The sequence below is a fragment of the Pogona vitticeps genome, chromosome 10, assembly GCF_051106095.1.
Source record: "Pogona vitticeps strain Pit_001003342236 chromosome 10, PviZW2.1, whole genome shotgun sequence".
NCBI classification, from domain to species: domain Eukaryota; kingdom Metazoa; phylum Chordata; class Lepidosauria; order Squamata; family Agamidae; genus Pogona; species Pogona vitticeps.
Window position 1 is genome coordinate 3,091,519 of NC_135792.1, and position 71,260 is coordinate 3,162,778.

The following is a 71,260-nucleotide window of genomic DNA, read 5'->3' on the forward strand; positions in this document are numbered from 1 at the left end:
TAGCCTGTGCAACCTAGGTCACCAGTTTGGGACATGAGTGAAGGGATCCAGACTTGACGTTTTGAGGGGAGTTGCCCGCATCCCAGTCTGTACATGCAGCCCCTTGAGACCTGTAGGCCAAAAATGTAACTTTTCCAAGCACAGAGAATACATCAGACAGGAAGGATATGAGATCCAAGAGAGGGGATCTTTAGGTCATTTCCATGTGCCTTTCAATCATGTGCTGCCTCTGTCTGCAGACCCCCACATTCTGAGTTCAAGGGGTTCAAAATACAGTGGTGCCCCGCATAGGGATGATAATCTGTGCAGCAAAAATCATCGCTATACGGATTCGTTGCTATGTGGATTTAAAAAGCTCATAGGAATGCATTGAAACCCCTTCAATGCATTCCTATGGGCTTAAAACTTACCTTTTAAGCAAAAATCCTCCATACGGCGGCCATTTTGGGCACCCGGTAAGTGAGGAATCCGTCCCTGTTTTACCTGGTGGCCATTTTGGAACCGCCGATCAGCTGGGGAAAAACATCGTTATGCGAAAATTGGTAAGTGAAACAGCTTACCGATCATCGCAAAGCAATTTTCCCCCATAGAAAACATCATTATGCGATCGCAAAAGCGATCGCAAAAACATCGTTGCTATGAGGATTCGTCGTTAAACGGGGCGCCCGTTATGCGAGGCACCACTGTATTATGATTGCACCGCCAAGGAAGCAGACATTATAAATTCAATTTCTTTTCCCCAAGCAACCCTCACAATATATCTTTTAATATGTATTGAACAGGCCACTGGTGCGTTGATTCCTGAAACAGGTGGCGATCAATCCCCACAGCAATTATATCTTCCAGATAGCTGGAATTTCTGCCGAAAAGAAATCAATCTAGTCCTTACCCTGGTGGCATCAATCTCGGTTCAAATAAACACACAACTGCCCTTTTGTTAATCTACGTAGGCAAGTGAAACCTGCAAGGAAAGTTCCAGGTGCGAAAAGGGCCTCAAGGCAAGGCAGGGTTGAAGATGGAGATTGGTGCCCATTCTACCATCATCCTAAGCAGTATCTCAGATTGCCCCGCTCCTTAAAGGAGGACAAGAATGGAACCATCTCCTACTACAACTCAGGCATTGGAAAATTCTCAATATACGCTCTGAATTCTGTGATCTGTTGCCCTGGATCACTTCTTCAACTCATCATGTGACGACAGAATTCTCTGCTTGGCTCAATCCCCGGCTGCCAAGAGGGAGAGTAGATATTTGTGGGCACAAAAGCTAGATGTGGCTGGAATTTTCCTCCTTGACAGGAGTGAAGAACAAATTCATTTGGGTTGTTCAATTTTCAATGCCTCCAGCGCTGGAGAACTCACCACCTCCCGAGATCATGGGTTCCACTGTCATACTGTTCAAACAGTTAAGATGTTTTTCCTGCCTTTCCCTTCCTTGTTGGCCCCCTTGTTTCCTGTGGCTCAAGCGACAAGAAGCCAGACGTAGGCTAAATGTCATGGAAAACTTATTAGCAGCTGGAGAAGTATGCCAACGGAACCCATTCCCTTGGGAGATAGTGAGCACTCCACTGCTGGAGACATTCAAGATAAAATTGGACCGCCATCTGTCAGATGTGCTTCAACTTGAGATCTGCTTTGACCTGCGCATCTGCCTTGAGCAGGAGGCTGGACTCAATGGCCTTATCAGCCCCTTCCAACTCAATTATTCTATGAGTCTTTGATTCTAAATCACAGCAGAAGTACTGCACATTTCTCATCTCAAGAGGGAAGGTCCTAGAAGACAGGTTTGAACTGGTGTACATCACTATTTGAGCTGTTCACCACAGACCACTGAGTGCAGCATCTTAAAGACCCTATTAGTACCGCTGGGTGTCACATCATCCTATATTTAGACTTCAACATACATAGGAACTGGAGCATCTAACCCACAGCTTTTTCTGCTCTGTGCTTTGAGGCTCGAGTCCTCCTCCGTTCTCTTTTCATGTCCTGTTCTTCTGGAACTGGAGCGCACCGTTGGCAAGGCGGGGGCCCTGCGTTCATCTCCTGGAACCTCCCGTTCAAAGGCTTGGTCGATTCAAAAGAGGGATCCGATCCGAAAAAAGAAAGGCCTCCCTCCTTAGTCTTATCAAAATATTCCACCCCCCTTCTGGATCAGAAGGATGGGTGGAGGATCCGACACATAAAAGGGGGTTCTGCTGAAAAGAGTGACCCCCCCCCAATGATCCCAAGACTGGAGAAAACGCTGTGTAACAAAAGACGGCAATCTCTGGGAGTCTTTCAAGCTCCGAGGAAGGACGAGCCACATGGCTACTGTTCCGACCTGTGCCGAGGTCTAAATATAGAGCGGTATGACACGCGTGAGTGGCCAGGATTTGGAGCTGGGGAAACCCGACCTATGTGGGGTGAGGCAAGGAGGGACGCAAGGGTGGGGGCTGCCCCCAAGACATTTGCTGCCTGAGTCAAAGAATGAGTGTGAGGAGAGAACGAGGGTGTCCCCTTTTTTCGGTTCCATTGAGAAAAGCCGGCTACGCATAGCAGCCAAACCTGCCTTTCACATCGACAGTAGGGAGGCAGCCCTCCACCACACCCAAAAACGCACAGCAGCTTAGCTTCCGGGATGCTGATCCTTCTTCCTGCACCTTGCTGCCACCTCCTCAGTGCCTGCTGCCTGAAGCACACCGCCGTAGAGAAGAAACCAGTAAGCAATACTACTGGCACAAAAGTTAAAATTAAAGAAGCAAACCGAAGCAGAACACCAAAGCTTGTGTACTGGGCAATATTATTTACGTACTACATACTTCAATGACAAACCACCAGAGATTAGAACAGCTGCTTGTGTTTTCCTCAGAAGCCCAACATTTATGTGTTTCCCCTTGTCTGACGTGCAGAGGACAAGAGGTGAATGATTGGGCATGATCCAGGCCGAAACACACTCCCCGCATCTCATTGATTCCAAAGGAAGAGTTAAACAAGTGTGTTAAGTCGCTCCGGTTGTAATGTAGGGGGTCTTTCCGGGGCTCAGCGGTCTCCTCCTTTGACTCCGACACTGTGGTGGGCTTAGAAACCAAAGCTGCAACCCCACAGCCAGTTAAGCCGCAGAAACCCTAAAGGGACGGCCCAGGAAGCCCTCCATGCCTATGAGAAGGCTGAGCATTGTTTCCCCCTCGAAAGTCCTCTGATATTCACGACGCTACTCCAACCCAGCGCTCGTCCCGTCTAGAGGCTCCCTTAAAAGACACAGACCGGTGGGAGTCAATAGCCAACTGGCTTCATTGGCTCTCACTCATTTCTATGTTTGGTCAATTGAGAATCATCCAGGCGTCAGAGCACTGGGCTCACATCATGCGCCTGTGGTCTCCGTTGGAGGAGGTAACAAGGGCCTCACCTTGAGTGTAAAACGGTCCCCGGAAGAAGTGGCTGTGCTCTGTCAAGTGTGCATCGTGTTAACAAGAGTCTCTTACACAAGTAGTGGCAGTTTTCATTTTTCTAATTTGGAGCAAGATTTGAAACCAGCAGTCCCCGCTCACATATATTGGAACCGTCCTTCCTGCTTCCTTCATTTAGTTCTCTATTTTAATTGTCAACATCAGCGTTCTCCCACGCTTCTGAGCCTCCCCGTTGATGTGACCTTTGTTAAAGCTGGTGGCACATCTCTTGTTGATAGGACCGGATGATTTCCCTATTAACAAGGGTTTTGCCCCCTCCTCGTCTTGCGCGAGAAGAACTTTCCTCTTCCAGAGTCCACAGGGAGACACCCGTAAACATTTCTTTGTGCTACAATGACGAGGCTTTGCTGGTGGCGGCCAAGAGCGAAGCGAAAGCAGACTTGGGATTCCGAACTAGTTCATCCGGTCTGCCAAACTCAGCTACCTGAAAGTCATCGGGAACGAGATATAACAAATGTCAGCTGCATTAGTAAATGTCAAGTACGAAGCAAGAATACAGTGAATTTTTATGAGTTTCCTATCATGTTAAAATTGCCCTGGGGAAGGAGAAATAGCTGTGGAACAAAAAAAGTAGCAATGAAAGTCGGCAGGACTGGAATTCTCCTGTTCTGTTCATTTTGTGTGTATGTGTGTGGTTTCGCTCTGCCATGCGTCACATACTTCCACAGTATAATTTCTAACACCAATTACAGAATAAGGGACATCTGCAGTTTGCTTTAGCTTTTTCTTCAGATGGAATTTTTTTTTTAAAAAAATTGTAATTAACACTAAGTCCAATCTGAATTTTCTAATGCAAAACATGGTCTTAGCCTACTAGTGAACGTGGAAGAGGAAACCTGCAAATATCTCAATTGTGCTTGTGTTCCCCCCTCTGTGGTTTTTAAGGCATTTTGTGGTTGGCCCCTCCTACTCTGGAAAGTGGTTATTGTATGGTGTGAAAAGGCCAGGCTTTTTCTTGATCATAGCTTTGAGTCAACTTGGAACACCTGAAGCAGACAAGATGTTCATCGCCACGATAGTAGTGATGAAGATCATGTGAGCTGCAGAGATCCCTCTGGTTCCATACCTTTCCCTTCTCCATCACCAAGACACGGTCGCAGTTGTGGATGGTATTTATCCGATGAGCAATAGTCAGGACCGTACAGTCCTTAAAAGCTTCTTGGATGGTCTGCTGAATCTGTACGTCCGTTTCAGAATCGATGGAGGCGGTGGCCTCGTCGAGAAGTATAATCTGTAGGAGGATAACACCATTTGTGAGAACCAGCACTGCAGAATGCTAGCAGGCAAAAATAGATGAAATATATGCACATGCCTTGTGTACATACACACACACACACACACAAACACACACACACACGTACGTGCAAAGTGTGTGCATCTCTGCACACAAAGTGATAGAACCAGCGGATATATCTCTTTCCTTTCTTTTAACATGGGGTACACAGCCGTGTGTAAGCTGTTATGCCAGGCATGGGGTTTTTTCCCCCTAGATTCTGGGCCCCAAGATTTTTCTTCATTTGCCTCAGCAGTTTATGATCTGACTGGGTATGTGTCCCCTCATTTAGGAATGAGATGCCCCTGATTGCTCGGATCAAATAGCGGTGCCACAAAGACGATCTCTTCCATTGATACAGCATGTGGTTGCTCTTACCGTCATGATAGAACTAACTAGGAGTACAGAACGCATCCTATTTTTAAGAGGCAGGATTCCTTAAATATTCAAGGTATAGCAGGATCCTCTGGGACTTACTTTGGAATTTCGAAGGAGGGCTCTCGCCATGCAGAGCAGCTGACGTTCGCCCACCGAGAAGTTTTCTCCGTTTTCAACCACTTCTGCCTCAAGCTTTCCTGGCAGTTTGGAAACCTGAAAGGCAAAGGAAGCAGAACCAGAGTGATCTTTTCTGTTATTTGCCACACAAAGGACAGTCACAGAACTGAAGTGGCCTCCTACGGATTCAGACCTTCGCCGCACAACAAAACGAGCAAATTCGGAAGACAGAGGCGTGGGGGGGGATATTGTTTGAATTTTTAATAGGCCTTACTCTCAGAGATATTCATTTTGACTTTTGAGATTAATGACAAAGAATTAAAACATTCTGTCTATTATAATTAAAAAAAAACCAGTAAGGAAGTATGATGTACATTGGCTCCCCAAAATATGGACAACATACTGTGCTTTTCATAAATGTTCTGTGAAGGGCTTCCCAGATCTGGTCATCCGTGTGTTTGTTAAAAGGATCCAAGTTATACCTGGAAGGCAGGAATAAGAATAAAAGCAGTATTAATACATGCTGTTTCATTAGAGTCCGTAGGACCAAGAGGGAACCAGCTTCCGGGGAACAGCCCTCACCATTTCAAGACCATTTCCAGGTGATATATGATCTGGTTCTCTTTAGGTTATGCCCAATGATATTGCGATAAAAACAGCTCATTATATTTAGCGACGGATGCTTTTCAGTGGAGAGCCAATGTGGGGGGTACCTTTCCCGAGGTTGCTAAGCTGTTGGCTTAATCTACAGTAGAGGCAAACCCTCCTGGATGACGTCACAGCTGCTTCTGAGGGGCATGGCTGCCCATCGTTCTTCTTCTTTCTCACAGGTGCTAGAGAGCTTGCACAGAGCCTTTCCTTAGGCCGATTATAATGGCATGATGTAGCCATTGTCCTATCTGAACTCTGTCAACTATCTGTATACAGTGGTGCCTCGCATAGCGATCACTCAGTTGAGCGACGAAATCGCTTAGCGACGGAGTTTTTGTGATCGCAAAAGTGATCGCTTTGCGATGGTCCCTATGGGTTTTTTTCGCTTTGCAATGATCGCGGGGAAGCGATCATGGCAAAGCGACCCTTTTTTAACAGCTGATTGGCAGTTTCAAAATGGCAGCCTGGAAAACAAAATGGCTGCCCACTGTTTTTCCTCGCTTAAGAGGCAGCGAAAATGGCGGCACTATGGAGGATTTTCGCTTAAAGGTGAGTTTTAAGCCCATAGGAACGCATTAATCACGTTTTAATGCGTTTCTATGGGCTTTTTAATTTCGCTTAGCGATGTTTTTGTTTAGCAACGTTTTTCCCGGAACGGATTAATGTTGCTAAGCGAGGCACCACTGTACTGTCCACTATCTGTGAGCTTGTAAGGTTAGTAAAAGCACAGTCTTCCTGGGAGCAGGGCAGAATTCATTGGGAACCCATTCGGTGTGATTCTGCCTCTTCTACTAGTCGCCCATCAGGAGCACTGCTGGCAGACATCCCTGTGTGTGTGGCTGACTTCTTTAACTTCTATCTCTAAGAGACTATTTGCTATCCTAATTATCTGGTGATCATCACAAAGCCCATCAGCTTTCTCATTTCGTGACTCCAACAAGCCAACAATGACATTTACTCAAAAAGCCTTACAGTAGACTCTTGGATTGGTCTTGACTAGAGATGGGCACGAAACTGCTGGTTTGGTCCTCCAGATGTTCTTGGACTACAACTCCCAGAAGCCTTCACCACCCCTTCTGCTGGCCAGGATTTCTGGGAGCTGAAGTCAAAGAACATCTGGAGGTCCAAGGTTGGGGACCACTGTTGTAGAGGATGCCTGGTTTGGGATTAATTTGAAAGAACAGAAATGCAGGTGAGGTTGGATGTTAAACAGTGCTTGGTTAGGGTTGGGACAGTGAAAACAAATGTCTTTCTTCAATGTGTCACATTCCATATCAATCAATAACTTTATTAGGGTCATATGACCCCTTCAGATACACATCCAGTATAAAGAACACAGAAAGTTTTTAAAAAGCAATGAGAAGTTATCGGTCATCTTCCAATAAGTAGGCCTTCCTTCATATTACAGCCAAGAAAATGTTACCAGCTTGAGAAAAAAATATAAGGGCCTCAGTCTGACAAACAATACATAACTGATCATTTATCAGCATAACATTGAAATTCTTGCAAGAGAGGGCTAATTAAATCATTCCTTAGTTGTTCATAGAAGTTACAAATTTAGAAGGACGTGAGACAAAAACGCAGGAGCCCCAAGCCATGTAGGAACAATCTCATCCCATAATTTCTGTGGGGCAGCACCACTACACCCCCAGGATGTGCCTCAGGTTCTTGGAGGAAAACTTGCCCTGACCTTCTTAAGTATTAGAGGCTGGGCTTTACTTTTGCAGGAAATGGCAATGGATAATTGTAACAATAGCTACCTTACTGTACCTACAAACAGAACAGGATCTTGAGGAATGATGGACAGCTTCGACCTCAGAGATTCCAAACTAATTGTACAGATATCAATGCCGTCAATCACGATGGTGCCCGCCATGGGCTCCACTAATCGGAAGAGTGCTACTGCCAAAGATGATTTTCCTGAAAGAGTTGAAGAGTGGTTACTTTCCTTTTTTTAATACAGTAGGACCCCAATTTCCTGGTTTCAGAAAAGCTTGGGTTTACTCAAGCCTATTGAGTGGTTTGCATATCTGGCTGTGGAGCCTGAGTTTGGGAGTTCGATTCCCCACTGAGCCTCCTAGGAGAAGAGCTAGCCTATGTAGCTTTGGGCAAGCTGCACAGTCCCCAGGTGCTCCCAGAAGAAAGGGATGAAAACCACTTCTGAATACGCTCTACCTAGAAAACCCTGGAAAGGGGTTTACTCATAGTGTGGGCTTGTCTGATAAATGCATGCCACGGATGTTAAACCATGTTATGGGCAAGGTTTTGGTTGGTGGGCCACCTCCACAGGTTGTCAGATATTCTCCATGCCCTCTATGAGATCTCACCTCCAGGGCAAGCCCAAGCTTCTGAGCAGGAATCATTCCCCTGGTGCACCATGAGGAACCTCAGAGCTGTATTCTTCCTGTCAACCATCATCCTATTAGAAACCCAAACCCCATGAATCCGATGGAGGAGAGGGTGGAGGGCAAGCAGGGGCAGGCCATTCCTTTTGGTCGTGAAATGAATAAAAAAGGTCAACAGAAGCGAACTGAAAGGATCATACCAGATCCCGTCCGGCCAACGATCCCAACCTTCTCTTTGCCATGAATGTTGAGATTAATGTCGTGAAGCACCTCAGGAGTGTTTTCTCGGTACTTCATCCGATATTGCTGAAAGGTGATTTCACCCTTCTCGGGCCAATCTGCGGGAGGCTTGACCACAGCATCCTCCTCCTTTGCCTCAGGAACACACTTCTGGAAGATACAGGGAAGGGTCGGTGAGCCAACACAGCTTTCACCTCACGTAGATGTATGCTCGTATATGAGCGTCACACAGAATAGAAAAAGTAGAATTTTGAGATTGCCCTTAAACTGTGGACCGAGGACAGCTTTTAGAAAATCCCTTTAATATATAAGCTACACCTAGGATTTTCAAAATTCACAGCCAACAGCTTCCCCAGAACTCCCTGCTTATTATGTTGCATACAGGGTGCCTTCTCAGGCAACTAACAAACCCTTCATGCCTTGGGAGTTCCCAGAAAGTTTAATCTTGCCCAGATACTTCCTCCATTATTCCTCAGCTGGATGCAAATACAAACATTTGGAAGGATTGGAAGTTTTTGGTTGAACTCCCTATATATTTGTCTCAAAGCTGCTTTCTTGCAGACTGCTAAGGGCAAGGTGGTTCATGGATTCTGAAAAATCCCAAGCCAAGTTAGATTTACAGGTCCTTCCTTGGTAGACTTACTCCTATAATTTAAAATATACACAAACAGAAATGTCCTGAGAGTTAAACACCACCACCAAACACAGTCGCAACTCTGAGATCTTGTAGAGCCCTTTGCGTTTTTGTGTTGGGTTCTCTCTTTGATCAAAAGGAAGTAACTCAAAAGTGGTCATTGACACCTGGTTCTGAAAGGGTTCAGTCTACCATCTCACTTCTCGATTATCTTCGTCTGTTGCATTTATTTATTTATTTATTTATTTATTTATTTATTTATTCATTCATTCATTCATTCATTCATTCATTCATTCATTCATTCATTCATTCATTCATTCATTCATTCATTCATTCATTTGCCTCCTTCCTTCCCATAAGGGACCCAGGGTGGCTCACAGCAGGTAAAATAAGAAATGTTAAAAACACTATATAAATATCACATTTTTTAAAAAAACAACAACAAGTCTTTGTAGAGCTTGGAAATAAGTAGAGATGCACCCTTTCGATTTCCGGGACTCTCATCTCTCAGAATTCTCTCAGAATTCAGAATTCCGCAGGCAGAATTCTGGGACTCTTCCAGCCCATGGATCCACCTCTACTGACACCTCTCCGGCGCTCACCTACATAGAGAAAGGCCTAGCTCAGGGTCCACATGACTTTCTTCAGCCTGGCTTCCTGTTAAAAATGGAATCTGCCCCAGAGCTACCTGGGAGTCCTCAGGGGTGGTTGGGAGATTCTGGGAATTGTAGACCAAGTGAAGTGGAAGTTTTTTCCCCTAAGTTCTGGTTAGAATATGCCTTCATCTTTAGCATTGCTCACAGTGCTTTATTAGGAGCACCGCAATCTAGGAAGGTTAAGGAAACACAGGGATCTGCCATCTTGGGAGGCCATATCAACCTCTGGACATTCCAGTTGTGCTCCGTGGTCCCTCTTACCGTGATATATTCTGTGATCTGCTCGACAGAAATAAATTTGGCTTCGGTTTCTGTTCCTGTCCTCACACACACTTGCAGGAGTCCACTTAGCTAAAAGCGAGCAAACAAGATGGAAGAAAAATGAGAAAAAAATTACAGTGATGGGGGAAAGCATTCGGATAACATTGCTGTTGCAGGGCAAACAGATTTCCCACGTAGCTGCAAGATTCATCTTCTAGACTTTTAACCGCTTGGACAAAATGTTGGTTTTTAACATAGCTTTTGCTGGCTACTTTTTTGTGCTGACGCTTGCCTTCAAAGCCATGAGACCAACTCAGGGTGAAGACTTCCTGGCTGCGTTATTTATGAAGCCCTACTGACAGGATGAACCATCCCAGGGGACGGAGACTGGGTAGTGTTGTGTGTGTCACAACTGGGTCTGAATTTATTGGTGGCCTTTGATTGCCCATCACAACCCAGTCGATAGCTGGGTGTAAATGCTCCTGCCCTAAAAGTGTGCTGCTGGAAACAGACTGTATTCCTCGTTAAAATACGAGGGAAACATGCTGGCTGAGGAGCTACAGATCGGCGGAAATATTTCACCAGCCTGCGAGGAAAGGGAAGACGCTGGAGAGGACGTCTCTCTTCGTCATGTTCCATGTTTACAAATGTGAACCACGGCCGCCTGCAAGCTGTGCGCACTCTCTCCGGTTTTCCCTCGTGAGGATTTTTACCTGCTCTCCTCAGGGGAGGATGAAACAAGCACATAGGGTTGAGCCACCCAACAGTGAGTGCACACTTGCATGGCGGCCAGCTGATGGTCCTTGACCTGCGAAGGCTGCCTCAGGGGTGGGTGGGAGGTCATCGCAAGGAGCAACGGGAGCAAAAAACGGAAAGCAAAAGGCTAGAACGGAAACACTGAAGTATGAAATGTTCAGAAAGTATGTGAGGACATGTTTCTGAATGCTTGGAATGGCCCCTTCCAATGCATGGAAGCATTACTGTTTCGAATGGACACCTTCCTTGATCCCCCAACTGGCATAGCCACGGACCATGCTCCCTAGGGGATTCTGGGAGGTACGGCTAGATAGCTCCGTGGTTTAGAGGCTCAGAGTTCGATTCCTCCACTGGTCCTCTTTGACAAGGGGCAGGACGCCGTGCTCCCGCGGGCGCCTTCCAGCCCTGCGGTTCTAACATGATTCTCAGATTCTGATCCAAAAACGTCTCCAAGCTTTGTGACAGTCTCACCCAATACCATTTGTGATTTTGTTTTTTAAAAAGAGGATACCTTTTGTTCAACCTCAATCTCAGAAAGAACTGGCATGTATCTAGTTATTTACAGTGTCTAACAAAGAGCACTGGGCCAAATGATACTCAGAAAGCATGGGTTCAAATCCCCAGTCAGCTGTGGAAACTCAGCTGCGGAATTAGTAAAAAAAACACCCAGTAGATCTATCATTTACCTTGAAAGCTCTGTTATAAGCAATCTCTAATTTAATGGCACATAATATAATAAAGTTATAGCTAAATACAGTATCTGGAACACATGAAGGAAGGAAACTTCCTTCTAGAGAGATGGACCCCTTGGTGCACCTTCACCCCGTTCCGAGAAGCAGTCTTGTATCTCCTGTTCCCAGACAGGATTCTGTCCTGGCACTGCATCTGGAGCTCCCTGGTATTCCTCAGTGGGTCTCCCATCCGAATGCCAACCCGGTCAGACCCTGCTTAGCTTCTGAGGAATCAGATACATGTTGGTGTGTTCCTAGTGGTCTTGCGTCGACTGCCATGGTTTGGTACCCACCTAGGCAGAGCCAGCTTCATCTCAGAGGTTCCCTCGGCAAAGTGCCTCCACAATACTAGGCTAGATAGATCAGTGATCTCTGAGGCAGCCTAAAGAAGCACCCTATATTCTTAGGAAGCTCCATTTAACCCCATGGAGGCATTCAGAGTACATCCTGCAGGGATAAGTTGGGGCTTATGTCCAGGCTCACAAGACGGCAGCTCTGGATGCACAATCAAACGTTTGAAATTCTCTAGCATCTGCCCCATAGTTGCTTCATCTCCGGTTAATGCTTACAGCCTTTATCTGAGGCAGAAAAATACATCACAAGGTGACTTTCTGATTTCCTCTCATCATCCTCATAAAAAAATTTGGAGAAAGGGACATCAGATGATGATAAATCACTCGTCTGTTTTCTGAAACCATTGTAGGCTTTTTTTGGGGGGGAAGATGATGAACGTCTATCTTTTCACACAGCGGACACTTTGACCCAGCCACTGCCCCAGGTAAACATGGAGGGGAGGAAATCACTTCTTTCTCCCTCAAAATATCCAACTGTCCATGTGTATCATGCCTTTACACGTGAATTTACCCATAATCACAGAAACTGGCTGAAATCCTGTTGCTTCACATAATATATGGGGTCAGTCCACTATTTGATAAATTCAATTGACTCAATGGGCCTGCTCGACTGATGATGTAGCAACGCTAAGCCACAAGACCTCAGCCATTGTTCCGTATCCAATGATGGCCATTTGAGCAGGGTTTGCTCAGCCCATTTTCCAGGCTAAAGGAGTAGACAAAATGGCCTCTCTCTACTCATGTGGTGAACAACAGCTTAGGTGGGTTGTCCATTGAAGTTTACTGCAAACCCCAGCAAGTAAAAGAGGTCCTTCACTGAAGCTGAGGGACCAAGAAGGAGGCAGGGTAGATTCTGAGTCATCTATAACTTTGCCCTTGATCCCTGACCCTGCCATCTCCTAGTATTTGCCGCCTGAGGCTATGGCCTCATTCCATCTAATGGTAGGGCCGGCCCTGCGCCTGGGTATTGAGAAATCAGCTTCCACCCCTTTCATGTACGGCATGAAAGCTATGCTGAACCAAGGGAAGAGAAAGGAATATTCAAAGCAGAAAGAAAGTTTGAGGAGCAAGCCGCTCTTGAATGATCCGACCCTTCAGGCAACTTCACAAGCTGTTACAACTGCCTGTGGAGAAGGACTAGCTGAAGGCCTAGGGGGATAATAAAAATATCTTTCATAATTTGACTTCGGGGGGGGGGGGCTGTGTTTCACAGGCTTTTCCATCATCTCCCCAGGAAATATTTATCCTTTCATAGAATGTGTTAATAAATGGCATCATAATTTACCATTCTGAAAGCGCCTCACACTTGAGGGGGAAAATATTATACTTTCAAGAAAAAAAACATATATATTAAAACATAAAAATTTGCCTTCCTCCCATGTTTTAATGCACATAAAGTGTATAGCGAGTAACACACCATTAATCCTGTGATTACAACAGATGGCTCCTTGCGTGCATCATCTACATGTTAATAGACATTGCATAGATGACAGGAATGGATGGATTTGGGCCAAAAAGTCAAGGCAAGAAATACAGGGAATGGTTTGTTGTTTCCCGGGAATGTGTCACTCCCAGGAAAAAACATCCTATTCACAAGTTTGAAAGTGTAGAGGGTTAGGGTTAAGGGTTAGCAGGGAAAGGAAAGACAACATGCCATACAATGAATGTTTCAGATAAGGATGACTTTTAAGATACTGATTTCCATGCGTGCTTAAAATCAAGGAGCATTGGTTTCGAAGAACCCAGATGACTTAAAAGTGACAGAAGGTGGGGGGTGTCTTCCATCCTCCATCCTCCATTTTGGAGGACTGGTCAATATCTTGTCTGAGGGCCCTCGCTTGAGGCAGAGTGAGGCGGCTGCTTCAGGCGGCCGATGCTGTGCTGAGTTTGGAGGAGCCCAAAAGTTACTTTGGGGATTATTTATTTATCTGCAAGAAATCATCACTGTCAGATGTTTAGCTCCAACTCATGGAATCCTCTCGCCAAGAGCAGCCATGTTGTCCATGGGATTTTGAAAGCTGTCATCCCAAAAAGTAACTTTTTCTCAGCTCTGCTTTGTTCCACAAGCCTCAGCATCAGCCTATTTAGAAGTTAGCCTCCGGACATCTTGGGTCCCATTTGGACTGTGTGAAAATGGCTTTTTCAGTCCCAGATGTTTCTCCTACCTGGATGGTGTAAGTTAAAGCCAAGCCTTTTTCAGCGGCGCTGATGGAAGATGGCGAGAGGACCACGAACAGGGATACGATCAGTGTCATGATGATCATGAGGATGTCCGTCCTCACCCCGAACCACCGCAGGGCATAATTGAACAGAGCAAAGTGGCTGGAATTTCTGTCGTTCAACATTTTGAAGCTGAAATGAAAGCGGAAGCGAAAGCTCTTAATGGGGGGCTTGAGTTGGTCTGGTTGGACATCCACCAGACAACCTGCTTGGAAAAGAAAGGGGCGAAAAAGCTAGAACAAACAGCAGTGTAATTAAATTCTTGTTAGTATTTGAAGGTAGGTTTTACAGGGAGGTAAGGTTTACCATTGTTCTCCTGAGAGCATCAGAGGCCCTAGGCTGCTTAATAAATGTCTTAGTGTTCTTACACCCCCCCTTCTCCTTAGCATGTGATGATTTTGTCAGTCTGCTGTGATACATAACTTAGATATGACATATCTTTGCAGAATTACTTGTTCTAAATGGGACACGTGACCTAGAGACAGTTTGCCAAGAAATCACTGCAAATTGTAAGGTTTCTGGTTTCTTGTGCAAGAAGACAAGGAGCGGACTGGCTTTGATCATATTTATATGATCGCACAAATGAGCATATTTTCCTTTTGTGCCTCTAAGCCCGGACACCCAGGACAAATGCACTCAGCCACCGCAAGCACACAAACATTGGCTGATTGATTTCGTAAAAAGATACATAAAACCTATCGGTTGCTTCTGATTTTTAAAAAATTCACCCAACGAAGTAGTGGCTATGGGTAATTTTGTGCAGTGGGGGTGTGCGGATTGTTCCCATATATTTTTGGTCAATGAAAGGAAGAGATATATCACCGTCACACAGGCCAGGGAAAATATTCGGCTGCTTCCATCCTTGCTCACGAAAACGAGACAAGCCCATGACAATGAAGAGTTCGCTTTTTTGTAAAATGCCCTCTGCTTACGGGAGAAAAGGATGTGCCACCAGTGGGCTGTTTACTGCCCTGGAATCTCCTGCCGTGCGGCAGGTTACAAAGCAACCGGCAGAAGATTCACCCAGAGACGTGACAAAATTCTTCCACTCTAAAACACAAGTCCTAAGAATAATATAATGCTTCAGGAAAAGAATATAAAGCACTCCGGTGGGGATACCGTAGAGCGGCACACATAACGATCGCTTTGAGATAATTCAGAGAAACCACGGCGTGATCTGGGAGCTTCCCTGTGGCTTGCCATTTCCTGCAAATGAAAAGCCACGGGACCTGAGCGGCTTATGTCACACAATAACAGAGTGGCTCCATCAATGCGCTGCCAGGTAGAAAACTGGGAGGTGTGTTGGCCAAGGAAGAAGAGCGACACAATTCTATCCACCCCCTTCCAAGCAACCAGCAGGGAGAGAAAGAGAGAGAACGATTTCCAGATGTTCTGGACCAGGCGTCTTACCGATCTATGTAGTCTTCCTGTTTATTGTAGGCATGGATGGTGCTTAGGCCCTGGATGGAGGATGTAATCAGAGAGATCCACGGGGATCTGCTGAGGTTGTCAACTCGCTTCAGCTCCCGGATCGTGTGCTGGAAAACCCTGCAAGGAAATGCAGGCGTAGGGTTCATATGAGCTAGGTATGGACTCTGGCAGGAGGTCTTCCAACCCTTGATCTAAAAGCAGGATTCTGCATTAAAAACAAATAAACACACCTCCTGCCGATAATCGGGTCCAACTGCTAGTGGAAGCCCCTGAAGAAGGTCCCAGAGCAGGGCCCCACCTGGTGAATGACGGGTGTGATCCTCACTGCCTGGGAGGAGCAGAAGCCTGCAGAGCTGGCGCTGGGCCCTACTGAATCATTTATTTATTTATTTCAACTCTATGCCGCCCATCTAGTGGCATGTATGGAGCATCGTAGGCAGGGGGACTACCAGACCCATAATGCCATAGTCAACCACCTCCTCCATCGCGTCTGAGAGAAGGCACAGTTTTTCAGATGAACATGATGACCAGCACCCAAAGGGACTTTTTTCTTCTGTCTTGTGTCTATTGTCTTGTGCCTTGTGTTTATCTTGGCTAAAGGCCTCGAAAGTCTAGCTGGGGGAGTTCTTGCAGCCGTCTCGGGTCTGTGGTCCATGAACTCCGAAAACTCCATACCTAAAATCCCCTTCTATGTGTGATTTACGAGCAAGGAAGTAACTACCTGAGTCTCTACACAGACTACCTTGGCTTCCCCACCACCCAGATTTGGATGTCGGGAAAGTACCTGATTTTCATAGACAAGGAACGCTCCACTTACTGGAAAAGGAGGATGAAGATCACCGTGAGGATGGCCATGACGATGAGGAGGTATGGAAATACGACGGCCGTGATTACTACGATGGAGAGCACCATGAAAAGCTGCTGCAGGAAAATCTCGGCACAGAACGGAAGCCTCACGTCCAGTTCATCCATATCCTTAGAAAAACGGTTCATGATTCGGCCAGTTGGAGTGGTGTCGAAGAAACTCATGGGGCTCTGCAGGATCTGCGGATAAAGGGGGAAGAGCATGCTCTTTGGAAGAAGAACACGGGCTCCCATTTTCTTTCTCAGAGAAGTTTCGCAGGGAAAGCAGCAAAGCGTGTGGACATTTCAAGAGCAGGTCTGCAGTTCTTGAAATAATGAATCCTGCTTGAAAACGGAATTAGTTTCAAAATGTCCATTCCTACTCCAGTAAAACAGGAGACAGATTGGTGACCATTGCTAGTGACCATGTTTGGTGGGGACACAGGAAAGGGCCTTCTCTGTGGCTGCCCCTAGACTGGGGAACTCCCTCCCACTGGAGGCTAGACTGGCCCCATCTTGGTTGTCCTCCTGCAAGCAGATGAAGACCTCTCTCTTCCAGCAAGCTTTCCCTGAGTGAATGGCTGCCGAGTGGGGTTTTTTGAGTGGATTGTTGTACCTTACTGTTTTGAATGTGTTTTTGGTGTTGCTTATACTTTTTGGTATTGTAATAACTGATCCTTGCATTATTGTCTAGTCATTATTACCAACATAAATACTGTATGTTTATGGTGGGTTGGTGGATGGGCGGGCGGGCGGACAGACAGACAGATGATAGATAGATAGATAGATAGATAGATAGATAGATAGATAGGTAGGTAGGTAGGTAGGTAGGTAGGTAGGTAGGTAGGTAGGTAGGTAGGTAGGTAGGTAGGTAGGTAGGTAGGTAGGTAGGTAGGTAGGTAGGTTAGCTCCCTCTAGATTTGTGATACCTTGTAAAACACAGTGTTGTGTAGAATGGAGGAACCTCTTAATGTTGTCTTCGTAAAAACAAACCCTTTGATGAAGCTCAGGACAATCATGGCAACGATGCTCATGCTGTAGACTAGCTGGTAGAAGTGAAGCTGTGGATTACCGGTGATGCTCTCTTCGTCACAGGTTGTGTTCTGTGGAAGACTGCAGTTTGCCTTGAAAGAACAGAAAAGAACAGAATTAAAATATTATATATATACTGTATATAATCTGCATAACTGCAACCTCTGACTGAGATTTGATGGCTGTTGGCTCCACCGGATAATTACAAACTGAGACAAAGGAACGCCAGGAAATGTTTTATTTTGTCTAGCAAAATAGATATCGCTTTTGCCTGGAGAGAAAATTAATGATTGCACTGAAGGGAGGAGGGGAGAGGGGGAAACCCAGACAGTCCTGCATTAAAAATTTAAGGCATGTATTTTTGACATTCATTTCAGCACAGTCGCTTTGGTAATGAAAATGATAACCCCCACACAGAAGGGGAAGAGGCCGGCGGGATTGGCAGAATACAAAGAAATGAATGCTTTGGACTGGGAAGACCCTGGGAGGAATCCCCAGAGCATCCCAACGGAATGCTGAGGGATTGCGGGATTGGGGTACGGGGGATACAGGGCCGTGCAATGAAAAAGAGGATGGGGGTGGGTGGGTCCCGTCTCTTTTGTGGTGCTGCTGGGGACATTTCACTAAGCTTCCCTCACAGGACAAACACCCTTCTCCCCACACCTTTCACAGGTATCGGTCAGCCCTGGGAGCCTCCTTCTTCCACAAGCAAGCATGGACCCTTCTTGTGGTACGGCCACATCTCTGGGACACAGAAAGGCCCCACGGCGTGTGATATTACAGTGGACTCATCTCTTGCCCTGTTCAGCCCTTATTCAACCTGATGTTATGAGCATGCTTGGGAGGAAGAGGCTTCACCATCACCACCCCACCACTCCGTGCTGTGGTTGTTGCATTCTCCACAGCCACACGGTTGGGTATGAAGAGGAGAATCATCTTGCTTGCATGTAGGGTCTACAGGTGAGGAAGAACCCAGGATTTTTAGGTTTCTTCTTCAGGTGTACAAGAAACTTCCTCTTCAGGCCTAACAGAGTATCCATGAAGGAAGCGCATCTACAGCGCTGGACTGAATAGCGCCAGAATATGGCTTCGGCAACATCTCACCCCCTGTGATATCACAAGACCTTCCCGTGGTCTCGGGTTTGGGCTCAGAAATCTCAGGGAATGGCAAGACGCTGACCTGGTAACCTCTGCCCCCCTGGTCGTGTTGGCGGTGGTGGATTATGGGGATTGTAGTCCAAAAAAGAAACCCAACCAAGCTCTATACTTCCATGGACCAAGCCAAGAGCTGAATATTTTGAGTTCTGAGGCAGGGGCACTTACCCCAGACCCTTGCTCCAACCAGTAACTCAACCACCAGTTGCTGAAGGCTGAGCAGCCGATCATCAGCATGAACAGGAGAAGGATGAAGCTCCATAGTATGAAACCTAAGAAGGAAGCACAAGACGCGTGAATCATGGTGGGCGTAGAAAGAGTTAACCTTAAAAAGAGCCCTGTCCAGTCAAACAAGGCCCACTAAATCACCCTCTTGTCTTCTTCAGAGGCTTCTGGTAAGACGACATGAGTATCACAGCACTGTCCCGCCTTGTTGGGCCAACCTAGCATATTTCGCTGCCTGAGGCAGAGCAGCAAATCCATTCCTACGCAGTGGTGCTCAAGGTGCAAAGTATGCAAAGCCAGTTAAGTTAATGGGGGCATACAAAGCGGGAGATCTTACAAGTTACGAGTTAGCTATGCAGACATGCTCCATCATCATCATTATCATCATGGATCGCTGTGCTCTGTTGCTTTTAAATGTGTTTGGTTTTATTTATCGTTTCCAATACAATACTTGTTTAAGTCTTTGTAAATATTTGCATACTTACTGTTTTTAGCTTTTAAATATTGTTTTGCGTTAGGTTTATTTATTTATTTATTTATTTAACTCATATATGGCCCAGTAGGATATATAAGTAGGTTCAAGTTTCTGAGTGAAAACGGGTCCATGAAATGGGAGAGCTGGGTTCGAGATGGGCAGGACAGAACTTGCTCTCTCTTTCTCTCTCTCTCTCAGGTGAGAAGAATTAAAATTAGGGGCTTTCCCATTCAACATACGGGAATGAGGAAAGCGAGGGTTTGCGTCCCGAGTTCAAATCCCGGACACCTCCTTTTGCCCCTTAGATGTGGCAACTGAAAAATATTGCGGATTTTAGACGAAAGCTATTAACGGGGAAAAATGGAACAAGCGTCTCGTTTCTGGGAATACCTCCAGATGCTCTGATGTAAGTGTAGTAGGTTTTCCAAGAGACCGAACCCTCTTGTTTTCCTTCTTCCTTGACAAGCTGGTTTGCAGGAGCTGTGAGAGAAATATTTATTTGTACTGAAAAGTTGTCTAGCGACCAGCTCCGACAAAGCGGACACATTTCAAATAAAACTGGACATCCCTCAAGCTTACCCACTACAATAAAGCTGAAGATTTTAAAAAAAAAGCCTTAGTGAAACATATTTCCCACGGCTGGCCTCAGCCGGATGAAGCTGAATGGCGAAATCTCCCACGGTTTTCCTAACGGCTGTCTGACTCTTTGGGATCCGTGACTGGAATTCAGAGAGAAGTGGCACCGATTCATTAAAAGCAACTAATGCTGGTGGGGTTTCCGTGCAACCTCCTATGGACTTCTCTTTTCTGACTGTGTACGATGCAACACATCAAAAGCCAAAAGGAGATATTGATTCCCCCCCCCACACACACACTCATTTGTGCTATTTTGGCCCAGATTCACATGAAATGGGCGGGACTTGGAAAAGTTACTTTTTAAAATCCAACTCCTAGAATCGCTCTCCTCCGAGGTCCTGGCTTGATTTTGCAAGGCGATCCAATTACATCGCTTGGGTTTTACTTTCTTTGGTCTTCTTTGTAAAGGTGGGCGGACATTCTTATTATATTTATTATTTAGTGTTTATTTACTTCCCAATTTCTCAAACAGATGTAAAATAGCTTGGGACTGCAAGAAAGGAATTCGCCATGAATGCCTTGTTGCTCTCGAGCTTCGGAAAGAGTAACTTCTCAGTCTGCAAATGGCCAAATCTAAGCCCCACTGGCTCAACACAGCCAGAGTGTTTTTTTTTTAATTCTTAATCTGGTCCCAAAGAGAAGAGTATTAATAGTTCTTGGGTTCCAAGTTTATGAAGTCCAAAGACGGAATGAAAAGAATTAAGGATATTATGGATGGTTGTTGTGTCTTTTTCGGGCTCTTTGGCCGTGTTCTGAAGGTGGTTCTTCTTAACGTTTCGCCAGTCTCTGTGGCCGGCATCTTCAGAGGACAGCAACCTGTGCTCTGTTGTAGTTTATTTGGGAGTGCTGTCCTCTGAAGATGCCGCCCACAGAGACTGGCGAAACGTTAAGAAGAAAAACCTTCAGAACACGGCCAAAGAGCCCGAAAAACCCACAACAACCATTAGATCCTGGCCGTGAAAGCCTTTGCGGATATTATGGATGCACAGTCTTTAGCAGTGCAACCCCCAACATGCCTCCGGGGCACCCCATTTTGGCCTCTATTGCTAGAGCAGAGCATAATAGCTGAGGCTGACCATTGCCTCCTCAACTTCACGAAAGGCTACTTCAGATGTCTTCAGGAGTAATAAGACTAGTCTACATCCAGTTGGGAGTCCCAAGCAGAGGAAGCCGATTGAATGAATTGCTAAATGGTGAACCGACATGAGTAAACCCCATGGATTCCACAGATCTTCTCTAGCTGGGGCTAGAGATACATTCAGGTCAGCGTCTGATTGGGGCCACTGTAGATTCTGGCTGGTGGAAAGGTATTCAGGAGAGATAAGGTTGGTCTGAGAATACAGAGCAATCTGGGTCTACCATTCCTGCTGGGGCGAAGACCAAGATGGGGCTTCTCTAAGACAGTTGACCCAGGCAAGGTTAGCGGTTTGGGCTTCCAGGGGGTGGGCGCAGAGGGGTTCCAAGGAGCTATTGATTCTGGTGGACGGAACTCTTTTCCTCCTAGGAAAATGATCTAGTCAAGGAGAGGTTGAAAGGATGTGCCTTGCTTGATTGAAGTGTGATACAGATGCTAAACAGGCAGTTCCTACTCTACATGCATAAGTGGGACACGAGGGGATGAAGCCATTCATGTGAGAGCTCCTTGCCCCAGAAGAATAGCCCACGTTGACCCCACCACAAAAGACACACTGTGCAGGATGAGCAATGAAGCCACATCTCTATTACTGTGCTTTTGCATGAGGTGGAGGCTCTTGGTGTGTCTCTGAGCTCTAATTACTACTCAAATGAATTTGCAGTTTTAATTTATGATCAAGTCAGTTCAAATATATTCAGCACGTGCCACATACCTGGATCTTTCCTCGTTTTCTGTTCTTTCTTGGGTTCCCGGTTTGTCTCGTCGGACATATCGAAAGCTGGGGGTACAAGAAAACAATCAGCGCAACGGTCTTCAATGTTCAAAAAGCCGCGTACGCAACTTTGATGATTTTACCGGGATTATTAACGCCTTCGTAGGAGGTGTCTTGGGTGTTGGCCTGAGCGTCGTCTGCCACCGGTGTTGCCGCTGGCGGGTTAAGGAAATGGCTCCCTTGACTCTGGAATTTAAAAAACCAAAAACAGGTGCAAACGAGTTATTTCGGAAGGCGAGAAGAGCCATGCAGGATCAGGCCAAAAGTGTGTCAAGTCCAGCAGCTTGTAGGGGCGTCTGGGAAGCCCACAACCAGACATGAGAGCAACGGGATTTTCGTAAGAACTGCAATTGCACAGATCTGTGGTGTGTTTTTTTTTATCACTGGGAGCGGTAGTTCCAAAGTGTTGGGAGTGGTAGTACAAAAGAAAACTCCAACCAACCTGTACATCTATTTTTTTAAAAAAATACCCTGCCATGCCCAATTGTATGGAATCCAATCCAGCACTCCTTTGACCAGTTGTCTTTGGGAACCTAAGCGATGAAGGACACCAAAATGGGAAATTCAGGGGAAAGGGGAACGGCCTCATTCATGAGCTGTCTATGGGATCAACAAGATCTGAGAGCTGCCCCTTCCTTTGCTGTTCTCCTCCAACAGGTATCTGGGATAGAAGGCTTCGGATTCTTCAATATATAGGGATGTGCCATGGCCCACCTGATCCAATCTATGCCTTAATTAAGAGGCACATAGATCAGGGCTGATTTGATCCCGGTCCAGATATGTGATGGTATTTGTCCATGTCCAGATTGCCATGAAAAACCTTATTTCCACAAATGGGGAAAACACGAGGATCTGGTGTAGGGGTGTGGTCTACACTGTGCCATTAATTGCAGGGGTGTGGTAGACGGGAGCAGGCGAAGAAGTCAGCTGGCAGGGAGATTTGTACCACCAGAAAGAAGTGGGTATGGAAAGAGACCCTAGTGCACTTATCTTGACTTAAGCAATCAAAGCTCATACAAGAGGAACAGAGGCATCCATCCTCACACACACACTCAACCCTACTAGTAAAGTGCTTAGTAAACTAAATAATATAGATAAGAAGGAAAAAAATAAAATTCTGAGATGCGAGTCCTATTTAGCAATCATGAAAGCAAATATTTCACTTCACCCCATACAGATGCGAAATGTAGATGGAGAGCAAAGAGATCTATCACGACAATAGCCTTAGGCCGTTGCCTCCTTTGCACCTCGATGGCTGGCGTGCCCTTGGGAGATCTTGGGCTTTATTGCCGGGTTCAATTGTCCCCTGCTTTCTCTTTCTGGACCCTTTTGACTTCCATTTCCTCACTTCAAATCACTGGGTATTTTTGGCTACAGACCTTTGAACTCCATGAATGCTAGCTGGAACATGAATAGTCCATGGTGTGGCGGCTCCATTATGGGTGGCCCATGGCTCTTGACCCTGGAGTCAACCCAGAATTAATGAATGCTCCATCTATTTTTGGACTTCTATCTAAACACACCACGCATCATATTAAGCAGCCACGGACAACCTTTATCGTCCATTAACAGGATCTTGTTCATTCCTTCCACAGACACATGTGTTTCCACCACAGAAGTGGTCGTTGGTGGGCTTCTGAGCTTGAATAGAAATGTCTCCCGGAATAACTTTGTCTGTAAGCTCACAACCTGCCCAGTCCCCCACACAATAGACCACTGCACGTGCCGACGGGGCAAACAAAATTCTGCCTCACAAATTTATTTATGAGAGCTTTTCAAAGGCTGTCAGTTGGCAGTTTTTGCCACACCTCATGGTAGAAATCCTGGCTTTGCTTCCCGGCTTGATGCTTGCAAACAAAGGGAAGAATACGCAGAGATGGGGAAGTTAGTGGGGAAAGTCTATACATTAAATTGACTACATATTTTTAAAACTATGTTTACATTAAGTCTTACTCGCCGGTTTAAGTCTACCTTTACTGCACTAAACCTTACCAGAATGACGCTGAAAAATCCCATCTGTGATTTTAGACCCTCTCTTTTCCACGTCCCTGTTTTGAACTTTGGAAGAAAAAAGCTGCATGAATTTTTTTGGGGGGAAAAACACACCCTTTTTTACTCATCACAGCAAAACCTTTTCTCTCCCTCCCCCTTCCCTTATAATATCAGCTTCTTATCTTCTTTTTATTCAGTTCACTGATTCCCATCTGGATCTTGATTTTAGATAGGCATCTTGGTCAAGGGATTCCAACTCTGGCTCCCCAGAAGTTCTTGGACCCAAACTCCCAGAAGCCTTCACCCCTCGTCAGGATTTCTGGGAGTTGTAGTCCAAGAATACCTGGGGGGGGGCGCAAGGTCAGGAAGCACTGATCTGCACCTTCCTTACTCGGTCAGTATTTGGATAGGTAGATGTGTATTATTTAGCATCATTATTTCATTATTTACACTCATGTCTCATCTTTTGCCCAACCAGCACACGGCAGGATCCACCTCTCTTCCTTTCCATTTTACATTCATGACAGATTTCCTCGGGTTGTCGCTCTCTCTCAGCCTGACCTAACTCTGATGGGCAAGAGAAGAGCCATGTCTAATGGCTCCGAGTTCATTTGAGGAAAGGCAGGAAATAAAGTTAATCCACAGAAATCCATTACATTGAAATTAAAGACAGAAGTTGCCCGAAATGATGTGCTTAACATATTCCCTTTCTTTCTGTCTGTCCGTAGGTAATAGGTCTTCCTGCAATACTCTGAAGTCCTCAAGATTGTGCAGATTGAGTGAACGGCTGGATCGCTCAGTGGTTGAGGTCTCTGGCAGAGCCAGAGGTTGGGAGTTTGATTCCCCGACGGGGTGGACTCACTGATCCACAGGGTCCCTTCCAGCTCTATGTTCTAAGATGATGAGGATGATGAGACAATGTTTGGTATCAGTAATATGGGTTGTTTATTTGTTTATTGTGGAAACAGGGAAGCGAAGATCAGCTAATCTCAAATGTGTCTTAACCCAATTTAGCTCCATTGGAACCACCCCTCAGTTTGTGTGTGTGTGTGTGTGTGTGTGTGTGTGTGTGTGTGTGTGTGTGTGTGTGTGAGAGAGAGAGAGAGAGAGAGAGAGAGAGAGAGAGAGAGAGAGAGAGAGGTTTAATAGAATTCAGTTTCTGAAAACTGAATTGGGGAATCTAAACAAGACAACCCCCACAATAGTTTCTGTAGGTCAACATCAAAACCCTCCAACCTACCGTGTCTTCGTCCGTATGCAGATTCTGCACGAGGGTGGCATAGCGCCCCTTTGCTCTCATCAGCTTGGCGTGGGTCCCGCTCTCACATATTTCGCCATCTTCCAGCAGGATGATTTCATCACAGAATTCTAAATACTGGCAGGTTGTTGTTGTGAACAAGGGAAGAGAATGACAGTGAAGGCATTCGAACGCAGGCTTATTTTTAAAACCTAAGTTAAAGGGCTATAAACCATCTGAATCATTTTTAAAACCCAAGTTAAAAGGCCATAAACTTTTTTTTTTACACAAGCATTTGGTGCCTGATCTTCTTGTCGCTGTGCGTCTCCATCTGAATTATTTTTCTACTATTTCCAAGGTTTTAGAACACAATCTGAAGCGACCCCAACAGTCTAGAGACAGCTCAGCCATCGCCAGAATGAATGAAGGTGTGCTCGGCGTAAGCTCTTCCTAGCAGAGGGATCTCAGGGAATTTTTGGGTCTGCCCACACCCTTGCCTTGTTTTATTTGAGCATAGTGGCAGCATGAGGGAGTGGTCTTGATGTGGCTTGATGTGGCCTGCTCTGTTTTTGTGGTGGTGGTCATTGGCCAGCAGATCTGAGCCAGCCAGCCAGTTCAGCTGGTCTTTAGATCTCCAAGACCAGAGAGGATCTTGGTTGGCACAAGACTTATGCCTAATCTTAGCTGCTTTCAGCCAGAACTTCGAATCAGGATTGCACTGGTATGGGAATATAAATAACAATTGCATGCCGTCAGTTCCAATTTATGGCAATCCTTCTCTGGATTTTTCAGGTAGAGAATACTCAGAAATGCTTATTTCCTTTCCCTCCCTCTAGGGGGCGCCCTGGGACTGTGCAGGTGGCCCAAGGCTCCACAGGCTGGCTCTTCTCCCAGGAGGTCCGTTGGGGGATCAAACCCCCAACCTCAGGCTCCTCAGCCGTAGACCTAAACCAATGAGAAAGGCTTCCATTCCAAACTGAAATATTCTTGAGTCTACCCACCAGGCTTGCATTGTAATAGCTCGGTTCGAAAGGTATTTGCATTCTTAATATTTACAAGCAGCTCCGTGCTCTTCTTTGGGATAGATTGCAAATAAAATTTTATTACGATGATTTTAGAGTACACACTGCGAAACGTTAAAGGAGAAAAAGATGGGACGTCTCAGGACAAGCTCACCAGCTTGTGCAGAACATTTCCCCATCCTGGGCTGAACCGGAGGAGGAGCGGGACGGCAAAGGAAATCTAGCGAGGCACTTATAGCTTTTGACAGCGTGCATGCTTCGTGCACACAACAGCTCTGTTCATGTCAATCAAAACAAATCTTCCGTGTGTCTTGGAATAATCCTTTCCCCCAATTTTCCCATGCATCTTTCAAAAGCCGAAAGCACCCGGAGAGCTTTTGATTCTCTCAGCCGTGGCTTTTCTGCCACCTGCTGGTATTCCTGTTCTTATTTTATTTTCCAAGATAAGATTGGGCAAGGAGAAAGCAACCCCTTGCCTGTTCTGAGCGGGGAAAAAGGCAACTCGCCAGGGATTGATTTAATTGATTGATCGATCGATGGATGGCGAGGGAGCAGATCCTAGAGCAAAGGGTGAGTCTCAAACAGCAAGACTGTGGGAGATGATGTTTAGTGAGCCTCTAAGAAATAGGCCCAAGTTTAAATCAATAAATCAATAACTCTAGAACTGCAGAATTGGAAGGGATCCTATAAATCATCTAGTCCAGCCCCTGTCAAGGAGGCTGAGTGGGGAATCAAACTCCCAGCCTCTGATTCCACAACCAGATGCCTAAAACCAATGGTTGCCATTGAGTGGAACACCTCCCCTACTGGAAATAATATATAGTCACCAATACAAGGAGCCACAGAAAGCCTTCTTTGCTACCATTTGACTAAAATCCCTATATTGTTCTAGTTGGTGGACACAACAAATGCTGTGCATGTAGATTTCAGAGCTGTGACACAGGAGTTTTTTTCAGGCCACCTTCCATGTTGCTTCAGTGCCTGGCACCCCTCTGAACCAAGCGACCTACCTATAATAGCAAGTCTCTAGAAAAGTTCAGGCTTGGCCAGGGCAGTGGCAGAAGGGGAGCAAATTGCCGCCTCCCATGTTCTGCTGCCTGAGGCCACCAGAGGATGGCCCTGACCTTTGGCAGGATGGAGAAGAAAATATCCCCCCCCCCAAAACTGGTAGGAACCCATCTCATGTTCTTGGCATTACCTGCAGCTGGTGAGTGACAAGAAGTATAGTTTTCTCTCTCAGGGCCTCTTTGATGCACTGTTCGAAAATGTGCTTTCCGACGTGCGCGTCGACTGCGGACAGAGGATCGTCCAGTAGGTAAATATCTCTGTCGGCATACACGGCCCGCGCCAAGCTGATCCGCTGCTTCTGCCCTCCGGAAAGGTTGAGGCCCCTTTCTCCGATCTTGCAAAAGATAACACCGTTATGTCAGCCGAAGGGTTATGATCGTTTTTATTTAGGAGCTTCCCGTTTAATAAAAGCTTTACATCCTTATTAAAAGATCAGTGCCTCCAAGTAGCATTTCCCCAGCGAGGCTCGGAAGCCGTAGACTTTTCCTCACATCCATACCTTCACGTCACCATTTTTTTATTCACAGAGGATGCTAGTGACATCTCTTTTTTTCGGACAAAAGCTTTACATGAGTCTTGGGTGTTTGACAGTTAAGTTAAAACCCACCATGCCGTGAAAGCATGCAGTTTTGCTAACCAAATAAAAGCGTTTATTTATCTTATTATTTTTTTCTGGACTGTGTGTTTAGTCGTTTAATCGTGTCCGACTCTTCGTGACCCCATGGACCAGAGCACGCCAGGCCCTCCTGTCTTCCACTGCCTCCCGGAGTTGTGTCAGGTTCATGTTGGTTGCTTCGCAGACACTGTCCAGCCATCTCATCCTCGGTCGTCCCCTTCTCCTCTTGCCATCACACCTTCCTAACATCAAGGTTTTTTCCAAGGACTCTTTTCTTCTCATGAGATGGCCAAAGTACTGGAGCCTCAGCTTCAGGATCTGTCCCTCAAGTGAGCATTCAGGGTTGATTTCCTTTAGAACTGATAGGTTTGTTCTCCTTGCAGTCCAGGGGACTCTCAAGAGCCTCCTCCAGCACCACAACTCAAAGGCATCAATTCTTTGGCAGTCTGCTTTCTTTATGGTCCAGCTCTCACTTCCATACATCATGACAGGATACTGGGGCAAATATTCAAGAACCGCACCGAAAGCGAGGAACAGACGTTTGAGGATGAGTTGGGTTGTAACCTCCAAGTTCTGTGTCTGCATGGCTTGAATTAATGGAACCATAAAGCCTGCCGTCGTGTCCCGGCTTTTAACAGGCCCGTTCGCAGCCATCTTCAGGCGGGCTAAAGAAGGCAGTTATTTGGGTGAACCTGTAGATGATTCGGGCGTTGCGTCAAACAGATTTCATAACGCCTTCACCCTTTCTCTCTGTTGGGCGGCTACTGCCAGGTGCCTGCAGCCGGCATGCTTGTTGAAAGATTCTGGGAGTTATGGTCAGAATCATCATCGTTTTAGAACAGCAGAGCTGGAAGGGACCCTGTGGATCATTCAGTCCAGCCCTTGTCAATGAGGCCCCATGGGGGAAATTGAACTCCCAACCTCTGGCTCTACAGCCAGATGCCTTAAACCACTGAGCCATCTGGCAGTTCTTATTCTGAGGCTACGGTTGCTACTCCTCCATAAACGGATCTCATTTGCCCCATTTTGATGGCACCTCCTGACATCTTTTCCATTTCGAGGACAAACGATGGAGATCCAGGATGTGGAGGAGGACGGTTTAGCCCTTCTTCCTCATGACGATTTTCCATGAGAAATTCCTGCGCCAAAAGGAGATTCATGCCTGGGTTGGATGTATGTTTTCACTCTCTGCAGGAAGGTGCATCTCTTTCCTCCACAGTATGCAAAACATGTTGTTCGGAAGTGCATTAATGCAGAAGTTGAACACACTCACAGTTTTACCGCCAAGAACTTACTGCTTTGTCACAGGATCCTGAGGTGGCCGCCTCCCTTTACCTAAGAATAGGGCCGGCCCTTGTCTTCTGGACATTTGTTTGCATGACAGAAAGTTACAAGTTACAAGGGCTTCTTTTCGACAACACAGTTGTGGTAACACAGCATCAAGCCAGATCCCAAAGGCTCCCCGTTAGAGAACTTTGAATGAAAATCTAAATTGACAAGATGGCCTGGAGGGACGTGATGAACAGATTCTATTATTATAGCATTTTTTCGATCCCGTAGGATACGTATCGGCTTTCATTGCCGTCACTTGAGGGGACACACCGCAATTGAGAGTGAAGCTTGGATAATAACATGGGTCTATTTAAGCAAGTTTTCCATCCTCTTACCAGCTCAATTGTCGCCGACAAAACATACCGATTATGCAGTGGCTGCGAAACAGTCTACAGCTCTGTGTCACCCCACAAAGCTGACTTTAGATCATGAGGGGAACCCTACTTTTTAGCTATAGTTGAAGAAGTCTGATAGTAGCAACTGATGGTGAATAGCATGTATTAGTCAATAACATGCCATTGGTAGTTTTGTTACTTTCTCAGACTACATCTCCCAGAATCCCCTGGCTACCATAATGTGGGGGATACTGAAGCTATGTACCCCCCCCAAAAAAAGGGAACATTTCCAATCTCCGATTAAAATAGTCTTCCTCCACTTGGAGCATTCTGAAATGTGCTGGAGACTCCATTCTCCTCATGGTGTCGGCATGATGATGGGTACTGTATTACAACCCACCTGGAGGGCAGGAGATTGGGAAGAGAAATTGAAGTGCCCATAGAGCAATCTGTGGTAGGAAAAGCACATGACTCCAAAACAGATATTGGCCTCCCTCCATCCAAGCCCCCCCTCCCCGCCGTGAAATCAATATAGATGTGACAGATGAATTTAGCAGCCTCCTGACAAGTAGAGTAACAGTAAGAAAGTTGGTTGGAAATGAATAAGTCGTCACATGAGACAAACATTTAAAAAGCAACAATGCGCCGGAGATCTCAATTGAAATGACTTTTAGGATGATACTTACCTCAGTCATGTCTCCATATGGAAGAAGATCCAAATCGGGGTTCAAACCGCAGACTTTGAGGGCATAATTGTACCTGTGAGATTGAAATTAAACCATGTTCAGCCCTGCTTTGACGCCAACGAGCCCCTGTAACTTGGTTACGCCGATAAATGAGGTATTGCCAGTACACAGCGGTAACCCAGTGACACACCTTTGGAGACCCACTCTCGCGGGATCTGTGATCTTTGGGATCCAGAGAGCTAAATTATACTAGATCATCAGTGGGGATGGTGGCTTATACAACATATGAACCTGCCCAGACGTGAGAGTGACAATCTGAGCTTCTGCATCATCCTTCCACTGCCATTTCATGTGGGGTAGGGAGGGTCACAAATTGGACTTTTTATGTGGTGGAACCTCGTTTCTGGACAGACAGATACCCTAACGCCATTTTTGTTCTCCTTTTGACACAACGAAAAACCCCTTTCATGTGGCCAAGACTTTGTAGACTCTGAGATATTATTTAATAATCTCAGAATGGCAGAGCTGGAAGGGGGGGGACCCTCTGGATCATCGAGTCCAACCCCTGTCAAGGAGTCCCCGAGGGGGGAATCGAACTCCCCACCTCTGGCTCCTCAGCCAGAGACCTCAACCCCTGAGCTACTCAGCAGTTAGGCTAGCAGTGTATGTTATTTTATGTCCTGCTCTGTTCCGTTTTCACATTTAAAAAAAAAAAAAACTAAAGGGATTTGTTATTTTGAAGTCTTTGTTGGGTTGTTTTGTTGTATATCACTCTGACAGCAACGCTGAAGAGTTGCTGAGGAAATATCTTTACTGCTGTTTGGTACGGCGTCTCGGTAAACTCTGGTGCAAAATTGCTGCTCTCATACTTTCCCTTCCATCTCCGTAAATAAAAGGGCTAGAGATTTATAACTTTTATTTTTTAAAAAAGGTAAAGTTTAGGAAGTGGTCTGAAGGAAACTGGGCAGGGAGCCCTCACTCGCTTTGGCTCCAGCCCTGGTTTCCTCTTGTTAATGTCCAGGTTTACCTCGGTTCGTCATAACGTTCTCCAAAAAGGATGTTTTCTTGGACGGTCCCATGAAAGATCCATGCCTGCTGTGACACGTATGCCAAAGTGCCATCCACGGCCACCGACCCTTTGGAAAGATACATCTGAAACAAGTCCACGGGCCGAACATGAGGTTAGAACCAGACTCATCCTGCTCCCTATAAACTACCACCATCAGTATCATAAATCATGATCTCTACTGAGTCACTGTTTTGTGAACAGTGCCTATATATATATAAAGATCACTACTGTAGATTCCTCTGCAATGACAACAAATGAAGAGATACGTTTGGTGGCATCTGTCTACATTTCTCTGCAATCACACACACACACACACACACACACACAGAGAGAGAGAGAGAGAGAGAGAGAGAGAGAGAGAGAGGCAGGCATGTGTGGACGCAGAATTTGCTTAGGTGCCCGAACGGATTGCAGAATGGGATAATCAGGAACACTCCCAATGATGTCAAAGGAACTATAGCTCTAGCGCTATGCCAGAAAGGAGGGGAACAGCTTACAAAGGAGCGGGAGAGATCGTTCTGACTTAAAATGCACATGGTTACCAGAAAATAGGGCAAACCAAACCACACACCCAAAGCGAACCAGATAGTGAGCTATAGGCTTGTCGGACCACCCTTTGGGTCATCTTTGAAGCTTCCAACCAGCCTGGAGGAAGACTCTTGGTGAAACACCATAATCTCTCTCAATTCAACCAACTGCATTTGCAAGACCCTTCCTCTTCGTTACAGCTCAGGAACAATTAATCAACAAAAATTAATTTAAGATCAAGTCTCCTCCAAGACTTCACAACCCTCCACAGCAGGTTGTTTTTGGTATCTTCTTGTTTACAAAAATATGCATATGTCTTTTGAAGCTGCCCTGACGAGATATAATTACCATGGTATGGATTGAGGTCTTTTTCTTATAGAGAGCATTGCTGCCTCTGCCCTTTATAGGATCAGCGCAGTCTCAAATGAAGGAAGGAAGGAAGGAAGGAAGGAAGGAAGGAAGGAAGGAAGGAAGGAAGGAAGGAAGGAAGGAAGGAAGGAAGGAAGGAAAATCATTGAAAAACATCCCACTATCCATGAACAAAAAATAAAGACGAGATACCAAAGAAAAGAAAGAAGTCATACCTGTCCTAATATTGCAGTGATGAGCGAGCTTTTTCCACTGCCTACTTGTCCACAAATGCCCAGGATTTTGCCCTACAAAAGTACACGGATGTTGAATTTGCCATTTATACTCAGCTGCAAGGTCTATCTTTGCCCACAGGTATCTTAACCTGCAAACCTACGTACTTTCTTTATTGCATAGGTTATGTTGTGCAGGGTGAAGCTATTGCTGCTCTCCGTCCCGGAAAAGTTTATCTGATGGAGAGAAACGACGGATTTTGCAGGCAACGTTGGGCGTCTATGGATCTTTTCATTGTTCTGAGGACTTTCCTTGTTTATTTTGGAGCGGCATGGACTGGGAGATCTTTCCCAGGACAAGGTTGCGCCTTCTAGGATGACGGCATTTTGGGGGTCCTTCATGGGCTTTACATAGTCAGGAGGAATTTCCGTGAGCAAAATTTTCTGAAAAGAAAAGAAGACAGGGTCAATGCATTCAACGCCAACCGGGACAGGCGGGCCCATTTTCAGTCAGCAGAGTCCTGGCTTGGTGGTAGAGCACATCCTTCGTAGGAAGAAGGCCCTGAGCTTCACAGAAAGCAAGAAGGATTCGTTCCTGGGCGTGTCTAAGAGTAAATTGAGAAAAGCTCTGGGCCCAAAGTCATACATGGTTGAGTTTTCAGATCACAGCTCTCTCCAGGGCAGTGTTACAAAGTGGTAATCAGCTGGAAGAGATTGTCCTAGATTTGGGTGGAGAACCTCATTCAATCCAGCCCTCTGAGGGTCCTCAGAACTCAAACCCTGTCTTAATGACACAATCATGAGGTAATGTCCTAGCTTTTGGGTGTGTGTGTGTGTGTGTGTTTTTGGGGGGTGTGGGGAGCAAAGATTTCTAAAAAGGCTGAAACACCTTTCCTAAGGTTTAGTTACTGGAAGCAACCGCTTTATGGTAACACTGGTCCCCAACCTTGCGTCCGCAGATGTTCCTGGACTCAAACTCCCAGAAGTCTTCACCACTAGCTGTGCTGGCCGGGGTTTCTGGGAGTTGTAGTCCAAGAACATCTGGAGACCCAAGGTTGGGAACCGCTGTGCTAGAATATGGTGGGATTTCTGATCCCACTCCTTTCATCTTTGGCCCCACCCACCAACTTAATGTGGTCCCCCCATAACTTCTCCAAGACAGAACATGACCCTCAGGCTGAAAGAGAGCCCCCCCCCACCTTGGACTAGAGGGACACATGGCAATTCCCCCCCCCCAAAAAAAGCTCTGTTCTTGACAGATTGATACATCCAAGAGTGGAAGCCCATGGTGATTCGTTTTGTTTCCTTGCCAAACCATTCTCAAATATCTACCTTTTTTTTTAAAAAAAAAATCACCTTTAGTCTTTTTAAAGAGACGTTGGCCTCTGCTGCTGCTTTCACAGAGAACGGCAAAATGACGATGGAAAACTTCATGACGTTAAACATGGCGATCACGCTGAAGGCCTAGGAAAGGAAGTGAATTAAAAGACCGTTAGGATTCTGTTATGGGTTGGTGGTGTTGGTGTTCTGTCTTTAAGGGTTTCGAAAATCATCAGTGTCTGTTTACTTATACTGCACTGCGGGTTGATATTGAGGCTATTGTACTATAAGGGCTTCCTACCCAGAAAGAGGAAATGTTTTTATAATAACCTGAGAACTGCAGAGCCGGAAGGGACCCGGTGGATCGTTGAGTTCATCCGCTGTCCAGGAGGCACAGTGAGGAACCGAACGCCCAACGTCCGGCTCCACAGCCAGAGACTGAAGCTATCCAGCAGTTCTGTTACTTATTGGACCATTTTTTTTCTCAGAACACCCCAGGGGAGCATGGTCAACTGCAACCTCCCCCCTTCCCACAAAACTCCCCTAAGCATTCAGAAAACTTGTTTTTGGCTGTTCCAAGGGAGAAGGAGAAGGGTCCAAAAATACTACTAGAGTTAGGCTAATAATAATAACCTTAGAAGTGCTGAAGTCTCATCTTCCTCTAATTATCACATGCTCTACTGATTAGGACTCCCAGCCCCAGGATCTGTGCAGAACCCAGACTACCTGCATTCACCAATTCTACGTGTTCATTGGCATGCAGGGCCGGCCCTACCATTAGGCACTTTGATGGCACTGCTTCCAAGGGGCAGTATCAGTAACCTGTTGGTTATTCCACCTGAGCCCCCTTTGGACCTTCTTAGAAAACAGAGCTGGCTTTGTGCTATGGCTAACTTTGGACCGTCTAAGCCAGCTTCCTTACCCTTGGATGCTGTGAATGACCCTACTTCTATTTTCAGTGTTGACGTGCGATTCAGTTGCCATTCAGGCTGGACCAATGGGCCAAGGGCCTGAGTCAATATAAGCCAATTCCTACATACTTAATGGCTTCTCTTCACTGTTCCAGTTTTGCTACCATCATACCACCATGAGCATACCAAACCTATCTGATCTCAGAAGCTAAGCAGGGTCTGGGCTTAGATGGGAGACCGTCATGGTGCTTTATAGCTCTCCAGGTAAGGCTAAGATAGAATCGCGCTTGTAACCTGGACTGCCACTGCAGAGTAGGAAATACTGGGCTAAATAGACCCAAGGGTATTTCTTCCTACACCGAAATTCCTATGTCCCTGTGAAAAAGTAGAAAGGTGTAACATGTAGTTTGACCCAACGATTTGGGACACCATAGAGGTCTCTAATAGACAAGAGATTCAGGCGAGAAACAGACAAGATTACACTGGAGGCTTGAGGGTTTAGGAGTATGTCTTACAACAGAAGCGGTGAGATCCTGCTTTAAAAGGGTGTGGAAGAAGAAAGTCAGGACAATCGAGAGGGTGGACACAATAGGCGAGAGGGCAGAATTCACACTTTGAACGTATCCTGCTTTTTCCAGTATTTTCCGTTCCCCCTTCCTGATGCCTGTGCAGAACAAAAGATATCCTCCGATTACGATGTGAACAAAGTGTTAAATCCTGCCTCCTTCTAGATGGCGGCATGCCGCTTTGCAAGTTTTAGCTCTGTGTCTTGAATTATTGGTGAATCACGGAGAGTGTAGAGAGTGATCCAGTGAAGGCATTTCACTAAGATTTAAAAGCCCTCCCTCCCCGCACTTCTTTCTCTCTGCCCTACCTGCGACGGTGTTTGCAAAAGACTTCTCCCAAGAATACATTTTGATCAGTTTAATGCAGGTCAAAATCTCATTCATGATCCGTACACGCTTGTCGGTCACCACAATGGCTGCCCTTCGGAATGCAGATGTTAGCCTGGCCATGAGCATCTGCAATAGATTATTTAATGATTCTACAAAGAATTGCAAGGCTTTGTATGAAAATGGTAAATTAACTGGGATCACAGAGTAGCAGGGATGCTGAATAAAAATATTTGACCCTCCAACATTTTATTGCAGATTTCAATTGTCTGTATTTAACTGTGTTCAACTGTCATTGTTTTTAAAAAGATGAAAACATTACCTGTATGGGTATGAAAACAATGTACACAAATGTTCCTATGAGCGCAGTTGGACCAAGGATGGTACAGGAATAGACTGAACACACAATCATCAGCAGAGGCGCAGCAACTGGCAAGGGACAAAATAAAGCCGCTTCAAACATCCGGTAACCATCGTTGGCTAAGAGGTTGATCACCTGGAAGACGTAAAGGAACATGCATGATTTCTCAACAAACTGATCTGGAGTGACCTTGTATTGAACAGTTTTCAAATGATCTTCAGTCAGTTTATAACACCAGGATTACAGTGGTGCCTCACCAGACAGTTACCCCGCATGACAGTTTTTTCCGCTAGACATTGACTTTTTGCAATCGCTATAGCGAATTGCAAAACAGTGATTCCTGTTGGGGGAATTTTGCTGGACAATGTTTGGTCCCTGCTTCGCAAACCAATTTTCGCTAGATGACGGTTTTGACAGCTCCCTCCACGCTCGCAAAACGGGTGTTCTCGGGACCTAAGCTTCACAAGACAGCTATTTAAACAGCTGATCGGTGGTTCGCAAAACGGCTTTCCTATGGCCGATCTTCGCTAGACAACGACGATTCTTCCCCATTGGAACACATTAAACAGGTTTCAATGCATTCCAATGGGAAAATGCTTTTCGCTAGACGATGATTTCGCTAAAGAGCGATTTCAGTGGAACAAATTATCATCGTCTACCGGGGCACCACTGTATATGGTCTGGATGGAGCTGCCCGGAGAACCTTCCCGCATTAAACAGACAGGCCTACACCCACTTGGTAGCCTCAATGAGGGTACACCCATTATAGTAGTGGGGTTTCTCTTTGCGCCACCATTTTGCCAAGAGGGATTGGATCTGGGCCACAGTTTGTACGAAAGCTCTCTCCTGCATGCTTCTATAAAACAGAGCAGAACATGAAACACAACCTCTGGCTACACGGGATGGAGATTCTGGGAGTTATAGCCCAGAAAAGTAACTTTGCTGCACTCTTATTACTCTAGACCCCATTAGCCCCGTTGTCCTAACTGGCCTAGAAATCGTTTGCCCTTCTCTTCATTGCTAGGTCATTATTGCTTTAGATTGCTCTTTTTAAGCATTGCACTAACTAAACGTATTTTACAACTGAGAGTTGCAACTGGATGGCTGCACAGAGCACACAACATACAGATGGGTTGGGCTGGAGTGCATTCCCCGGTGCGTCGTGTGATCAGATCCCACTGGATCCTTCCACCAAGGGTCCAAAATGCAACCTTTTTTCCTGTGTGGGCCCACCCTCCATATTCCCAGGCTACCGAGCTGGTCTGGGACTGAGATGATAAAAGAATTACTTCTCCCATGGAGGTGTGCATCAGGGTCTTGAATGCCAGCAATCTCTCAAAGGCCATCATCGAAAAAGCAACTTTTAATCTGATGGCCGTGCGGTAGTTGATGGCCCAAGCTAACGACCAGCAGAGGATTTTGGAAATTTCGGTGAGAAATAAGGCCACACAGAGGCCGATTCCCCGGACCAGATCCGTGGAGCCGCTTTCACTGTATTGGAGGATGCTATGGATGAGCACCGTCTGCAAAAATTAAATTAAAAGAAAGGAAAAAAAGAAATTATTTGGGAGAAGGGAATTATTAGGATTATTTGGATGAAGAGAAAGGTATGTATCATTAAATCTACGGATCTCTGAGATTTTCGACTTGAAGCTAGTAGGGAGCTGGAATACTCTTCCCAAATATTTTTGTGAATTCGTTGGAAAGAATAATATGCTTTTCCAGGTGCTAAGGCAGCGATGGGGAATGTGTGTGCTCCCCAAATGGTGCTGGACTACAACTCCCATCAGTCTTAGCCCACAAAGTTAATTATTGAGGTGCATGGGATTGCAAGTCTAGCACTATCTGGAAAGCTACGTGGAAAAGCCAGCTGCACTTCAGCTGTTTTGCTTGGACTATAAAATATAAGTCAAACCTTATTCTGAGCCAAGTTACTGGTCCCTCTGAAATCTTGTACACATTATTATTCCAGACATTGGTCATGGTGGAGTTTTATTCACAACCTTGCATGCTGCTTGTAGGTTTTTTTGTTTGTTTGCTTGCTTTTGATTTGGAGGGAGTTTTTCTGGGTTGGGGTGACCATCAATCAATCCAGCACTAACGAACTGTTTTCCTTGCTTCTGAATTCAAAGAGATTCTTGCCTCTTGGCCGAGTTCTCTTTCCCTCTCTTTAGTCTGCTGGAAGCAGCGTTTGAGAAAAAGGAATTCTACCAGAAGTTCAAAACTCTGGTCATGTTAGCTAGAGATTTCTGGGAGTTACAGTACATCTTTCTTTCTTCTCTCCTCAAAGCTCTGTTCTGAGCTAGGAGAAATTCTCTGCTATCTATCTTTGACAGAACTATCTCCTGGTCAGGCTTTTGAATGGGAGAGCTGGGTCTGAATGAAAAGCATTTGGGAGACAGTGCATGAACGGTCTTGTTGAATTCATCCATCTTTGTTCTGAACGGGTGCCTAAAGCATGTTGACGAATCTACTCCTACTATGCTCACCGGTCCTAAGGCACCAAGCGTCATGCAGAAGACGTTGGCCAAAATGTCCACCAGAACTCTTGTCCTCTGAAACCGAAGGACCACTTTGGCTAAAGATGCTTTCTCGGGTCCGACTTTGGCCAGCTCGGCTTCCCAAATAAGTTGGAGTCTGTTAAGGGGGGCAAAAAGAAAACCCTACATTGTTGATTTCCTTCGTTTTCTTTCATTTGTATCTGAGCGTTGCACAGTTTAAAAGTATGGCTGTATATGAAATATACATGAAATTAAACAGAAATTGAAATGGTAAGATCATTAGACTGTTTTTGACCAGAAGCAGGGCTACTTCAGTGGCGTTATCTCAGCCATTTGCTAGATCTTCTTTTGTAAATCTGGTGGGGGAAGTTGCACCCCCATCAGTGCTGCATGGGTTGAATTTCTCCAGTCACAGAGAATGTGTCCTGTATCCAGGTAACCCCATTTTACTTGACTTTTCTTTGATCTTCCTACTTCACTTTTATGAAGTCTATTTCAGTGGTCTCCAACCTTGGGCCTCCAGATGTTCTTGGACTACAACTTCCAGAAGCCTACACCACCACCTCTTCTGGCCAGGATTTCTGGGAGTTGAAGTCCAAGAACATCTGGAGGCCCAAAGTTGAGGACCACTGTATTAGGTGACTTCTGGAGGCAGTCAGAGATCTAAACCACAGAGTTTTCCCCGGATAAGAATGTGCTATTCTACTCCAGGACATCCTCAAGGGTCTGAGAAAACAAAGGACGACTGCTTTAGCTCACCCACCCTAAGCTCTTGTTGTGGGGTCCACGTGTGGCCTCACCTTTTGGCGTTGGGCTCCGTGCTATCGTGCCAAGACAGCGGGGGCAAAGTGGCGACGTCAATGTTGCGCCGGAACCCCCTGAACATGACAGACGAGAGCCAAGAAAATGTCGCAAACGAGAAGAAGCCGGCATTGTCCAGGGGATTCACAGAGCTGTACAAGGTGGCGTTAAAGATTGCAGGTTAAAAAGTAGAAAATACATGACTTAAACAGTTTTTTTTTTGTCTATGTTAAATTCTCTGTCCCATCAGCCCCATGACTGGCAGAAGGAAACCAAAAAGGACAGTAGTCACAATCATAAGAATAATATTAATAAAATCTTAATTCTTACCTCCCTCTGTGGTATGTCAGTCTCTCCTGGATGCTTTTTAGAGAACTTCTATTCTACTGTATCTATAATGGAAGTCATTCACGCATTGTACTTGCCTGGCCTGACAACGGATGGGGATCATATTTTTTAAGCTGGAAGCATATTTCTGGCAAAAGGTCTTCTCGTCCTTCCCTCTGCCAATGTCGGGAGGACGCAGGTAATGCTCTGAGGCGGCCACCTTGCCCATTTGATACCATGGCTCGCTGCTTTCACCCAGTTCTCTCTTTGAAGTGGGGGAAAAAAACCCCCAAAGGGAGACAGAGAGGGAGAGAGAGAGACTCTTTATTGGTTTGTTTCTTGAATTTATTTATTTAAAAGATTTTTTTTACCCTGTTTTCCTTCTTTAAAAGGACACTGGGTGGCTTACATCAGTAAAAGACCGTACTGAAAGTTCAAAACAATATGTACACAAATATTGAAAAGGATCAAACACATGCCGTGCTAAAAGAGAGTGAATGAAACCAACACCACGAACACATTCGAAGCGACAAGGCACAACAATCCATCAATAAAACAAAGAAACCCACAAACCACTTCTGAAGTGCATGCTTATTTTGAACGTTGTTGGTTTGGTTCTTATGGAAGGATTCTGCTGATGTGCTAAAATAGCCTCACCGGTGCTGAGCGACTATTTATTCTGGCATCTGGGGGTTTCACTAACGGCCCTGTTTATTCAGCTTGGGTCGTTCGAGGTTGGACAACGTGGGGGAAAGGATGGAAGAATAGAGGGGAAAGTTTGGAGCCCAGGAAGCAACAGGTGTACTGATTTCACAGTGAGCCCTCCCCTTTCATGCTTATCCCGAGAGGAGGAGCAGGTCAGTTGATGCCTCCAGTCAAAATTCGAGTCAACCTCTCGTTAGAGCGCTAATATCCATCCTTAGCAGTGCCGGCCTCTGAGTCTGTCTTGAGACTTTCCACTGCCTGATGGGGAGCATGGAATGGGAGCCCACTGCTCACCCTGGTCATGGGAGTCCCCAGACCCAGTAAAAAAAAAAAAACAAGCATGGGCACTAAGAAGCTTGTTGTCATCGTTGACTGTAAAGAAGGAAGTAGCAAAGCAATTTTGAGATCTGAGGCAGAAAATCCCATAAGGGAATCTTTCCTTGAAGTAAAATGAATGCCTCCACGATGTTGACCAAAAATGAATGCCTTCACGATTTTGACCAATGGATTGTTTCAAGTTGGTGACACCCAAACTTGAGACGTGGAGCGTTTATTAAGAATCTCTGCTCCAAAAAAACAAAACAAACGCCCAAAGGAACTTTGCTAAGTGTCGAATCCCTTCCACACCAATAAATCCCCTCTTGCAAATACATCTGTCATCCCCTGCTCTGCCGTCTTTCTTAAAGATGGCTTCCGGCATGCTAAAGGTATAATTTTCGCTCTTGCCTCCCTGGTGTCTTGGCTTCCTAGTTCACTCCTGGCTGGAAGGAACCTCTCCATTGTCTCCGTCTCAACTGTCTGCTTCAACGGTTGCGTTGAACTTCTAAAGAATATTCCGGCAGCAACGTTCTAAGCTCCCCCACCCCACCCGCTTCTGTCAAAGACACATCCCTTCATTCCTTCTTCTGGTGAAAGAATTAAGACGAGGCATTCTCTTCTATCCTGTCTCACTCTTCAGGAGTGAACCAGTGACCGTATGGGCTACGTACATACAACTGCACCAAAATGAAAGGAGGGGATTATTTGGGTCAGCCATACTTGGAGAAGCTGGAGAGCTCAGTGATTGAGGTCTCTGTCTGCAGAGCTATTGGTTGGGAGTTCAATTCCCCCACTGTGCCTACCAGGAGAACAGCCAGCCTAGGTAGCTTTGGGAAAGCTGCACACTCCCAGGGTGCCCCCTAGAGGAAGGGAAGGGTAAATTACTTCTGAGTATTCTTGACTTAGAAAACTGCAAAAAGGGTCACCATAAGTCAGAACTGACTTGACGGCACATTATCATCATCGTTGTCATCATCATCATCATTGGATATCTTTTTTTTTAATCGAAGCATGGCCTGTTGCTACCTAATGGGCACTAAACCTACTGATATATGTCTGTTTCAGTCTACTGGTGATGTTGGTCATGCCAGGAGTGTACCACGGAACCAGTGTAATGGGCTGATGGCCCTTTGCTTGTCAACTTGGGTTCACACAAGGTTGGAAGCTTGGCCACCCAAGGACAGAGGGCTTCCCTGGGTGGAGGACCACAGGCTCCTTTTCTTCCTCTTCCAAAGAAGATAGTGGCCACTATCTTTTGCCTTATCTCCGAATCTCAAGACACAAACACACTTTCTTCAGCTGTTTGTCTGGAAGCCCTTTGCTCAGAAGGAGAATAATTAACCAGCCGAATTATCAACGCAGTTACTCACGTAGGTCAAACCAGTGACCCCGTTGGTCTCTTCGTACTTCTTTTCCTCAACGGTATTATTTCTGCATTCCAGAACATGTCCTCCATTTCTCTTAGACATTTTCTTATGAAGTCGCCGCTGAAGACTTTGGGTGGGATGGGGGGAAAAGTAATAAAAATGAGCATTAACCCCAAACACTATAAACATGTAAAGCACATTTTAGTATTGCATTGTGGAACAGCAGAGAAAAATAGTACAAGCACCAAACTAAAGTCAAAATATCAATGATAGGAAATAAATTCAGGCCACATTCTGTGCCACATGAACCACTTTTGGCTTTCTGAATTTGCTTTAAAAAATACATTTGCATTGAAAATATAATTCTGGGTTATAGAGACGAACCCTTTGACCATCCGCGATCCTTCTGCTGAGGCTTCAGGAGAACTAGCAATTCATTTACGGTTTATTCAAAGGTTTTCTCAGGCAGGCAATATTTCCCTGTAACTTTCCCAGATTTTCTGCCAGACAGTTCACTGTCTAGATTTCTGTTCTCTCCTTCTTCCTCTTTGTTCCGCTGTTCCTCGATAAATATTTCGAGTGTACTGTTAGTATGAAAGCGCTCTCCTTCAGCACAGAGGCAAGTGGAATAGAGTGCAGGAGGAGAAAGATGCAGAGGGGATGTTCAAAAATAAGGCTGAGTTTTAAGGTGAACTTATTTTGCATGGTGTTGGATGAAAAGACCTTTGTCACGGTTCACAAACTTCCCTGGCTGCCAAGAGGACTTGGCATGGAAACTGTGTCCGGCCCTTATACAACCAACTGACGCTAATAATGCCCAATCTAGTTGTCACTGAGTTTCTTTCAGTTTTCACCAGCATCAATTAAACACACACACACACAAACAAATTTGCCAGTTATTCAGGTCAGACTATCCAAGATTTCACATTAAGATGGCAGTCCTTGTTGCGTGTTGTCAAGTCACCTCCAGCTTATAGCAACCCTATGAATAAGCAATGTCAAAAATGTCCTGTTTTCAACAGGTCTTACAAACTCAAGACTGTAGCTTCCTTTAGGGAGTCAGTCCATCTTGTATTTTACCTTCCTCTTTTCCTGCTGCCTCCCACCTTTCCCAGCATTATTGCGCACACTTACTTGGGAGAAAAGTCTCGGCGGTGAGCCTGCGGGCTTTGCTCTCTGAGCAAATGGGCAGATGTTCAGAGAGAAACAGAGCCTGTGTTTATAGTGGACTAATAATTGACTAATGATAAGATGCCTTAACCACCAAGCTACCTTTAATCTCATTTATTTTAATCGGTTTGATTGACCTGCTCTTGCAGAGTTCGGGAAATAAAAGCCAACAGACACCTGGCTTGAATGTGAAGCCCGCGTGGAACATGTTGCGAACGGATTTGCTTGGATGTTGGCGTCGGGATTCAGTGGCATCATCCTTGACTCCCTGACTGCCATTCAGAGTAGGGGGGTGGGTGGGGTGGACCATGGCCTTCCAGATGGACTGCAATGCCCATCAGCCCTGGTCAGCCCAGCTAATGGAAGGGGAGGATGCGAGCTGAAACCCCAGCAACATGTAGAGGGCCATAATTGGTTCACGGGCATGCGAGCTCTGATACGAAAAGTCCTAATATAGCCATCAGAACTCATAGCCATTGATCAGAGCACAGAAAAAAAATACTTTGGGGGGCCAGAATGATGCAGTAGTCAGCCTAAAAAAAGATATTGGCCCTCTGCCACTGATTGCCTTATTGCCCATGACCTTATCCAATTCCTTTTCAAAGCCACCCATGTTTGTGCCACCACACCTCCACCAATGAATGGAAGCTCATTTTTTTTTTGTCGGATAGGGCTGAGATGAATGTGGTAATCTATCTATCTATCTATCTATCTATCTATCTATCTATCTATCTATCTATCTATCTATCTATCTATCTATCTATCTATCTATCTATCTATCTATCTATCTATCTATCTATCTATCTATCTATCTAATTTTATTTTATTTTATTTTATTTTATTTTATTTTATTTTATTTTATTTTATTTTATTTTATTATTTAATACCCTGCCTATCTGGTCATTGCGACCACTCTAGGTGGTTAGGTAATGAGCCTCTAGCCATGCTGTGCTAAACCTGCATGTTCCTTTATATGGGATGCCTTTGTTACCCACGTGCAGGATTAATTCTTAGCAGGTTTCCGTGTCCAGAAAGTAAAGGTTTGGCTCTCCTTTTCTGTCTGCATGTGGGAACTGGTAACATTGCTACAGTGGGGAGGCTGGAAAGGATACGGGATATACAGCTCTAATCCCACCTGAGCCATTAAAGCATTAAAAAAATAATTAATGGCTGAGTAATTAATGGCTGAGTAATTAAAGGATAACTAAGTGGCTTAGGTATCCTGTCCCGGAGCCAGAGGTTGGGATTTCGATCTCCCACTGGGCCTCCAGGGGGAAAAGCCAGCCTGGGTGGCCTTGGGCAAGCTGCACAGAACCAGAGCGCCCCCTGGAGGAAGGGAAGGGGAAACCACTTCTATATTTACCCAAGATCAAGGTAGGCAGAAAGTCCAAGTAGTGTAGTAGTTAGGGCACCAGGCTGGTTTTCGCAGATGTAGGTTCTTGGAAGGGAGCCATGTCTGTCACTTTGAGCACCTTAGATGGATAGTGTGGTGTGAGAAATCTAGCTAAGAAATAACGGAAGTGTGTGGAGCTGCCTTGCTGAATCATTGTGTGTGACTGTTGTGCAACCCTGACTCTCTACAAATATTTCTACATCAATCGACACACCCACCTCTTGGAAGTCGAGCAACAAATTATGCAAAAGAGGTACAGATTTGGCAAAATTGGCCCGTTCGTTCTGACTGACAAGAAGCATATCTTTCTTGGCGCACGGCGCACGGCGTGCCGATTAGTAAATGGGGGTGAAATTAGTGTTGTTAGTCATTCTTTTCTTCATATTGATTTAGGCAATTACACGCTTTGTCTTTTTCACTTTGGTCATTAAAGTGGAGGATATTTATTTGAAAGGAACGCAAAAGCTATTAGAACCCTTCCCTCCCCTGCAAGAAAGGAAGGAAGGAAGGAAGGAAGGAGATTATGATGGATAGATTGAAGGAAGGAAGGAAGGAACTTCTGATGGATAGATTGAAGGAAGGAAGGAAGGAAGGAAGGAAGGAAGGAAGGAAGGAAGGAAGGAAGGAAGGAAGGAAGGAAGGAAGGAAGGAAGGAAGGAAGGAAGGAGTGAGATTATGATGGATAGATTGAAGGAAGGAAGGAAGGAACTTCTGATGGATAGATTGAAGGAAGGAAGGAAGGAAGGAAGGAGTGAGATTATGATGGATAGAAGGAAGGAAGGAAGGAAGGAAGGAAGGAAGGAAGGAAGGAAGGAAGGAAGGAAGGAAGGAAGGAAGGAAGGAAGGAAGGAAGGAAGGAGTGAGTTTATGATGGATAGAAGGAAGGAAGGAAGGAAGGAAGGAAGGAAGGAAGGAAGGAAGGAAGGAAGGAAGGAAGGAAGGAAGGAAGGAAGGAAGGAAGGAAGGAAGGAAGGAAGGAAGGAAGGAAGGAAGGAAGGAAGGAGATCAAACCTTAGAACCAAAGGTCAATCAATGTAGGAGCTGAGCATATTATTTGTGGAGATTACAGCTCCCAATAATGCTCTCTGGGGGATCCTGGGGTTTGTAGTTGGGTTTAATGAACAAGCCACAGCAAGTTACAGAAACAATTTGCAAACTCTATGCAAACACCGATAGGATTCTGGCCACTTCTTGGAAGCCAGATGATCACAATTATTGTAATTCACCGTGTTGTGCTCAACGAGAGCCCATAACAATAATATGTCTGAGCTTTATATCCAAGTGTTTACTTAACATAGGTAACGTGGATGTTTCTAGAGTCAAGCTATTAGGAAAACACCAGTAAATGACAACAAGGCTGAGCTTTTTCATAACACACAGAAGAGAATTTCAGTCTTCAAACCCCTTGCAGACTCAATTAGATTTTTCCAGTATGACAGGCACTCAAAAATTTAGAGGCGAACGCATGGATTTGCAATTTCCTCTATTGCTTCATTTATAATTAATATTACAAAGAAGCACATATATAAACCACCCAGGCCAAAAATCACAGGACAAACCAAACATCAGTGATAAGAAGGAACAGCCTATTTCCTGCCCGTAGTTGCATTTCCCACTATTTATGAAATATATTTAGAATGATCATAGATAGTTGGGAAATATTTCCAGGATAAATAACTTAGTAGAATTGCATGTTTACAGCACCAGAATTCAAGAGGAGGGGGGGACAGTGCTTCAAACGGGAAAGAAAGATGGTTTATTGAACCCTTATGTTATAAGAATATAGTCATCCTTACCGTCTTGTGTGAGATGGAGCTGGCCTCGTCTCCTGACGCTGTATGGCAATTGGTTCATGTAATCAGTCTAAAGGTTCGTGTCAAGGGTTGGTTAGTGATTTCTTGGTCACAAGGCGTTTCCAGTTTATGCCACTGAGAATCTTCTTCCAATAACTCTAATTAAACCTTGACCTGAAGGTTTTATATCCGATATATCAGTATTTCCCAACCCATATCCTCAAGGGGGTCACAAAGCATTTTGGTGCGTGTGTGTGTTGAGAATTGCCTTATATTCATTGGAGCCCTCGGTAAATAATTTATTCCTTGATCTTCCAGGGCAGGATATTAAACTTAGCATCTATGTGTATGTAGGAGACACAGGTCCTTTGGGGTGAGAAAGAAACCTCTGCTTTCTGAGAAAACGTGACTTCAGGATATTGAAAATGTTGTTTTTATGCAAACGTAGCAAGCTGGTCGCAGGTTACTTGGCCATAGTAAAAAGGGGTTCATGACTCAAAGAAGGCTGGGAACCACTGCTATCAATGGACCGGTGTGTTGTGAAGCATAACATTAATTTTCCTCTCCCGTCATCTCTGTTTTAGGCGACTAGTTGATTTAGCATAACAGACACACTGGGTACCAAACTTTGGAAATGCTGCTGTTGGGAGATTACATTTCCCAGAATCCTTCAGCCAGCTGAGGATGCTGTTTGGAAGTTTCTTTGGACTGTGATCTCAAAAAGTAACTTTTATTGATCCATACAGAAATGGAACTGCTGAAAAAGAAGGCTTTACCTTTGTACAGAAAGAGAGTTGGTTAAAGTACAGTACTACAGTCGTAATGTTACTTATTAACAAGTTTCATATAACATTATACAAATAAGTAAACCCCTGCGATTTCACATCGATAAAGACTCAATGGAGATCTTAAAAACTCCTAATTACGCTAGTGAACCATGCCAATGTTTGATTTTTTTGAAGCTTTGCGGAGTCATAACCAAAATGAATAACTTTCTGATGCTAAAGAAATATACATTTTTTTTAAAAAAAGAGCAAGGTATGGGCAATAAGAGTTTTCAGCCAGAAATCTTAAGAAATTAAGAGTGAGACAAAAATGTGGAACCAGTATAGTAATGATGATAACGATGATGGAATTTGAATCACTCTGTGCCTTCCGTTGGGGAAACTTTTATTCCGGTGTTTTTTAAAGTGTTGATTCTGATACCAGAGACCACACCTGCAGTATAAATCATGTTTATTTAAATCATTATATGGCACTCACAGACTGCAGTATTGGCAGGAGGATCTTTGAGCCACTATATGGTCATCTTTTTGTTGTTCAATATGTCTAAGTGGCATAGCGGTAGAACGATGTCAGTGTTTCTAAAAAAAAAGGGAACCGTTCACTGGCTGGGATCTTAAATCTGTGTAGTGTTCTGACATCTTGTGGATAAAACAGATATTGCAAGTGTGAAAAAAATATGCACAGCTAATTCCAGAAAAAAAGGGAAATTTCCTTCTGCAGAGAGTCCTTCTAGCTACTTCCTTTCACAGGATGTGTGTTGAAAGCTAAGGATGTAAGAAGCAGGAGGTCAAGACCATCTAGTTCTGGAGAGGGAAGTGAGGGAAGGGACTGGGAGAGCCAACCTCCAGAGTCTGAGCACCTGGACTCTTTTATACAAGCCTTGTCTCAAAGGGGTGCATCCTGACCCCAAGCAATCTCATTCCTGCCTTCCAGAACCTGGCATATCAGGGAAAACTTCCTAACCGTTAGAGCAGTACGACAATGAAATCCATGACTTTGGGAGGTGGTGAGGGCTTCCACACGGGAGGCCTGCAAATAGGTTTCCCCCCCTTTTTTTTTCCAAAGCCCTTTCCCCCACCCCAGAAAAAAATGAAAAAAAATATGGAGTATGGAATGTGTTCTTTTATAATAATAAACAATAGGTATATGACACAGCATTCAAACTATATAACATGGACCTTAATGAAAGACTTGTGAGACTTTATGTATTTAAGCTGTTTCTAGAGGTAACGTTTCTGAAAAATTCCATTTTTCCCCAGGAAGAAAAAAGTTTTTTTCCCTGGAAAAAAGTGGAAATGTCCAGAAATTTTATATCTCTCGTTGAGTCACATCCTGTTCCCCCTTCAAAGTCCAGAGCAGCCTATATGGCAACCCCTTCCTTAACTTGACAACTTTCTAGATCTTAGTGATCTGCTCAAGGTCACCTTAACCTTTCACTGGTTGCTCTAACCCAGAAATTTGGACCATGGGACTGTCTGGATATCGGCAGACTATTTCTCTGTTCCCTCGCTGCTGGACCTGGTGGCTGCAGGATGGGATATGTGATCCAGGCAGAACTGGAGAGCGTCAGCCGGTTTCGTATCAGGATTGATTCTTCATGTAAAAGAAGACTCGAGATCCAACTAATTAAACTGTTAAACTTTTCCTATTTATGTTCTCACCCTTGATGACTTTTTTCGTCATGAAATAATGGAAAGAACACAGAGGATGCAATTTAAATTTTAAAGCATCTTGGCCATACTTTTATTGAAACCAACATTCCTTTTTTGGAGGCACAGCCTTCAGCAACGTACGATAGGACCCCTTGGGTTTTAATGCCCAAGCCTTGAAAGCAAGGAAATACACGACCCAACAAGAACCCCGAGCGACCGTTCTTTAAATAACTTTATTTTGCACGTTCCTTTCCAGCCTTTCAGAAGATGCCGCTGCAGGTGATATACTGGAGACAATATGCCATGGCCACGAGGGAGGAAGGCCAGGCGTTTCTCCCACCCCCCACCCCCCAGGGCAGCCTATCTTGGGTTGGGCACGAAGGACCCCTAGGGTGTGTAAGGGGATGGATGACAGAGAGGATGAGGACCAGAAACTTGGCCACTCGGCCCTGCGCTCGGGTTCCTCCAGGGGGCGATTCCCGCCGCCGCCTGCAGAGGGCAGTGGCGGGCGGGGCGCGCGGCGGGCGGGCTGGCCCTCGCCGGCCACCGTAGCGCGGCCTTTTCTGAGGCGACCGGCGGACTTCGCCCTGCCGCGAGCGGGGAGGCCGGAGCGGGCCGGCCATGGCGTCGTCCTCGTCCTCGTCCTCGTCGTCGGGCGGCAGCGCCATCCAGATCCCGCGCCGCCTCCCTTTGCTGCTGACCCCCGAGGCCGTCCTGCTGCCGGGCTCCACCATGCGCGCCAGCGTGGACTCCCCGCGGAACATGCAGCTGGTGCGGAGCCGCCTCCTGAGGGGGACCTCGCTCCGGAGCACCATCCTGGGCGTCATCCCGGACACCCGCGACCCGGCCGGCGAGCAGGACCCGCTGCCCCCGCTCCACAGGTCGGGGGACGAACCGCCGCCCGCCCGTCCGACCCCGCGTCGCCCTGGCAACCATCCCCCCGCCCTCTCGCGTCCCTCTCGCGCCCCGCCCCTCCCGGGAGGCCCCGCCCCCTCGTCGCCATGGCTACGGCGCCCCCCGCTCGCGGCCCTTTCGCGCCCCGCCCCTCCCGGGAGGCCCCGCCCCCTCGTCGCCATGGCTACGCCCCCCCCCTCTGCGGCCCACTTTCGCTTTCCCCGCCTGGTTTCCAAGGCATGGGCTTTATTTTAAATTATTATTTTTTATATCCTGAAACATTTTGAGTATAAGGGGTACCTTCCTCTTCTCTTCTCACCTTGGTTTTTGGGCCTGTTTTTTTTAAATGGTTTATTCTCCCAAAATGCAAGGAGTAACATTCTATCATTACACACGTGTATAATGATTACAAATATATTCATTCGCGCACATATACATTATGTATGCATTGTATGCATGCATAAAACGTGTGGGTGCGTGCATGTCTATGTGTGTATGTATTCACGTACACACACATAAGTATACAGTGTTGTATATGCATTATATGTATAATATAGTGTATATTTTCAAATTGGTCAGTAATAATTCTGTCGACTGCTTATTCACAGTTTCAAGCTGTGTCTTAGCTCCCTTCCTAATAAGGCATTTTTAACCATCTCTATCTTAGCATCCTTTGATGAACAATGGTGACTGTTATTTTTAGTTTCGGCTTTGCTGGTGCTTCAGACATCTGAAAATAGTGTCTTTTTCAGAGCTTTATCTGGCAGGGTGTGGAACATAACATGTGTAAGATGTTCCTTCCTTTTTGGGGGGACAATTAAAGGCTTTGCATGCATCGTCATGATTGGTTCACATTTAATCAGTGAGTGGTTTAAAATGTTTGGGTCAGAATTGCGTTTGGTTTTAATCCTCTATTTAATAATCCGTTGTGCACGCAGTGGTTCTTTCCAGGGTGTTTGCCCGGGAAGGTAATTCTCTGCCCCTCAAGGCAGGTAGAGCCCCTGTTGTTTTGAACGGGGCAATCTCTATCTTGTGCAAATACTGTATATCAAACATTATGCGGAGTGTTTGGTTCTATGTTTGCTCAACAGGATTGTTTGCGAACTTTGGAACTGGACTTTTGGGAAGTGAAACAAAACAGAATGATGTGTAACAATAAGCTTGTTCAGCTCTGGATTTGTTATTTCTGCTATGCTGAGTGTTTAGAAGATGATTGCTTTAATTGCAAAGGCTTTGGCAGGTGTGTGCATGCTCCCTTTCTGAGATGGCCGTCCTGCTGCCGAAAAGGCAAGTCAGTACTTGGTTTAAAAAACTGGCTGGCCTTTTTGGCAAAGAAATGGCTGCAAGGAACAATAACAAGTGAACCCTCTGAGGCATGGCGTTCTCTGCGTGGGTCTTTCTCTTCTTTGGTTCTTAGTCTTGCCAGTAATTAAAGGCCTCGGATTATGACAAACCAGAGCTGAGTTGTGGAACGCACGTCTTTGATATGCTGAAGGTTCTAGGCCCAGTTCTCAGTAATTCCTAGTAGGGCTAGAAAAACCTGTATTCTGAAACCCTTGAGGGTTGCTGCCGGAGCTGTGTAGATAAATAAACCAGCAATTATAACAATTATAACTATGTATAGTGCTTTGAAGTGTTGGTCTCATAGCCTTGGGGATTCCCACCCAAGTCCATTTTCCCTGTGGCGCCATGGCAAAAAGTGACACGGCTGTTCTTCTCGCTTCCAGGATCGGCACAGCCGCGCTGGCTATTCAGGTGGTTGGCAGCAACTGGCCGAAGCCCCATTATACTTTGTTGATCACAGGCCTGTGCAGATTCCAGATCCTGCAGCTGGTGAAGGAGAAGCCCTACCCTGTCGCGGACGTGGAACAGCTGGATCGGCTGGAGCAGTTTACCAACAAGTCTGCCTCCGAGGAAGAACTGGGGGAGCTGTCGGAGCAGTTCTATAAATACGCAGTGCAGGTCAGGGGGCTCGAATCAGAGTGTGCTGGTTGAAAGGCCTGTTGCAGAAGCACATTTGGTGGTTGACTGTAGACTTTGGGTCCCCAGATGTTCTTGGACTGCAACTCCCAGAAGCCTTCACCGCTTGCTGTGCTGGTCAGGATTTCTGGGAGTTGTAGTCCAAGAACATCTGGGGACCCAAGGTTGGGAACCACTGCAGTAGAGGAACAGTCCATGGTACGTGCTTTGCACAAAAGGCTGTGGGTTCAAGCCTCTCTTGGGCGTACACAAACATAGGAAGCTGCCTTATACTTTACCAGATATTGGATCAGTCCTGCCAGTATGATTAAGTCTAATTGGTAGCAAAGGCTCTTTGGGGTTTTGGAAAAGATCCCCAGCCTTATCTGGACATCCCTAATATTCTGTAGCTGTTTCCCATCCAGATTCTGACCAGGACCTCGCTTGGCAGAGTTATGTGAGTCCTCTTTCTGAGTCTCTGGAGAGTGGCTTCCAAACAAGTAGACCGTCTTAGGCTCGATCAGAAACAGAACCTTTGGCTCGCCAAATGTTTTGGCCTAGACCTCTCATTCTGGCCAGTAATAAAACACAGCAAGAGTTATAGTGCAAAATATTTGGAGGCACGCTGTTCCTTGTTCACAGCCTTGGGTCCCCAAATATTTTGGCTGCAAGTCCCAGGAGCCTCCATCACTAGCTGTGCTGGCCAGAATTTCCGGGAGTTTTTGTCCCAAGAACATCTGGGGACCCAAGATTGGAAGCCACTGCTCTAAATAAATCCATTGTCTCGCTTGGATTATGGCAGCTTAAATATATATGTCCTTTGCAGTTCTTCAGCTGCATATTACCTTCTAAATTGTATACTTCTGATGTGGTTCCAAGCTACTTCTTCCAGTCTCAAGTCTGTATTGAGCCCAGCCTGTGCAAATTTTGCCTCTGCAACCTTCGCTACCCTGTGGTTTCCTTTGTGGGACCACATGATGGAATAGTCTGAGATGCTGTGGGACAACCGAGAATGTTTGGTGTGTGATGACTTACCTGTTTCCTCACTTGTGAACAATGACCCTCAAGGTTTGCATTAGCTGTGCTAGGAACCCTCCAGATACTCACCTACATGAAAAAATATCCAGGAGGTCTTTTTGTGTTGCTGATCTTCCCATACTCTGGAAGGTGGTCCCAAAGGCTCTAGAATTAGGTCCATACATGCGTGCTAAAGTACACCTTGCTGGCTTCAGGAAAAAGATGCCTATGTGATGCGAAGCGAGTGAGCTCTGCAGATAATTACACGGTGAGACATTTGGATTCTGCAGGAAAACAAACCCCCCTCTAGTGCTTGAGTCATCAGCACAGACTGAAGCAGATGTTTTGATGCTACTCATCCGTCATTTTTTGGGGGTAGATTTGCCTGAAGACAATTGTCTTGGGAAAGACTGAAACCGAGAAAATGACTAAGAGGGTTTTAGAAGACTTTGTTTTTAACGTTGGGTCATGTTTTTGGTGTTTTAGAGCTGAGGGATCCAAAATAAGAAGAGTGCTGATGAGTTCATTGTACTTTTATTTCTTTTCTTCCTTCCTCTCCATGGTGCAGTTGGTTGACATGTTGGATATGTCAATTCCCGCCGTGGCTAAACTGAGGCGCCTGTTGGACAACCTGCCGAGAGAAGCTTTACCGGACATATTAACCTCAATCATCCGTACCAGCAACCAGGAAAAGCTCCAGGTATGGAGCGTGGCCTTCGTTTAGGCGGAACGCAACATCCGTATTTATTTCAGAATTCTTAAGCCGTCCGAAATTATAGCTTTGACTTGGAAGTCCAGTTATTTTGACAGATCTGTTCCCACTTTTCTTCCATAGCCCAAAGATGCAAATCAGGTAATGTCGAACAGCTTACTCTAACGTCACAGGGATGGAATCAGTTCTTTGCCGCTTGCACCCTGAGCGATGATGCGGCTGCAGTTGGTTTAATTGGGTCTTATTATCCAGAGGACCCTGCAGTGACAGAGATCAAGAAAGACCCGCTTTCTTGTAACTCATTCTGCATCAGTCTTTTTCCTGTACGATTACAGAGTTGTATTTCACATGGCATTAACATTTTACGGGTGTGTGAAAAATACGAGTGTACAGTGAAAAATGTATTGCTACCTCATGCTTATTTTATTTTATTTTATTTAGATTTTAGATGCTGTTGGCTTGGAAGAACGGTTCAAGATGACCATACCTTTGCTCGTTAGGCAGATCGAAGGCTTGAAGCTCCTTCAGAAAACCAGGAAACCCAAACAGGATGATGACAAGAGGGTGGGCTTTCTTTCTTTCTTTGCTTCATGTAGAAAGTTTGTTTTAATATTACACATTTAAGTTCACATAATACAAATGTAAGTCACAAGGTAAGGATTCTCCCATGTTTGTTTATGATTTAACAACAACGGATGGGGTCTGAGGAAGCCAGAAGCCTGGAGGAACCTCGGCTGATCGGCATAGACATTACACACCCCAAGGGTCACTGTCAAGATGTTCCGAGAGCTCAAAAAGCCACATTTCTCTACTGTCGGAAATGCAGTTTGGGGCATTTGGAATAGTTTCCTGTTAGGCATACAAAGCACAGCTGCTTCCCTGCATCAGCTTTGAAGAAGGCAAAGCACAGCTCCAGTCTGAACATGCCAGCTCAGCAGGATCACCTTCCAGGAAGAAGCTCAGCTGATCTTAGCTCCGGCTGAGTGGTAATGCGCAAGACTGTGTCATGGGTGGATGTTTAGAGCATAACTGGAATAACTGGAAAGTGTGGCTTTCTGTGGCCTGATCAGATCCGAGAGTGTATATTAACTTCTGTACTCTACAACAGATACTTATTATCAAGTAAATTAGGAGAGCCACTGTCAAAAACACAGTTTAATTATGGTTCTGGGAGGTTGAAATTTAGAATAGATTGTGCCCCCCCCCAGTTCGTAGCCAGTTTTCCTAATATTCAAAAAACACATTAAAATATTGATTTTGGGGGAGGCATTTCAAGACATCCTCCGTTTATGGTTATCCAGTTTTATTTGTTATATTTTGCAGTCTGTATTTAGTCTGATGCTGCCATCTTGAGTGTTTGGCTGGAGAGTTCTGTTTATAGTTTATATATATATATTTAATATATATATATATTTGCAGGTTGGGTGGGATGTAGTTGCGTTCTTGATGTTTATTTCATTTTTGGAAACTGCGCTGAGTAGCGGTGGTACCACTAGATGAGCGAGATTGATAGAGTAAACCCAGTGAACCAGCAAAATTTACATTTTGTAAAATGTCTTGAAGCTCTTAAGTGTTTGCATTTGCTAGCAATTTATTAGCAAATTTTGGATTTATTTTGGTTTTTGATGGTTTTGCAATAGAGGCAATAGGGTCACAGCTGCTCCTACTTTTTGCCATTTTAAAAATATTTAGGTCATAGCTATACGTCCCATCCGAAGGATCGCCCACATCCCAGGCGCTGCCGAAGATGAGGAGGACGAAGAAGACCATGATGATATTGTCAGCCTTGAGAAGAAAGTTCGGACCTCCAACATGCCTGAGCAGGCTTTGAAAGTATGCATAAAAGAATTGAAAAGGTTAGCTATTGTACTTCTATAAGGTTTTTATATTCTTTTTTTAAAAATCAGATATACACGCTGGAGCTCTCGCTTGATTTTCCTTTAATCTTTGTTATGGAATATCACATTTTGCTTGTAGGAAAAAAGGCTTCTGAGGCCAACACTCAGCGAATCATTAAAATAATACATTTTGTGTGGGTGAAGGATTACACGGAATATCTTGAAGCTCCTTCGTCTCTTTTTGTTTTGAGACTTCTTGATGCTGAAAATGCACAGATAGTGATGCCGGATTCCTTAACTTCCCTGTAGAACTTATTATTTTGATTCAAAGCATTCTCTGGTACGACCCAAAGACAAGGACACATTTTTAGTTTATGGAAGGCCTGTGTTTAATCTTTAAATAATACCCACATTAGAATTTTTCTTTTAAGAAATCAGAATTGGCTAGATCCATTCTCAGTTTCAACTGGAATAGACCTGTTGAATGAGAGGGATTTACATAACTCTTGTCTTCAAAAGTCCCTTCGCTTAGTGGTTCGTATCCCAAAAAATACATCTATTGTCCAATTTTTGACATGTGTTCCTGAGTCTATTTACTCACAAGTAAAGATCTATATTGTAGAATGAAACTTCCTGTTTGGTCAGTGTGCATAGACCTGATGGCCTTATCGTAAGCAGGTCTGCTCAAAAGTAACTTCCATTGAGTTCAATCATTTCCTTCCTAGTGCACAAGTTTAGGATCACAGCCTTTAGTTCCATAAAACTAGACCTGGATTTTGGTTTTTAGTGCTATGATGTTTCAATATTAATTAGGAATTTTGAATTTATTGTATTTTATGATATTTTGTGACATTTGTAAGCCGCCCCGAGTAGACACTCTCTAGGGGGGCGGGGTAGAAATCTAATTAAATAAAAATAAAATAAAATAAATTTAAAATAAATGAATTTTGTAGACGAACCTATCTGTTATACTTACAATAAAACATAAAGGGATATGTAGAGAGGTCCCTGGAAGTCTTCCTCTCAGGTAATTAGCAAAATCTGCTTAGCTTTGAAAAGGCTGCACTGAGTCACAGGGTATATAACCTTAATTAGAGGCAGATACCATCATATTAATAATTTTATCCCCAAGACTGTGTCCTGGTGTAATTTTACAGTATTACTGTGGTTGAATTCCTAATTTCTTAGGAGATAACATGTACAAGTCCAGTATTAGGCTACTAATGATTGATTTTATCTGTCTTTCCAGATTAAAGAAAATGCCTCAGTCAATGCCAGAATACGCCTTAACCCGGAATTATTTGGAACTGATGGTAGAACTGCCCTGGAACAAAAGTACAAAAGGTAGAGTCAGCTTCGTATCCTTTCTTAGGATCTTCAATCTAATTGCTGGTGCCAACTGTGACAAACCCAGACCTACTGGGATCTGCCACACTTAACTAAGCTGCCACCAACCATTCCCTATAAGAAGTCACACAGACCAGGGATGGATTTTTAACAAATAAAAGAACAAGGTTTATTTAAATACAACACACAGGGAAAATAAAATAATCAGGTGAATAAGATAAAGTAACGTGGCTTATTCTCATTCATACATGCATACAGTTTGGTTCACACAGAACCCTTAACTTGAAGCACAGACCCTGAACCTATCAGTTCTGGCTAACCAACAGACACCTGAACCTATCAGGTTGGTACTCTGACACACAGTAGTACCCTGTCTGACACACAGACTCCCACACCAGCTTCTTCTCTCAGCTGCTGCTTTGTCTCCTCCTCGCATCTCCACACACTCTCCACATATATATACAGTACAGCCCCTCCTCCTGATGTCCCGCCTTCCACTCCCCATAGGATGGAACTTTCCCTCCAAACCCATGACAGACAGGTAACATCAGTGCTGTATGTAACACCTCCCCTCTTTATAAGTTGTTTTGTAGGGGGAAAGCTAAGGTGCTTTTTCCCAAAAAAACAACCTGGATAAAACACATAACAACAGTTATACATACCATATCATATTTACTTATACTTACATTCTAAGTTAACCATAGCAATTAGGCATTTAAACATTTACCATATACATTACATCAATTTACCTTTATTCATACAAACCAAGTTCAAAAAAAACAGGTACATTTAACTTTTTGTCATCAATATATACACATAGTCCATGTTTCTTTTGCCGTCTTCATTCTTCAGGTCTTCTTGACAAGGCGTCAGCAACACAGTTCACTGACCCTCTGACCACCTTCACTTCAAAGTCATAGTCTTGTAGGTTTAAAGCCCACCTCATAAGTTTGCTATTGTGGGTTTTCATTGTCTTTAACCATTGCAGTGGTGAATGGTCAGTGCACAGAATAAAATGTCTTCCCCAGATGTAAGGCTTGGCCTTCTGGATCGCGTAGACTATTGCCAAACACTCCTTCTCCACGGTTGCCAAATGTCTCTCACCTTTTTGAAGTTTCCTACTCAGGTAGGACACTGGATGCTGGTCACCATTCTCATCCTCCTGGCACAGAACTGCTCCTACCCCGCTGTTAGACGCATCGGTGTAGATGATGAACTCCCGGTCGAAGTCTGGAGCCCGCAGCACAGGATAGTTGATTAACGCCTCCTTCAACCTCTGGAACGCCTCCTCACAGTCGCTGGTCCACGGGATGCGGTCATCAGCCTTCTTCCTCGTCAGATCGGTCAGCGGAGCCGCAATCTCGCTAAACCTCGGGATGAACTTCCTGTAGTAGCCCACCAACCCAAGAAATGATTTGACCTTTTTCTTGGTGTTGGGTCTAGGCCAATCACGAACAGCTTCTATTTTGGCCTCCAGGGGTTTTATCACTCCTCCCCCTACCATGTGACCCAAGTATTTTATTTCTGGGCTACCCAGCTGACACTTGCTGGCCTTTACTGTTAGCCCTGCTGCACTTAACCTCTGCAGCACTAACTCCAGGTGTATCAGGTGATCTTCCCAGGTATTACTGAAGATCCCTATGTCGTCAATGTAGGCCACTGTAAAGTCACTGAGCCCTGCCAAGGTCTGGTCCATCAGCCTTTGGAATGTGGCTGGTGCATTTCTGAGACCAAAGCTCAGGACTCGAAACTCATAGAGACCAAAAGGGCTGCAAAAGGCAGTCTTTTCTTGATCCCTGGGATCAATTCTTAATTGCCAATATCCCTTTACCAGGTCCAATGATGAGATGAACCGACAACCCCCTATGGTTTCAATCAGGTTGTCTAGCCTGGGCATTGGGTAGGCATCAGGAGTGGTTACACGGTTTAATTTCCTGTAATCGACACAAAACCTAATGCTCCCATCAGGCTTGTCCACAAGGACTATCGGAGAGGACCAAGGACTAGAAGAGGGGACGATTATGTTCTCCCTAAGCATCTCGTCCAGCTCCTTCCGCACCTTGTCCCTATAGGGTCCCGTTACTCGGTATGGGGATACTGCCTGCGGGGGTGCATCCCCTGTGTGGATCCGATGCATCACTCCCTTCACTATCCCCGGCTTGTTGGAAAACACCTGTTGATATTTACTAAGCAGCATTTTTAGTTCTTGCTGCTGGTCTTGGGTGAGTGCAGGACTGATCTTTACCTCCTCTGGGTTGTATTTTACTTCCCCTCTACCCTCCCAGAAGGGTAATTCAGCTTCCTCACTCTCAGCTGCTTTTATCGCAAATAAAACCCTCTGTTCCCCTCTGTAGTAGGGTTTTAGGGCATTCACATGAACCACCCTCCTTGCTTGGTTCTCCTCCTGCTCTATAAGGTAGTTCAGGTCTGACATCTTGGAAATGACCCTATATGGTCCTGCCCATTTGAGCTGCAGTTTATTCTCTCTGCAGGGCCTAAGCCAAAGCACTTCCTCCCCTGGGTCAAAGTGCCTCTCTCTAGCTTTGTGGTCATACCATGTTTTCTGTCTGACCTTCTGAGCTTGCAGGTTTTCTGCTGCCAGCTCTAGATTTCTCTTTAGGTCATTCATCAAGGTGTCTATGTATGTCACCACGTCTTGTGGGTCATCCTGGGTGATCTGCTCCCAATTTTGTTTGATCAAATCAAGGGGCCCTTTCACCCTTCTCCCAAACAAGAGTTCAAACGGACTGAACCCGGTACTGGCTTGTGGCACTGATCGATAAGCAAACAAAAGGGATTGCAGCTTCTGGTCCCAATTGTTTGGATTCTCTGCCAAGTAAGCCCTAATCATGCGCATTAGAGTCCCATTGAACTTCTCAGTTAACCCATTACTTTCAGGATGATAAGCAGTGGTTTCCTTGTGCTTAATTCCACAGATTTGCCATAAGCGTTTCATGAGCTTTGATGTGAACGATGCGCCCAAATCTGTGATTATTTCTGAGGCAAATCCCATCCTGGACATATACCCCACCAAGGCATCTGCCACTGTGTTAGTTTCAATGTTAGTCAAGGGTATGGCTTCAGGGTACCTTGTGGCATGGTCCACAATTGTGAGAATGAACCTGTTCCCCCTCTTTGTGGCCTTGGGCAAAGGTCCCACAATATCCACCCCTATGCATTTGAACGGAGTGTCAATCACAGGCAAAGGGCACAACTTTGCTTTGGTCCTATCGCGGCTATTCCCCTGCCTTTGACACACATCACATTGTTTACAGAACTCCCTGATCTGCTTCCCTATGTCAGGCCAGTAAAAATTCTGTGTGATTCTCTGCTGTGTTTTGTTCACCCCTAAGTGTGCAGCAAACATGTCAGAGTGCCCCCTTTGTAAGATCATGGGGCGATACTTTTCAGGTACCACCAGCTGACTTCTGATCCCATCTCCCCCTTTTGAGGTATTCCTCAGGGTCTCTCTATATAAAATCCCCTTTTTCTCCAGAAATCTCACTGGGGTTTCAGGTGTTAGCTGGGCGTCAGTCACCTGTTCAAAACACTTTTGGAGAGTGGCGTCTGCCTTTTGCTCCTGTCCAAATCTGCTGTCTGTGGTTAAGGTTTCCACCACAGCTTCTGAACTTCCCCCACCTGCTTCCGTCTCTGGCTCATCATTACCCCCCTGAACTGTCCCCGTGGTGGCTTGTGAACGTGTAATCACTAGCACCCGTTTCACATGTTCAGCCAGGTCATTTCCCACGAGCACGGCTGCTGGCAGAGTCGATGAAATCGCTAGCCGCCAAACTCCCCTCCAGCCTTGAAAGTTGACAGGTACCTCCGCGACTGGGAGTGAGATTATCTGCCCCTCAATCCCTGCTACCTTTATGCTCTCATTCGGGATTATATATTCCCTAGGAATAATATCTGGATGGCACAGGGTCACCTGAGAACAAGTGTCCCGCAGCCCCCGATACTGACGGCCAAGTATTCCTACGTCCACCCCTGCTGTCTCAAACAACTGAGAATCTGTTCTCACGAGCAAGCATCGCTTGACCTCCACAAGAGGACCACCTTCCTCAGCCTGATCAGCAGATGCAGCCGTTCCAGACTGAGCAGCCATGGCAACAGGCTCCCTCAGTGACAATGAGCCTTGCTCTCTCTGGACACAGAACACAGCTTTTGGCTTGGTTCCACTAGAATCCTGAGGCACCATTCCTTTTAGCTGCCTTAATTTCTCACACTCTGAGATTAGATGGCCCTTTCCCTGACAGAAATAACATTTTCTGGTGTATTTTGATTCTCTCTCATCTTGTTTTGGTTTTCCCTCCAAAATCTGAGGTCTTGGTTTCATGTCTGAGGGCTTCCCTTCACCATGGGCCCCTCCCCCTTGCTGGCTTTTCCCTGGTCCCTGAGAGTACTTGCTGTAGGTTTCTTTGGGTTTACCTACAGATTTCCCCTCACCCAAGGGCTTTCTTATTTGCGAAATAAAATCTGCGATCTCGGCAGCTTCCACCACAGATTTTGGTTTCCTTTCCCTCACCTGGAATTTCAATTCCCCATGCAGGACTGAATAGAACTGTTCCAGTGCTATCAAGTCTTTAAGCTGCTCATAGGTCTCTGTCCCCTCCTGAGATAGCCATTTCTCAAGCAGCCTCACCAATTGGGCCCCCACTTGGGTAAAAGTCTGCTCTGGTTTTTTTGTGAGGGACCTGAATCTTTGTCTCAGCTGCTCCGCATTTATCCCATGTCTGGCAAACACCAGTTTTTTAAACTCTGCAAAATCTTTCATCAGTTCCTCAGGCATCTCGGCATAGACCTCAGCCAGGCTACCACTGATTAAAGATCGCATGATGGTCATCTTCTCAGTTTCCCTCACTGAGAAGTCCACAAACGCTCTTTCCACTAAGGAAAAGAATACCTCAGGACAATCTCCCTTGTGGTACACAGGGAATTTCTTCAGGTCAGCCTTAGACAATTGGCCTCCCTCAGAATCCCTATTGTTATTATTGTTCTGGTTCATTATTTCCAATTTTCTTAACTCATACGCCATCCTTTCTTTTTCCAGAGCAATTTTCTCTCTCTCTAATCTTTCTTCTCTTTCCAATCTCTCTATTTCAAATTGCCTTCTTTCTCTCTCTAATCTTTCTTCCTTTTCCATTCTCTCTCTCTCTAATCTTTCCTCCATTTCCCTCACCCTCAGTTCATGCTGTTGGGCTATGAGCAATTTTCTGAGTTCTGGGTTTTGTTCTCCCGTGCTGTCACCCTGCACTGAGCCAAATTCATCCTCAGAACCTTGGTCAACCTGGGGGTCTTTCACTTCACCCATTTCTGCCATTTGGCTTCGAGTCAAGGGCATAATCCCCCCTCAGAACAGGCTGCTTTAAAAAGTCAAGCCTCAAAATAAAACGACCACTTTTTTCCTCTTTTGCCTCAGAACCAGCTTTCTATAGATTGCTGCTGTTCTTCAGCACTACTTGCAACTGTAGCGAGTTAGAGACTACCCCCCTCTGCTGGGCCTCTCAGCTGGCAGGCTAAATCACTGCTACTACACAGTTTTGCCTCAGCTTTTTTCCCGCCAAAACCAGGCTGCCTCAGAGCACTCTAATCTAGTCCCCAATCTGAGGTTACACGTTCTTCTATTAGCGCACCTCCCCTTGAGGTACACCTAGAAGATTACCTACGTGCTCTCAGATTGTCCCTGACTAGACCCCCCTTGCTCTGGGCACACTTGCCAAGGCTTTGCTGGACCGCTGGACAACTGGACCAGTCGTATCCCACACGCTGGACACCAATCAATGTGACAAACCCAGACCTACTGGGATCTGCCACACTTAACTAAGCTGCCACCAACCATTCCCTATAAGAAGTCACACAGACCAGGGATGGATTTTTAACAAATAAAAGAACAAGGTTTATTTAAATACAACACACAGGGAAAATAAAATAATCAGGTGAATAAGATAAAGTAACGTGGCTTATTCTCATTCATACATGCATACAGTTTGGTTCACACAGAACCCTTAACTTGAAGCACAGACCCTGAACCTATCAGTTCTGGCTAACCAACAGACACCTGAACCTATCAGGTTGGTACTCTGACACACAGTAGTACCCTGTCTGACACACAGACTCCCACACCAGCTTCTTCTCTCAGCTGCTGCTTTGTCTCCTCCTCGCATCTCCACACACTCTCCACATATATATACAGTACAGCCCCTCCTCCTGATGTCCCGCCTTCCACTCCCCATAGGATGGAACTTTCCCTCCAAACCCATGACAGACAGGTAACATCAGTGCTGTATGTAACACCAACGAGAATCAACTGGTGGAACAAATTTATGAATGGCGAGTCAGCTCTAACATAAAGCCTGTTGGCTCAGTGCCTCTGTTTTGGTTGGGGCCACCAGTGGGATTGAAGCCCTAGGACTGCAAGTGATAAAAAAAAAATCAAATCAAATCAGGGGCTCTTTTACTTAAATGCAGGCAGAGTAAAGCTAGACATTTGAAGACAAGGAATTATTTGGCTTCATACTTAAACCCCTTCCATGTTTGGTCAACAGATTGCCTGGATATCCGGGCAGCCAGGATTCTCCTGGACAATGATCATTATGCGATGGAGAAGCTGAAGAAAAGAGTGCTGGAATATTTAGCGGTCAGGCAACTCAAGAACAACCTGAAGGGCCCCATCCTTTGCTTTGTGGGCCCCCCTGGAGTTGGAAAGACCAGCGTGGGAAGATCTATAGCAAAGACATTGGGGCGAGAATTCCATCGGATTGCCTTAGGCGGAGTCTGTGACCAGTCGGACATCCGAGGACATCGGTGAGTTAATACCTTTAGATGACAACATTATTGTCTCTTCGAAAATGGTGCTACAATTTCTAGTTTTTATATATAGTTTTAAGTTGCCTGATTAATTTGAAATGCCTTGTGGTTAGAAAGGGATTTTATTTTAAATTATGTTCGGGAAACAATTGTGTATTTTTCTTAGATCTTCCTCTTTCCTTCTGAATTGGCAACCACCTCTTCCTCCTGCAGAGACACGCCACCCCCCTAAAAATAATGCTTCAGAGGGCTGGAAATCCCTCCTGAGCAGACTTCTGTCTTCATGGAAAGCTGCAGCAAAATGGGAAGGAAAAGGATCTTAATTCCACTGGTTTTGGATACCCTACTCTATTCACTCTTGACCTGAAGGGTGCAGCCCCTTGAAAATCTAAATATCTTTGTTGTAAAGGGTAAAGTGCATAATCCATCAGCAGTCAAGACAGGTGTTAGGCTTTCTATTATTTCTACAAAGCAATGGAAGAATCTCTGGATCATGCTAAGGTTGTAAAGGAGTTGTAGCAGTAGAAACACCTCAATGAAATAATGCATTCAGGGCATTTAGATGAGACCCAGTCAAAAGATCAGCCAGGAGTGAGAAGCAGCAGGGAAAAGACTCATCGTAGCTGATCTGAAGGAGGAAGAAATGCAGCAGCAGGCGGTGTGAAGAAGTTGTGACATCTTCCCACATGTGCTCTGTTGAAATAGGATTCATTGACTGGGGAAAAGGCTATAGTTTTTCAAAATGAACTGGTGCATTGAGACTTACGGGCCCCAATGCGAGTTGGAAGAGCGTAAATCAAAAAGTGTACTTCCTATGAAGTCATATTTAGGGGCCATAAGAAGGAGCTGAATGTCTGTATTTAGCGCACATTGTCTCTAGGGGAAGGAAGTGTGTGTGTGTTTATGTAAGAGAAGGAAGAGGGTTCATTCTTCCACACACAAGTAGGCTATTCTGCTTACATCCTGTGCGATTCAAGTTTGCATGGGCAATAAATGCCTTCCTATGCCGCTTTAGCAGCCCAACTCAATCTAAGGTGCTCCAGATGGGTAAGGGCTAGCGTAGTTTAGCATTTTTATGTCCAAGAATAGCAGGGAAGGACATAATTTGGCCCTCAGTTTTTTGTGGATGAAGTTCCATTTCTTCAGGCTTAGACCAACCCCAGGGTTTTTCTGGATAGTGCAGAAAAACTGTAGACAAAACTCCAGAAATGGATGATAGATGTCTGTGAGAGGTGAGGTTAAGACATTTTGAGGCTACTGTCTTTAGCGGCTTTGTAGTCTGGTTGGAATTTTTACACCCTTGTTCTTAAGAGCAAAAAGTTGCCAATTACTCTGTGATTGCATGTGAAGTAAGTCTGTCCCACACCACGAGCGAAATCTGCTTTGTCCTCTCGGCTCCCAGTTGTGTTACACCCAGTTGTGTTGCACCATTTCTGAGTTTGCAGAAAGATTTCCGGTTGTTTCTTTGTGCACGTCCTGTTCCCTGGAACAGGTTGACCTCCATCTTGCCCAACAGCAAGCTGGAAATGGTGTGTGAAACCCTGCAGGTTGCGCAATACATTCCTCCTTCAGGAGGATGCTGGCTCTTGTTTTAGAACCCCTCCCCCAAAATCCCCACTGTTTTTTTGGGGGGGGGGTGAGATTTTGCCAGAAAGGCCTGGGGCAGCCCATAGAGCATCTGAATATTGATGGTGGGAAATGTCCTCTTTGAGGGTCTCACTCCCACTGTATATTTCCCTCACCTGCCAGATAGGGGAGGGATGGCGTGAGCCATTGCATGGGGATTGACTTAACACTGTTACGTACATTACTATGCATCAAGTCCAAGTAGTTTTATGTTTATTCACACCATGCTGACTATTGGAGTGGGGTTGAAGCAGGAAGACTTGGTAACAACATCCCTCATCCATTCGTGGATCAGATTTTTGCTTTTAAATAAAGATTATGATGGAAAGTTGCTGTTCAGCTGAGAACCACTAGAGGTTGTTCTGTGCTTTAAATCTAGCAGTGTTAAGGAAAGCACACTTAGTGGGCGAATACCTGCTTCATGGCCTGAAAGAACCGCAGAGCAATAGAGGGCACCCTTTCCATGGGGCCAAGGGCTCATCTTATTCTGCCCTCTTGACATTTCCCTGGGTTTCATGGAAACTCACTTTTGAGGTTCATTCATTACTTTTGAAGTTATACTCTTAGATCTTATTAGAACTGCAGGGCTGGAAGGGACCCTCTGGATCATGGAGTCCAGCCCCGGTCAAGGAAGCCCAGTGGGGAATCGAACTCCCAACCTCTGGCTCTGCAGCCAGATGTCTAAATCAGTATCTAACAGCTGGTTTTGTTGAGTGCTAGGATCTGCATGTCAAGCATGGCAGCCACTTCACATCTCTTTGTACAGTGTTTGGAGGGGGGAGAGAAGACATGGATGGTGCACACTCTAGGCTGTTGTTGATCACAGATGTTCAGATGCTACTTGCTGATGCGGAGTAGGCTTCTCAGACCTTTGGATGCATGTGCTGCTTAGCCTCTCGTTGCTTCTCTTTGCCCTCCCTGTTTGATGTGAGATCTGGAGTGAACATTTTCAGCGGAGGGTGTTCCTACATCACCTGCAGTGGAGTGCACCAGGGATGGCTTCTTTGTCGCCTCATGGTGGAAGCCAGCGTATGGAGGGTGGCTTCTCATGAGCCATTCAAAGAACATCCAGAATTAAGGACATCTTACATGCTGAAGAGGTTGCCCATGTGTGTGGTTCTGTCTTCTGCTAGGGGGATTCAATACTGTGCTTTTTATTCTTCAAGGGAAGTTAACTTCATAATATGGAACCCAAACAGCCACATTCCACCTGTTCGTGGCTTTGCCAAGCAGCTGCTCTCTCCGTATGAAAACGTTTTGTCCTCTTGCTTTAGACAGAGAGAGGCTAAAGTTCTTTGGACAAATAGAATAGGAGACACTGTTAAGAATTTCAGCTTCATTCCTAACATAGATTTGCTTTCTTTGAAAAGAAAGACTCTGGGGACCTAGTCAGACTCTGGAAGAAAGCCACTTGTTTTCAGGCATCCCCATATTTGGGTAAGTAAAAGTAAAATTAGTGCAGGGTTAAGAAATATATATATATATCTAGCCACTCTACTATAACCATAATAAGACTCCTTGCTATGCTTTCTCTACATATTTGGCATGTTTTGTTTACGAGTGCCAGATGAGATGAGGGCTCCCTTCTACTATATTTGAAAGCGTCTAGTTAAACAAATGAGATTTGTGGAATTACGAATCCTGATTTATAATTGTAATTAACAATACTACTGTATTTCTCTTCCGCCCATCTGCTGAGCAGCTCAGAGTAATCGTAATTATTGTGTGCCATCAAGATGACTCCCAATCTACGACAGCCATTTCCAGGGTTTTGCTAGGTAGAAAGAAGCAGCCGCCTTCTGGTGGCATTTCTAGGGCTCTGCAGCTTCCCTAAAGCCACACAGATTAGCCCTTCTCCCTGGAGGCACCACGAGGGATTGAACTCCCAAACCTCTGGTTCCACTGCTAATGTCCAGTCAATTCGGATGCCAAAGGGTAGACACTGCGAATAAGGAAGCAGAAGAGGGAGTTGGGCAGGGAACATGAACCATCTGCACATGCTCCAAGAGCCAGACCTTGATTTGGCCATAACATCTGGGTGAAGCAATAGGATGTCGGTGAGGCCCTCTTCTTTAGAGGTTTTTAAGCAGAGGTTGGGTGGCTGTAGGTCCAAGATGCTTCAGCCAACGCTGAATTCCTAGGGCGTGCTTGTGTGTATGCATGCGTGTGAACTAGGTCACCTTGGCATCCTTCCAACTCCACAAGTCTATGCTTTTATATTTTCCTGATGCTTAAAGTGCTTAATATAGTATAGTGGTAGGGTGATGATTAGGATAATTGAATGGCTGTGTAATTTGTTGCCACTCTCCAGCAAATGGAGATTTCTGACAAAGAAGAGTGTCATTACCTTTGTGCCTCCTCGGTCTAATTTTGGCCATTAACCTTGTTAAGTTCAAAGGGATGCCCGCCCACACTCTCTCTCTCTGTCTGTCAAACAGAAACCGAAAATGGTTTTGCTGTGAGCTTAGAAGATTTTTCGCAGCTTATTTCCTTAAAGGGGGCATAAGCTTATTAAAGCCCCCTGCTTATTCTGGAGAGACAGTTGAAATCTAAGACTTTGGGTACCGTTTAAAAAAAAAAAAGCTGGGACTAGTGGCAACCTAAAGATTCCAAGCCAAAGAGACTTTAGGGTCACAAACAGCAAAGGCACCCCAGTGCGGGCAGACAGAAATCCCTGTATTTACTGCCTGAACAGGGTTAAGGAATGAAAACTATGCAGTGGTAGGAAATTTTTTCCATCCGAGAGACAGCCCACCTGCTCCATGGTTGCTCGGAGGGTACAGAATCTTCACAGACACAACCGTGAAGGAGAAACAGTGAATCAGGAGACAGCCCTGCCCAATCTTATGCATGGCCACTTTGGGGCTGCCCCCTGCCCACACCGGATGGGTTCCTTGCGTCTGTCCATTGGCACCCATGTGTTGAAGGAGTTTTCTGCCCTTGCGTTGTGGTGATTGGCTTGCAGGTCGTGCTTTCACCATTTCCTTCTAATCACACCAAGCAGGAGATTTCCAAGATAACTTATTTCCTAGTGGCTCGAAAGGAGGAGGAAGTGGGAAACTGAAAATTTCTCCTGAAACCCCCTTTCGCCCAGTTTATCTCAAGAGTTGGCTACACTCTGTTGGCCTTTGAAGATTGGTGTTCCGGTTTCGTTTCTCTGCCTGTCTGTTTGACGGCACTTTTCAGTCCTATGGGCAGCCGATACATCTCTCCTCTGCCTAGATGTTCTGAAATGAAACATGAAGGTTTTTGTAACCTTTACTGCATAATGCTTTATGGCAGTATTTGTTCAAAAGAAATATAGAGCATTTGGTCTGGCAAAAATATACTCAGTGATATGTATTTTTTTAAAAAAAGGTACAATTTGAGCACGAGAACAGATTAAAAGCACAAATGACAGGGGTCACTAAAAAGAAATAATGGGACCCAGCCAGATAAAACCTCTTTGGCAGCAACCAGCTAAAAACACCAGACGCCCGTTTGAATAAAAACATCGTTTCCTGCTGGTGGAATGACAAGGGAATAGAAGCCACCCTAGTCGCCCCTGAAGAAGAGTTCAAGAGCCATACTGATTTGCTTCTATAATATTTTATCTATTTAGCTAGAGAGTGTATATCTTACCTACCCATTAAAAAAAAAGTCACAATGGCTGACAGTAAAAAAAAAAGTACATTTGATGGTGTGTTCTGTGTAGATTCAGTTAAATGAAATGTGCAGGTGTAAGTCATTAGCTTTTCACTGTGCAAAGCTTTTGCTATTCCCTGATTTAATTATATCTGTAGTTGGAATGGAGGCATATTTTAAAATGTAGGCATCTTTTGGTGCTGGAAGACTCTCTATATGAGACTTAATATGTGCTTTTGCAGATTTCTTTTTTCCAAACTGGAGGCGAGCAGTAGCAACGTGAAACCCCCACCCCCTGCAAGTTTCAAAGCAAGGTCTTGTACTTGAGGCCTTTAGGAGTGGCAATTATCTATTTTTGGCCAGATGATAGTGAGGATCTGGGTCTGGGCTTTAGATCATTAAGAGGGACTCTTAAGGGCTACAAAAATGGCCTGGGGAGAGGAATGCATGTGGCCAGATGACCCACGTGATTCTCATTCGTAGCATAGATGATAGATATGCCTAACGCTGGATCAGACCATTGACCCATCTTGTCCAGTGGCATTAACAATGAATCATAGGGGTTCTCCATGGTTTCAGGAAGGCATCTTTCGTATCCCTACCTTGAGATGTCAGGGACTTGAAACCGGAACCCTCTGGGTGTGAAGCCGATGTTCTGAGAACGAAGTACATTCAAGAGAAAATGAGATAAGCATCTGTTGGATAGACTTTGATTTGGATTCTTGCATTGAGCAGGGGGATTGGACCCAATGGTCTTACAGGCTCCTTCCAACTCCATTTTTCTAGGATTTCATGATTCCATATCTGATTGGACCAGCGATCTGATCCTGTGAAGGTGATTCCCATGTCTGTGACCAGACAGCCGTTCTGCTATTGTTCCAAGTTTTTTTTAAAAAAACACAAGGTGCCCCATGCTGTTTTTTATTTAGACCATATCTGGTTATTTAGCAGGAGAAGGAGAGGAGAGACAGAGCTCATAAAACATTCTTAAACTGTCTAGGCTTGCATCTTTTTCTTCTGTTGGGTTCCATATTTCACTGCCTTCCCCCTCTTTCTCCCCATCAGGCGTACCTATGTCGGTAGCATGCCCGGGCGGATCATCAATGGGTTGAAAACGGTCGGGATGAACAATCCAGTGTTCCTGCTCGATGAGGTTGATAAGCTCGGGAAGAGCCTGCAGGGCGATCCTGCAGCTGCTTTGCTTGAGGTGAGAAACGTGACGAGCTTCTCCTAGCCTGCCCCTTATACCCATTTTCAACTCAGTAGTTACACTCGGGGCTCGCTGAACTGGTGCCTCCTTTTCTAAATTTTGGGACTCAAGAGCCATACTGAAGGTGCAATAAGAAACGGCAGTCCTGTTAGTGCAAGGATGAGCAAAGTACGTCCCTGCAAGGGTCCTTGTGTAGACCCTGAAAATTTTCCCAACAAAGAATTGTGTAATGCCATTCTTTTTGAAGTTTCCAAGAGTTGTGATTTATCTTTTAAATTATACCAATAGCAAACGGTCTCATTTTTAAAAATCTAAAAGTGGACTTCCGGCCACTTCGTATCTTGGTCCTTTCTTTCTTTGGTAGGACATTTGCTTCATGTGGGACAGAGGATGACGGCAGGACACCCTTCTGTTCTGGGGCTGGTTCCCAGTCCATTTACAGGGAACCAGTGTTGCTTTAATTATGTTCCAACTACCGATGCAAACTAAGAGGGTTGGCTTGCCCAGGATTGCATAGAAACATTGGATTAAGACAATATTGGAGATGCTTTCGGGAATATTGGAGGTTGATAGCTATTTTGGTAGCTAGGCTTATGGAAACAAAAACAAAAAGGAGAGGACTTGGGCAGCTGTGAGATCTTTAGAGTGATTATCAAGAGACAGAGCTGAAATTCTCAGAGAAAGGCATTTCTATTTGGAACATACAGCCGGAGGAAGGAAGTGGGGGAGGACCCTTCAGCGACATTGGTAGAATAGCAAATATTTTCAGCTAGCAGTTGCTAAACAGAGGAATTCGTCTTCTTGCAACCTTGTCCATGGGGGACCTCAAAGCAGCGTGATGGCGCTGTACGAGTACTGTGGTAAAGTCTCCTTTTTCAGTGTGGTTGAAATCAAGAGAAGGCCAGTAGTCTATAAATAGGAACTGAGATCCAGCTATGGAGGATTGTTAAAAGGCTTCACATGCAGCCTCAGAGTATCCAGCTTCAGAGTTTATAACTACCTTTCCTGGGAGGAGACCCTTGTCAGCAGCAGGAATGGAGACGTTTTAGCCATTCTGATGTTCTAACGACCACTCCCCATAATCGCTTACTTTGCTTTGGCTGGTTGGGACTTCGGGAAATCCAAAACATCTGGAGGGCGAGAGTTTCCCAACCTCTGCTCTTCTGGTTATCAGCCTTCTACAGGAGACCTCTGTGCATTAAGTTCTTTCTTAATTCATTGTTAGAGCTTCCTGGAAAAGTTAATACGGGCTAAATATTTCCTTACATTCTGCTGAAATATTTCCCATTTGGGAATAATCTCATATTCTAGAGGTAAAGAGATATTTCTTTTTCCTAGACTTGAGCATTGAATATTTATGCACAAGGCGTAAGTAGCTGTGTAGGGTTGATAGTTCAAGTTGTCATGAAAGCTTGGGAGTGGATTCTGGAAAATGACAACATGATATTAGGGGTGGTGTGTGCTTGAAAGGGAACAAATATTTCCTGCCTTATGCACGGGGAGAGAAAAGTCAGAATTTTCAGCATCAGATACGTTAACTGCCCAGATGGTGGGGCTGAGAAGCGTCGGTTGCTTGAGCAAAAATGAATCTCTTCCTATTTCCAGTTACTGTCCATCAACCGGGGAACATTGGCGTTATATTTAGATGACCCCTGTTGAAGGTTGGAAGAGACAGAACATGATCCATGTCCTTTTGA

General features: G+C 45.2%; 2 protein-coding genes across 3 annotated transcripts in view; one reads left to right on the top strand and one right to left on the bottom strand.

Annotated features, from left to right (window-relative positions):
• Positions 1-2,759: 2,759 nt before the first annotated feature.
• On the bottom strand, positions 2,760-42,850 carry LOC110076356 (ATP-binding cassette sub-family C member 12). 2 transcript variants are annotated; one of them, XM_078380448.1, is made up of 32 exons: positions 42,117-42,850; positions 41,736-41,859; positions 39,440-39,607; positions 39,015-39,169; positions 38,203-38,350; positions 37,003-37,236; positions 35,675-35,848; positions 35,334-35,481; positions 34,975-35,123; positions 33,585-33,692; positions 32,397-32,672; positions 32,232-32,303; positions 31,078-31,202; positions 30,051-30,123; positions 27,212-27,415; positions 24,995-25,129; positions 23,755-23,820; positions 21,846-21,948; positions 21,703-21,768; positions 19,610-19,699; positions 18,688-18,791; positions 17,262-17,456; positions 16,307-16,533; positions 15,469-15,606; positions 14,004-14,190; positions 9,999-10,088; positions 8,408-8,597; positions 7,623-7,782; positions 5,615-5,693; positions 5,194-5,307; positions 4,510-4,674; positions 2,760-3,867 (listed from the first exon to the last, which is right to left on the bottom strand). In XM_078380448.1, the coding sequence occupies exons 1-32, from the start codon at positions 42,125-42,127 to the stop codon at positions 3,772-3,774; spliced, it is 4,374 nt and encodes a 1,457-aa protein (XP_078236574.1). In that variant the 5' UTR covers positions 42,128-42,850; the 3' UTR covers positions 2,760-3,771. The 2 variants fall into 2 exon arrangements, with proteins under 2 accessions (XP_078236574.1, XP_072836593.2); XM_072980492.2 differs by lacking the exons at positions 23,755-23,820; positions 35,334-35,481; positions 35,675-35,848; ... (4 more) ...; positions 41,736-41,859; positions 42,117-42,850 and having other exon boundaries at positions 34,975-35,117.
• A 6,233-nt stretch (positions 42,851-49,083) lies between these two features.
• Positions 49,084-71,260, top strand: part of LONP2 (lon peptidase 2, peroxisomal) — a 36,089-nt gene continuing 13,912 nt past the window's right edge. Inside the window, exons 1-8 of the mRNA XM_072980692.2 lie at positions 49,084-49,407; positions 51,148-51,382; positions 52,965-53,096; positions 53,550-53,672; positions 54,801-54,964; positions 56,196-56,290; positions 62,842-63,100; positions 69,419-69,560. Of these exons, the coding sequence (XP_072836793.2) occupies positions 49,148-49,407; positions 51,148-51,382; positions 52,965-53,096; positions 53,550-53,672; positions 54,801-54,964; positions 56,196-56,290; positions 62,842-63,100; positions 69,419-69,560 (1,410 nt within the window). The 5' untranslated portion in view covers positions 49,084-49,147. The remainder of the gene's footprint in view (positions 49,408-51,147; positions 51,383-52,964; positions 53,097-53,549; positions 53,673-54,800; positions 54,965-56,195; positions 56,291-62,841; positions 63,101-69,418; positions 69,561-71,260) is intronic.

Coding starts and splice junctions, on each gene's coding strand:
- LOC110076356 (XM_078380448.1), bottom strand. Junction 18,792..19,609: donor TTACATCAGAGCATCTGGAG/GTATTCCCAGAA, acceptor CTTCCTTCTTAG/GTTTCATACTATGGAGCTTC. Junction 7,783..8,407: donor CGTTGGCCGGACGGGATCTG/GTATGATCCTTT, acceptor CAACTCTTTCAG/GAAAATCATCTTTGGCAGTA.